General features: G+C 35.4%; 7 protein-coding genes and 1 pseudogene across 10 annotated transcripts; 3 read left to right on the top strand and 5 right to left on the bottom strand.

The window, feature by feature from the left end:
* Positions 1–5506: 5506 nt before the first annotated feature.
* LOC110692916 (bZIP transcription factor 11-like) lies at positions 5507–7057 on the bottom strand. Its single transcript, XM_021869992.1, has one exon. It carries the CDS (start codon positions 6362–6364, stop codon positions 5837–5839), a length of 528 nt encoding a protein of 175 aa, XP_021725684.1. The 5' UTR covers positions 6365–7057; the 3' UTR covers positions 5507–5836.
* A 15023-nt stretch (positions 7058–22080) lies between these two features.
* Positions 22081–27519, top strand: LOC110692912. Of its 2 annotated transcripts, XM_021869988.1 has the most exons (14): positions 22081–22267; positions 22501–22584; positions 22732–22795; positions 22931–23194; positions 23309–23520; positions 23645–23708; positions 23808–24094; positions 24203–24584; positions 24696–24796; positions 24891–24934; positions 25060–25249; positions 25596–25740; positions 26850–26980; positions 27117–27519. In XM_021869988.1, the coding sequence occupies exons 3-14, from the start codon at positions 22750–22752 to the stop codon at positions 27234–27236; spliced, it is 1986 nt and encodes a 661-aa protein (XP_021725680.1). In that variant the 5' UTR covers positions 22081–22267; positions 22501–22584; positions 22732–22749; the 3' UTR covers positions 27237–27519. The 2 variants fall into 2 exon arrangements, with proteins under 2 accessions (XP_021725680.1, XP_021725681.1); XM_021869989.1 differs by lacking the exon at positions 22501–22584.
* Positions 27520–28063: 544 nt separating this feature from the next.
* LOC110692914 lies at positions 28064–29640 on the top strand. The gene has a single exon (XM_021869990.1). The coding sequence runs from the start codon at positions 28372–28374 to the stop codon at positions 29278–29280; it is 909 nt and encodes a 302-aa protein (XP_021725682.1). The 5' UTR covers positions 28064–28371; the 3' UTR covers positions 29281–29640.
* An 836-nt stretch (positions 29641–30476) lies between these two features.
* On the bottom strand, positions 30477–31942 carry LOC110692915 (acidic endochitinase SE2-like). The gene has a single exon (XM_021869991.1). It carries the CDS (start codon positions 31581–31583, stop codon positions 30696–30698), a length of 888 nt encoding a protein of 295 aa, XP_021725683.1. The 5' UTR covers positions 31584–31942; the 3' UTR covers positions 30477–30695.
* Positions 31943–39312: 7370 nt separating this feature from the next.
* On the bottom strand, positions 39313–53798 carry LOC110693087 (annotated as a pseudogene).
* LOC110692911 (NDR1/HIN1-like protein 1) lies at positions 53046–54803 on the bottom strand. Its single transcript, XM_021869987.1, has one exon. It carries the CDS (start codon positions 54567–54569, stop codon positions 53937–53939), a length of 633 nt encoding a protein of 210 aa, XP_021725679.1. The 5' UTR covers positions 54570–54803; the 3' UTR covers positions 53046–53936.
* Positions 54804–57702: 2899 nt separating this feature from the next.
* Positions 57703–60873, top strand: LOC110693086 (zinc finger MYM-type protein 1-like). Its single transcript, XM_021870213.1, has 2 exons — positions 57703–60100; positions 60866–60873. Exons 1-2 carry the CDS (start codon positions 57703–57705, stop codon positions 60871–60873), a joined length of 2406 nt encoding a protein of 801 aa, XP_021725905.1.
* A 2895-nt stretch (positions 60874–63768) lies between these two features.
* LOC110692910 (two-component response regulator-like APRR5) lies at positions 63769–68280 on the bottom strand. Of its 3 annotated transcripts, none has more exons than XM_021869983.1 (8): positions 67901–68280; positions 66525–66686; positions 66306–66436; positions 66051–66212; positions 65507–65678; positions 65030–65360; positions 64207–64876; positions 63769–64108 (listed from the first exon to the last, which is right to left on the bottom strand). In XM_021869983.1, the coding sequence occupies exons 1-8, from the start codon at positions 68097–68099 to the stop codon at positions 63977–63979; spliced, it is 1959 nt and encodes a 652-aa protein (XP_021725675.1). In that variant the 5' UTR covers positions 68100–68280; the 3' UTR covers positions 63769–63976. The 3 variants fall into 3 exon arrangements, with proteins under 3 accessions (XP_021725675.1, XP_021725678.1, XP_021725677.1); XM_021869986.1 differs by having other exon boundaries at positions 65030–65354; XM_021869985.1 differs by having other exon boundaries at positions 66051–66209.
* Between the last annotated feature and the right edge of the window lie 629 nt (positions 68281–68909).

Below are 68909 nucleotides of genomic sequence, written 5' to 3'. Positions count from 1 at the left end.
TAGTAACATAAGCCATTCGTAAAGTGTTACAGCAAATTGCTTGGGAATTTTCCAAATCCCAATCAAGTAGAGTTTTTGATTTTTAGTTCATGACTATTATCAAGTAGAGTTCATAATATCTAGTTAATGACTATGTTCTATGTTTCAAGTCCCACCCTAATCAACCCAAAAAGCCAAAAAGAAAATAAAAATTGATGTAATTGTCTGTGATCTTGTTTTTAAAACTGTGGGCTAAGATGCCCTTTCTTATAGTCTTGTCTTTCTGTCTGAATGATGTCTACCTATTACTGTAATATTTTGGTTATTGTAGTTTTTGCTCACCTACCAATTTATGCCCTTTGCTGGTAAAGACAACACTCTCAATCTAAGCCCCATCTTCCATCTCCTTTTTATCTCCAATTTTCTTAGAATAATCATTTTAGGACACATCTAGATGCCAGTTCCATCCTGCAACTGATTGCGTCGCTAATCACGTCTTAAATTTTATAATACTTCCTAATTAAACAAAGTTTGTACTGCTTTTCGCCTTAATCCATGTGAGCCATTCAATTGGCTTGGCTGGCCACATGCTGTCACCATCCACCAAACTAATAATAACTCTTAACTCTCTGAATTATTTTTCCTGAATTCCTCTGCACTGATTCAACCACATACTCTAAAGTGCAAAGATGTGATGATGTAAGATTTCATCACCCTTATCATACCTACTTCTAAAGTATCTAAAATACAAAAAGTAAAGTTCGGCTTACCTTATAGTTCCACTTCTTTGATGGTGAGTACCAAGTAAAAAAGATTAAAAAGAGACGTCAGTTGGAAAAAAAGGAGTAAATCACTACTTCTATAGTTTGTTTTCCTCTTATCACCAATGGCTTACTGTTGTTTTCCCTTTAATGTCTGCCTTCTGTAATGCTACTCCCAATCTAACTTTTGTGTCACTGTTTGGTTGGTGAATAAGTATATGCTAAGTTGGAACTGTATGCTCCTTTTTTGATAAGGTTTCCTACCCTTCTGATAAGCATTGTTTCTTTGAAAGGAGAAATCGAGAATGCAAGAATATAAATAGATATTTACTCTATAAAGAAAAGCAGCCTTGACTATTCCAAGCCATACAAACTGCTAAGATATTCAATGACCTAGATTGTTGTTTTTGTTTTCATATGTGTAGGACCTGTTAGCATCTCTTCTATTGTTACTCGATATGAAAGTTCGAGAATGTTTACAATATTGACATTTATAATGTGTTTGGATGAAATTTTCTGTGTTTGGATATGGGGAGAAATGGTAAAAGAACCCACTGGATGGAAAAAGTGCTTACACCAATCCTGTGTCGCTGGATATTGATGGAAATAAACCAGTGACAGAGGATGGGTGTGTACGTATTAATGAACGTTTGCGATACAGCAAATGCCTTTCATGTTTTCTGAAGTCATTTTGTTCTGCAATGGGGTTGCTTGTTTAGTACAGCAAATCCTTTTCATATTTTCTGAAGTCATTTTGGGGTGCTGGTTTATTTCAGTGTTTATTGGGTTTTAAGCTTTTTTGTTTTGAACTTTTGGCTCTCCCTACATCTCTAAATTTAGTTCCTATATCAACTTGTGATTGTCTTATTAGATAGTTTCGGTTTTCTATATAGGACTTAAGTAAATTAGTGTCCATGATAGCTACTAATTATCCAAAATTTCTGAAGTCTTGTCATGGAAGAAGGCAATGCATCTTTTCTTGCATATAATTTTTACTTGCTGACTCATTTGATTTTACTCTAGTAAACATGCGACTGAAATTTTTGACTTACATTCCTTTTTCTTAGCACTAACGAATGAACTTTTACTTGGCTAGTTGGCTAAATGATTGTGGTACATTGTACTTGGGCAAGGATGTAAATTAGATATTACAAGACCTAGCAAGCTTAGAGAGTTGCTTGAAAAACTTTAGACAAAATGAGCTGCAGAACTGAAAGATAATGTCTCAGGGCATAAAAAATGTGGTTGATCATGGGAAGTAATATTGTCTAATAATCGTTTCCTCCGAGCAGTTATATATAAGGAAATGTATACTCCGTATGTTGTTTGGTTGAACATTGTATGTTTAATTTTCATGCAAGGTTTCGCTTAGCTTGGAAGAGTTGAGTAATTTTATCAAATTTGAGGAAAATAGAACTTTGTATGAAGTACAACTTATATTTTTAACAATGACACAACTCCACCTTCTTAGGCTTCTTTGACCTTCCTATGAATTTTTTATTTCCTATAAGGATAAACTTGAGTATGATGCCTTGGAAAACTTCAGTATGAACCCTGAATCAGCTCAAACTTTTCCCCTATGTCCACTTATTTGAGATAATTGCCTAATTGGGAAAGAGTGGCAGCCTATAAGTTGGCCTAGGAGCATGTTAGCGATGTGATTACAAATTAAATTGCGGTATGAGGGTTGGATCTCTTATTTTTCTAGATATACACGGTTAAACCATTATTTGTAGCATAATAGCACATGCTTTGAAGTACACCTAATAATTTGCCTAAAAAGAGACGGGTGATGGCCGTACTTATATTTTCTTATTATAAAAATAAAAATTTCAATGCATTATTTCTAGACACTTTGAGTTGTGATCATTGACTACCTTACATGGTACAATATAGAAAAGATTTTCAAGAAAGTGTGTTTCATAATTGCTTACGGAACTATGTTCTTATATAAAATTAGGTTGTGACTAAATAGGATTCTTTTGTCTGATAGCATTATTTGTATTTACTATACAAGAAAATGATAGAATTAATGACCAAGTGGGTCTGGTGGGTGATTGAGATCTCTATTCAGTCTAATTATTTTGTTTCGTTGGGTTTCTCTATTTGAAATGGAGATACATTAGTTGCTAGCATCTTATTAGAAATCAAACCCTCAATTTTCTCTTCAACCAATGATTTAAATTCCCTCTTCTTTTTTTTTTTTTTCTTTTTTTTTTCTGTGAAAATAATCAGAGAGGATCAAGTTGGAAACCATTTACTTCGTATGATTTCCCATATCTTGGCTTTTTCTACACATGAACATTGTAGAAAGTTTAACTTTCTCCTTTCCTTTCTGTTTCCCCACATTGCTGTTTCCTTTAGCTACCATCTAGACATGTTGGTGCTTTCAAAATTTTCCTTCTAGACATAGGAGAATTGCCTTTCATTTTCTTACTATTGCATATCATTGCATAATTTTTACCTTCTATTGTGTGTTTTTCTGGTGAGTTTCTTTCCCTATAAGGCTGTAACGTTACATTGTTACAACGACAACCATGCATTTATGCCCATTTTGTCAAGGTCTTAAGGGTTTAATGACAAAATCTTTATGTCTATTAATTGTTAAACACATTAAAATATTGCCTTTGGAAAATACGGAGTAAAAGAGAAAGTAGTACTCCATAGTATTTAATTTCATTTTTAGTCTAATAGGACAGGACCTTTCTTAAATTAGTACTGTGTTAGGAACTTGAATTATGGAGAGAATCTTGTGTTTGCAGAACTTGCTCTAAGAACATGGTTCCCCTTGCACGTGGGACTCTTTCTCAATGGTTCCATTCTCTTCCCACCACCCTTTAAGAGACTTTTTTGGTTTTTAAATTTAATCAGATCTTTGATTACCCTTTTTAAAACTGATCTTCACTTCCTTCGATGTGGTAGTTTTTTACTGAAAATGCCTTCTATGCAATAAAATACTTACGTATGAATATGTTCTTTGAGTTTTTTTAATGTACTGATTGGGAAAAAAAGTTTTTCTTTTACTTTATTTTATGGCTTTTGCTGTGATCTCTCTAGGATTTTCCAGTGATCAGGATGGTCTGGTAAACTTGTAACTTTGATTGTCATGTCTTCTCATTGATTCATGGGGAAGAAAAGAAGTAAAGCAATCGAATCCTATGCTAAGTTACCAGATTTTTGGATTTGGCTTGAGTTACATGCACGGATCTAGTGGGTTCTCTTAAACTTTCGGCCTTATTTGAAGCATCCAAAAATATCATGTTTTTACTAAAACAGACGATGGTTTATTGCTTTTATTTCCTTGGTTGTTTAAGGATCACATTGAAGAGTAACAAAACTGCTAAGTATCACAAACTTGAAGATGTCTTTGACAACATTATTGTAGCTTGCTTTAAATGAGTTAAGTATTTCACAAATTTCGCTGTTTTTCCTTTACTAAACCAAACTAGAATGTTTATCCTCGTTTAAAAGAGATGTACTTAGGAACATCAATATGATGAGATATTTGTTTCTTAGGAATGCTTCTGACTGATGATTGGTTCAAGCTGACTTTCGTGTCCCAGAGGATGCTAGATTTACTTAGAAGGCGGTAATATTTCACTATTTCAGCGTGTGTCTCAGAATAGACAGGGAAAAGAAGGGGTGGAGATGAAAGACACCTGGTTAATTAAAGTTGAGAAAAAAGGAGGGGGGAAGGGAGCAGTGTAGAAGAAAATAGACATGACTACCTGTTTGAAACACTTCCTTGGTGAAGTCTCTATTTTAGTTTCTGTTTCTTGATTACGACTGAGGGTATGCCTTTACCGGTGGAGTCGTATCAATGTAGACCTCTCCACAACCCCATCAAAAATACTGTACTAGTTACTACTGAGTGGCTGCTATTGCCATTGTTGATTTAGTTATATGAAATCATCAATCTTTAAGTGCTTAGTAATTTTGTGGGATGGACCTAAATTCGACATCTAACATGGACACATAGTTTCCTTTCTGGAGGTAAAACTCAAATTTAGACTCACATACATTTCTGTCAATTGAGGAATGATGATTTTGGAGGTGCTTGATAGGTGCATTTCTGTTGTAGTTAAAGCATGCAGTCAACATCAAACATCTCTTTCCCGTTTTTCTTAGAAACCTGAGGATTGCATGAGCAGATTTCTATGACCATAACAGGCAAGCAGCAGTGGATTATCTCCACACTTCCTTGATCTGCTGATTGAGTTGCGCTGCGAATCCCTGTGTTGTAACAACTATCAACACCTAAGTGATCGATTTGCTAGCTAACTGCAACCCTGTTGCTGTTGTTACAAAGTGATCCATTTTCTAACTAACTGTTGACTCGGAGAAACTACTTCACTTTCTGAAAATTACTTCAGTAATTGTAGTTTCATACTCTTGACTCTTGAGAGAATATGATAAGTGCATATATAAATTTCTAAGCATAAGTGAACAACCGAACTGATTACTGCATGCTTGTGTCTGATTTTTATCTAATTTTGTTACTCTCATTTTCAATCATGCTCAGTGCAGGAAGGCCTTATATATGTATTTGTACTCGTAGTTCATAGCGAGGGCACAAGTCTTTGATATTACAAGCAAGTATATTTGAGGCAATTGTGTAGCATATTATGTTAGTCATAGTGATTGATTGTTATATCTCCATTTTGTTGATCTGCTATTAATTAAAGTACTTCTGGTAAAACAATTTTCTCCTGAATTTTGCTGAGCTAATTTTAACAGATGATGACAAACTTAAAGCACATTAGAGCTATAAATAAATTAAATCCTTGAAGATATAACATGCAAGATTGTGTACATATATCATTGCTGCAAATGGGGACACTAATTACCAAACTTGCATAATTGCATTAATTCATTTACAGAAAAGACCACAAATTAACCCATATACCCTTTTCCCCCTGTAGTAAATTCTACTTATTGAATATTTCCCCTCCCCAGAAAACCCCAAAATAAAAAATAAAAAAAGAAAATTAGTAGGATTATCATTATCATTTTCATTATCCCCCTCTTAATTAACATCCTCAAAAGGTAAAAATCCTCCCTAATTTTTACTCTCCTAAGAGTAATTAACATGGCCATTAATACTGGAACATGTTAGCTGAAGCCATGATTGGCTGATTTGAGTAGGTAGCAGAATCCCATGGGTTCATCAGAAAGCTGTCAGTTGTAAATGGCTCTGGAATAATTGTGGGAAAGATCCCTTCTCCTTGATCATCACCACCTCCATAAATCCCCAGATTTTGATTGTTGTTGCAGGAATTGAGTGCACTGATAATCTCATTCAGAGACTGTAACCTGCTGCTGAGTTCTGACATTTGAGCTCTGAGTACAGAATTTTCTGATTCAATTTTCAGGTACTGTTGGGTGGTGATGTTTATGTTGTTCAAGAGCTGGTGGTTGGTTTTTCTCACATTGGAAGCTTGAGTCATGAGATCATCCAAATGCTGTTGCTTCCTCATCCTTGACCTCCTCGCCGATTCGCGGTTCGACTGCATCCTCTTCCTCTTCCTTTCATCCATTATCTGCATCTGCATCTCCTCCTCCGAGCTCGAATTCTGCTGCAATGATGATGTCCCAGAAGATGTACCACCCCCAGGTGAAGCCATTCTCAACAAATTTAATATTTTGAGTAACACACAAAATTAACTTTTACTATATAGCAGGACCCAGAAAACTACTAGCCAATACCTTACTCTGAAGATGAAAAACAGGGGATTTTAAGTTTTATTTGACACTATATTGGTATATATTTATATGATATAATTTTTTTTTTCCTGTATAAGATAGATTATAGTAGTAATTATAGCAGCTAAAACTAATTTAGAGGGGGAGAAATGAGCAAGGATTATGAGATGTAGTAAAACCAGTAAAGGAAGACAACAGAGAAGGATTGAACTAGATGGGTCCTGCGCCTATATGTGGAATTTATCATCAACCCAGAAACATAGAGTTCACTGAGAATTGGAGACATGAATCTCAAACATTAAAACCCAGGTATTCCGCATCAAGGTATTTTTCAGAAATCCAGAATTTCCAGAAAAATACTTGAATTTCCTGAAAAAAAAATGGTTGAGGAAAAAAAAAACCCAGAAAATTGAGGAAACAAAGGAGCAGAATTATGAACAAAGATTAGGAAAAGAGAGGAGAGAGAAAGAGAAGAGGGGGGAAATGGGTTGAGAAATAGATGGGATCTTATAGAGCTGAAAAAGGTGAATTACGAATAAAATAAAGAATTTTAAAGAGAAAGTGATTGATTTCAGAACAGAAACAGAGTGAGAGAGAACAGAGTTTTTTTTTTTTTTTTCTTGAAAAGAAGAAAACTTTGGGTTAGGGAATCTATCATATTGTAAAATAAAAGTATAATATAAATTGGTACTTGTTTGTGAGAGAGAGAGAGCAAAAGATGATAAAGACATGTGAGGATGCTGGAGAGAATTTTTGGACCGTCCAATATTTTCCAAGCTGGGGGTTTTGGCAACTTGAAGGGGAGAATTTTAACTTCCGTTAGCTTCAATAGTAAATGTGGTAAATTTGGAGTAAAGTGTTTTACTAATTTGCTTCTTGGTGTACGTCAACATTACCCCAATACCTGTAAAGAGACTTTCGTCGTAAATTTGAGGAAGGAGTTTGTTTTCCGGTTTATGCTAATTTTAGTTAACCAATACTAATTCTGTACTGTTCTGAATGAAAGTAAAACTGTACAAATAACACATAGATTTTTATTCTAAGTCTTTTATGCTCGAATAAGTAAAATTATAGGAAGAGTAAATCGTTTACAGTAATTGGTTTGAATTCTACAGGTGCTAGTATTTTTCTTTATTCAAAACCCCCCTTTTTTTTTATGATGTTTAAGTTGTTTACGACATCTTTTTCAGTGAGATGTTTACTCCCCACTTTTTAACTACCAGTAAGGCAGTAACAGTTTAACGTATTCTTTTTTTTTAAAAAAAAAATATTTACTGTTAAAGGGTAGGATATTTTAACACGCCTGAAGAAGAATCTAGGAGTATATTTACCATTTAGGTGCGGTACTAAAGTAGAGGTAAATTGAAAAGCACTGTTTTTGTTTTTGTTTTTTTTTTTTTCTCCAAGCATAATTTTGAGCACTCTTCCTGCCTACTGTATTTAGTGTGTTTATTTGATTTGGCTTGATATTCCGTGCAATAAGTGATTGGTAAAGACTAGAATAGACTCGATCTATAATAATTTATTGTATACCCAACCTTCTAGTATATCATACGAATGTGATTATATCATACGAAATGTGATTATATCACTACGAAATGTGATTATATCATCCTGAAACTGTTATGTAACTGTATCCCTCAAAAAGTGAATTTATCATTATAAAAAGTATCAAATCTAATATATATATATATATATATAAATAAAGTAGGCATTTTTCGGAAGCATTCGGCGCGCCACATAAAAAAAGGTATTATTTTGACCAATGAATTTTTGATTAATAATTTATTTTAGAATTAAAAAATTCACTTGCCACCTAAGAAAAAGTGACGAATAAGATTTAAGAATTTTGCCACCTAGGTAAAAATAACGAAGAGTGAACAATTAATATTTAAATTATTTAAAAAACTTATAATTATCTTTTTTACATATATGGATGTAAATCTTTGATCGTAAATATCTTTAATCTCTCCCTATCAAATATTATAAAAATTAGATGTTAATAATGTACTCATCGAAACGAATAAAACTAAATCTCATATCACTATGTTTTTCTTATATATAGAGAGAAATTCAATTAGAAGATTTCCCTAATTTTTTTTAATAGTTAAAATATTCTAGATGAGACTAACATTTTGAAAGAGAACGATTATATAAAAAAAACGCATATGCAAAGGACTTATTTTAACCAATAAATAAAATGATTTTTCATTTATTTTTTATTAAAAAAATTAAATTGTCACCTAAGAAAAATTAAAGAATAAGGTTTGGAATTTTAAATTCAAGCGCCACGTAAAATAAATAAACCTACAAAAGATAACTTTAGTGTTAAATTTTTAAAAAAAAAATTATCTTATGATATTAGGAATTTTATCCAAATATCTAATGAATGATCTTCATATAAAAAATCTTAAATTAATAAAAATATTTACTAGAACCGTGCATCGCACGAATAGTAAATAATTAAAATATAAACTATAAATAAAACTAATAATTATCTTTTTTACATATATCAATGCAAATCTTTGATCGCAAATATATATAATCGCTCCCTAGCAAATATTACAAAAATTAGATATTAATAATGTACTCATCGAGACGAATAAAACTAAATCTCATAGGACTATGTTTGTCCTTATATAGAGAGAGAAATTTAGAAAATTCTCTCTAATTTTTAATAATTACCATATATAAATTCAGCTCACCTCCCATTTTCAAGAAATTTTGAGATCGAGTCTCATCACTTGTCTCAATGACTCTCTAAACACCCAAAAAAAATCACATAGTGACTAAGAAAGTTCATTCTTATTTACTTAGATTATCTCCATTTCACAATGAGTTTTTATTGGATGCATATTGTTGGTTATACTTGCAAACAAATTTATTTTATCCTTAAATTACATCTGTTTGTACTCTTTTATTGTTTTTTTTAGAATGAACAACTTGATGTCTTTGGACTGCTATTATATAAATTAGTGTTATTCCCAGACGATGTCTGGATAGTTTATTGAATGGTGCACCATAATTTCTTGATTTTTTTAGTGATAAAAGTCAAAATGTTTTATTAAAAACAATGTATTGCGTAAACACATAAAAATTATAAGATATTTTTTAAAAATTTATAATTACAATAAAAAAAATGTCATTTAGGGCCTGTTCACTTCAGCTTAATTTCAGTTCAGTTTAGTTCATCTTCAATCAGTTCAATTCAGTTCAGCTCTTAATTTCCATCTCTCATAAAAAAGATGACATGTACAATAAATTTATTATTTAATGTATATTTAATTACATATTTGGGATTTTATATTCAAGCACCATGTAAAATAAATAAAATAACGAAATATATATCTTTAGTGTTAAATTAACAAAAAAAATATCTTATGATATTAGAAATTTTATCCAAATATTTCATGAATGATCTTCATAAATGTACAAAATCTTATATTAAATAAAATAATTTACTAGAAACGTGCATCGCACGGGCTTACATCTAGTTAAAAGTAAATTACATCCATTCAAAATATGATTTTTAAATTTTATATAATTATATAATCTCATTAAATTGTTAATAAGTATGAGATTATATAATTCAAAATATGACTCACAAAAAGATAATTATATCGTCTAAAAAAGTGATTATATCATCCAGAATGTGATTATACTATTTGAAAGTGTCAAATTTTGGGTCTACATTAATTTATTGTAGACGGAGTCCATACAAGACCAATTGTGATTGATTATGGAGTAATTCTGAAGTACTGGCAATCCTCTAGCCTCTGATTTGCTTACTTTACTTTCAACTTGTTTCAAAAAAAAAATAAGCTCATATCCTGTGTATTACATAGTAAATTTATTCGTATATTCACGAGTTTAGATAAAATTATAATTGCAACAAAATAAGTTTTGATAAAGTCTCTTATTTTAAGGTTGGGTGCAAGTAAGTGAAAATTATGAAGTAGAACACACTCTAAGTTGTTATGGACAAAAAATTACTACTCTGTATATTAAAAAGCTTGAGTAAAACATGTAAAAGGTTGCTCTATTTGTTTCATTTAAATTCCCCTAATCATTTTGACATAAATTTCAAGAAAGATAAAAGTGTTGTTTGAGAAAAATGATAATATTGAATACCATCTTATGAGAAATGTAGACAACAAAAAGTTTTTTAATAAAAAAATGCAAATAATTTGGAATAAAATAAAATGAAAAATTAAAAAGTTAATTTTAAGGTAAAAAGAGTACTACTTTATAAATTTGTTTTACCTATGTGAGAAGTCATATAGTATGAATATTGACATGTTTTTTTTTTCTAACACTAGTACACTACTAATAAATATGAATAGTTATGTTCAATATAATTAACTTTTTAACCGAACATCATTGTAAAGTTGCAAGAAAGTTCTTAAGTTGATTCCCTATTCAACTTTAGTGGTGTTAATTCTAGATCAATAGTTTTAGTGATTAATTTGAAGAATCGAGAGATTCTAGATCATTGTTTTGGATTAGTCAATTTCATGATTTTAGTGGTTACAATTTTAAAAATCCGGATGTCTTGATTATATTGGCTAATCTTGTGGACCTACAAGAGCCCATTGGTTACATTACACTTGGATATTTTTAGAATTAGCTAATTCAAGCCCATAAAATATAGGTACTTGTTAAATTGCGATTAATAGTGTAAGCACATAAACCTCAAAAAAAATTGGTAAAAATCAATGGTTGCAGACAACTGGATACTTGCCTTTACCTAACAGCTAATCAAAATAGTGAGACTGACTTCGTTTGGCATATTGTGGTTGATAAACAAATTGTTGAAATTGACAGCAGTTGTAAGAAAGCACAATAAAATATTTCTTTGCTAGACTTGTACGATGAAGACAAAATCTTATTTGATGGGTGAAAGGAAGGTTAAATATCTTTACTTCCTTTGTTTCAAATTATTTATACCGTCGAGTATTAACCTGACATGTATTAAAAAAATAAAAAAAGGAAAGTAAAGCAATGTAAACACGCACACATGTAATCGTAAATAGTAGTGTAGACTGAGACGTAATCAAAAGTTACTAAAAAGGCAAGTGTTACTATTTTAAATCGTGTTGAAACAAAATTTATTACAAATTAACTGTTAATTAATTAAACTATTAATTAATTAAGTTTGCTGAATTTATTTGCTAATTTTTTCCCCCTCTCTCAACTACAAATTACAATAGTTTCTTGCACCAAAAACAAAAGATCCATTTCTACTTTAATTGATGATAGACATTGATTGAAGGGCATTTCTGTCAATTCATCTCTCATGTGTGTAGATTTTTTTGGCTTTGATGGTAGGTTTGTAAACATTTTAGTGTTAAGGTAGGTTTGCATATATGGTTGGTGGAAATGAAAGTTAGCACTTGAATGCAGCTTGTGGCTATTACATGGAAGAATTCTAAAAGACTTAATATGATGTAGGGCCCTTTGAGAAAGGGTTCTTAATTTTTTCTAATTTTTGATATATTTGTTGGAAAATTGTTGCGTTAATGCTAAAGATTTCCTTTTATGACACAAGGAGCCAACTTGGTCATAAAAAATAATATCTCAATTACTCAAATTTCTATCTACCATAAAATTTTGTAATTTTGTCATTGGGTCTTAAATACCAATCGAAATTAGTGTATTTATTTTGTTTTTCAAAGGTTGTCTGAAATGTGTTGGAAGTCTCCGTAACCACTACTTTGAGACATGAAGTGTTGTGATAGAGTTTCATTTCTAAATACCTAAGCTTTGGAGTGGTCAGGATTTTGTGTATATGTAGAAGATTAGCAAGGACAGTTTAAATCTTGTTTGGTTGTAGTAAAATAGAAGAATTTGACATGTTTGGGTAGCATGAAGTAGTAGAATTTGAGAAGTGAAACTTCTTTAGAAACTTGAAACTCTCAAAATAATGTAATTATTTCGTATGAGTGAAGCTATTTACCTATCCTTATTTTTATGAAGTTAGCTTTATATCATATTTTCTATCAAACATGATTTATCTTTTCCTAAGAATTTCACATGAGAAATTTGCATGGAATTCCAATAACTACACCTATATGAAAATTTTGGCAAATGCTTTCTAATTGTTTTTTTGTTTTTTTCTTTGGCTAGTTATTGAAAATTTTAATAACCATAATTAAACTCCATACTTTTATTCTACGAGTAATTGTTTTTTGTTTTTTGTTTGGGAATTGTTGCATTGAAAAACAAAAAAAAAAGAAACATAATTAAACTCCATACTTTTATTCTATAGTATATTACTTCCTCTCATTTTATGCAATTGTAATGTATAATTTAAAAAGAAAATAGAGTTCATGTGACTACATGATTTACTAAATATTGTACCCCGTAATAGTAAAAAAAAATAAAAAAAAAAGTTTAATATGTACTGTAAATATTAATTGAGTAGAAATTCATAAAACATATTGGTTTGGTGACTTATTAAGCATTTTTGAGTGACATAATTATTCCCTAGCTTATATAATGGCCATGTTTGGTAAATGGCTTTTTGGTTAGCTTTTGGCTTTTTTATGAGGTCAAACAGCTAAAAAATGTGTTTGGTAATTGGCTTTTTAGCCAGTAAAAAAGCTAGCTTTTAAACCAAAATGAAAAAGATGCTTTGAGTAACTTTTTTGTTGGCTTTTAGCTTGTTGGCCCACAAATTATCTAATAAACAGCCAACTACCAATAATTAATTTACCAAATACTTTTATAAACAGCCAGCTTTAACAGCCAATTTCAAAAGCCATTATAAACAGCCAAACATACCAGCTGGTTAAACAAGCCAAGTGAACCAGCCAACAGCCGACCGCCATTTGCCAAACAAGGCCAATTTCAAGATTGAAGTCTTTATTGATTCAATACATGTCAAAGATTGTCTATGTTGACAATCTCGATATTATTATTAATTTTTTTATTACCATGCTCACAATTTAAGATACCAATTTTATGACCAATAATGATAATTCACATCAAGATATTAGGATAGGTTATGAATATATCATGTCAAATGAATGTCTTATCTCTATTGGCTAAGATAATTGATTAGATTAGGATGGTATCTACTCATGTTTTTATTTGAAGAAAAGTCTTTAATGAAAACAATTGTCTTCATCAAATTTATATGGAGGTGGTCTCCTGAATATTGATTAATAATGTGTTTTTTTACAATAAAACCTCTTTCGTTGATTAATAATGATTAATACTGATTTAAAAGGCTTATATAATTTGAGAAAATACAGACACTGATTTATTTTGATTAGAACATATTTTGCGATTATAATCAAAACTAATTTATATATAGACTTGAGAAAAAAAAATCTATTACTATCATTTTCGACTTAAGATATAAAAAGCTTACAAGTTAACTTCAATGTCAGCTTAATTTTCGCTAATCATAGTTGGCATCCTAAGATAAATCACCATTAAAGAGAACCATAATATAATTATGGTAATAAACCCTCAAAGGCTTACTATGCCAAAAAAGGCTTTACAAGATCAAAGGAAGATCCTTAATACTTTTGACTAAATTTGGAATGAATGATTGGCCTTGACAAGTTAACGTCCAAAGCTGAGGTGATTGAAGGGTGTTATTGGCTCTTTATTATCCCTTTATAGTAGGGTCCCCTCCACTGTACAGCTAAGTCTAACCCAGTAGCCATATTGGCTCTTAAACAACTTGACAACCCCACCACCCTTTAATTTCACTTGATCTTCATAAACATCATAACTATCTTTAGGTTCAATGAGAGTGAATCAAACACAATCTTTTGAGTTTGGAAACACTTAGGTTTTTCTGTCCTTGTTGTGGTACGTACTACACTACTACGTAGTGGAGTGTGGTGCAATTATTTGCAAAGCATAGGCCTTGTTCTATTTGTTCAGGTGTGAATGTGGCTTCCAAGACGTCCAATTCTTAGGTATGATAGGAGATTTATGTCGATGTCTACCTTGATAATGATTTTTGAAAAGTTTTATATTGGTGCCCTAAAGTGTATGATGAAGTTCGACTTTATTACATGTTTGCGTAAAATCACGCTGATGCCTTGGGTTTGGATATTGATCTCATTAAAATTTATTGAATCCCACTCGCTAAAATGTATTTTGACCACTTTACATAAATAAAATTGTAATGTTGATATATTGAAGCTAAATCAATTATATAAGGTTATACTTACTCATCAGGCATTGTAGTTATGATTATTCACATTGTAGATCATAGAAAATGTAGTTTTTTGGGAGGTCATTCGTGGTGAACCAACCTCTTTATCTCTTATTGTGTTCATCAATTATAGAATCTCACATGGACGATAAAGATATAAAGTGAATCTCAATTAGTTAGGTTGGTTAAAGTATTAATTATGAAGATTGATGTCCATGATCTAAGACCAAATGTTGTTTTCATTTTTTGTCTTTAATACCCTCTTACCTATTTTGATATATTTCGTAATAAATCTAAAAAACTAAAGTAAGAAATTTGGATTTTTATATCATGTACTATTATAACTAAAAAATTTCTTCACATTAGTCTTAAAATAAAATAAAGCATGACTCAGGAATTACCTAATACTCGGTATGAAATAATCCGTATTGCTTATAATTTGGTGGATAATTGTAGTCACCTAGCATCCATAAAAGCCGTAGGAGCCTAACTCATGATTCATGACATGAGATTCAAGTGGAAACAAGAAGCCTTCAAGATGAAGGAAATCAACGTTGGAGCCCACTATCCTCAGCCCCACAAATTGGCGCAAAGAAGAAATTCCTTCAGAAGCCTAATAGGGTCCCGTTAGGTAATGGGCTTTCAACCCTTGGCCAGTAAAATTATGAAAACCACATTTAGGGTCTGTTCTCATTGACTGAACTGAGTTGAACTGAACTAAATTGAACTCAACTGAAATGAATATTTTATAAGAGAAGAAAATTAGGAGGTGAACTGAACTGAACTGAACTGAATTTCAACGTAAGAGAACAGACCCTTACCTTATAATTTTCCTTTATTTTATTATAAAATACGTGTTTTTTGTGTGACTGGTTGTATTATGTGACCAGTTATTACACATCAAAACATTGACCGGATAATTCCTGGTCGAGTAACATTTGATCGGGTAATTCCTTACCCGATCGAGTAACCTTGACCGAGAAACCTATGACCAAATAATCCCCATCTACACGATATGACCAGTCATATATGAAACTTTGTGAATTTTCCTTTATTTTATCATAAAATCGTTATCACATAAATCCCCAGTCTTTTTTTGTTTTTTACAGGTACATAAATTCCCAATCTAACATACAAAGATTTTTAAGTAACCTCTTATAATACTATAAATTTATATACCTTTTTTTTTTTTTTTTGGAAATAAATAAGTATATACTTCGTATGGGGAAACTTCATAATCTATTTTAAATAATATATATTATTAATTATTGTCCTACAAAAATATTATTAAACTATTAGGGTTACTTTGGTGGTTCTTAACAATTTGACAACATTTCTATTTAAGTCATTATACAATTTTATTTGGTGAGATAAGTCATCATACAATGACAAGTTGTCTATTAATTTTCTCATATATTGTTAATGACATCTTTAACTAAAAGATTTGATGTAAACTTACATAAAGAAGGAAAGATATGATATTTATTCTAATAACTCAGATTTTTTTTAAGTATACCTTAATCAAGCTATATGCCATAATGTTATGTGTCATACTATCATTGTATGTGGTAGCAGTCTTATAGATTTACAGTATAATTTTATGCTTCTATAGTCCTAAAAGCTGGTCATTTACGGGCGTGTTCGGCAAAATATAGTTGTGAAGGTAGTTGTAGCTGTGGAGGTAGCTGTTAACTGTGTAGGTAGTTGTTAGCTGTCAACAAGCTGTTAGCTGTGAAGATAAATAATTTAGATATGAGTGTTCGGTAAAGTAGTGTTTGACTAGTTGTTACATATAAAAATCAACTTTTTTTATTTTTAAAATTATAGATTAAATTTTCAACAGCTACTTGAAAAGCTACCTCTAATTTCAAAAGCTAATGTTTCTAACTTTTCACAAAAGCTACCTCCACCACTAAAAGCTACCCTAACCACTACTTTGCCAAACACTCACATTTTTTGTTGAGTAGTGGTTTGACTTGGTCAAACCACTAAAAGCTACCTAAAAGCTACTCAAAAGCTAACGCCGAACAAGCCCTACATCCCTACCCCAGTCCCCCCCCCCCCAAGATTATTTCTCTTATGTATGATTTTAAGTTTTTATTTAACATTGACTTGAAAGGATTTTCTGAGTTACTAGTTAGGTATTACTCTATTTAAACACCAACACTTGCTATTTAAGCATTTAGTTGGTTTAATCCTTAAAATTCAGAACTTCCGTATAATTTATAATGTAATGAAAGTAAAAGTGGATTATAATGTGATGTTTTTCCCCCTATTTATTAAGGATTTTTCAATTCTTTCATTTTCCTTCCTTTCAAATTTCATACGAACTTACGAAGTAGTGAAGTACTCCTTTAATTTTTAAATACTTGATAAATTTCCTTATTTGGAAATTTTTTACAATATTTAATTAATTTCTCTCATTTCCTTATTTGAAAATCTTTTACAATATTTAATTAATTTCTCTGACATAATGGACCCACCATGAATAATATTATATTAATTTTATATTCTTTCTCCTCCAATTCTCTCTACTATTATTTTTTTTTACAATTTTTTATTCTTCCACCTATCTCATTATCTTCATATTTTGTACGGTAAAAATTCCATTGTTTCCCTTATTATTATTCATTCCATTCCAAACAATGGGAATAAAGCTAGAAAGAATCTGGCCACTTTTCATTTTTCTATAAAAATAATAATTTGAGCTAGAAATTCTTGATTATAAACATACAGTTGGTTTACTTTTGTCCTCGCATTAGGACAATTTAATTGGTTTGACGGTGATACTTTTGCTATTGTTTTATTTTTTGTGGTTAAATACCTTTCATAATCTTCTCTAATATTATTTCTTTTATAAAGTCATCATAAAAAAATATAAAACTTTTATATTATAGTCTAAAGTTCAAGACATGATTTTTTCAGAAAAAGAAAATAGATTTGATAAGGTGGTTCAGTTATACTGTTTTATGCCCATTTTCTATAAGCATAATAGCATATGCTCTGACTGCATATAAAGTAACCAGTAATTACAAAATCAGACAATCAGTGTGCTTACTTTTTTATTTTGTAGGAAAAATTGTATATTTGTTAATTAATTAATTGGCAACTACCAACAAAAATAAATTGGAAAAAAAAAAAAGAATCATATTCATATAGTTATTTAATTTATGAATGTAAGGATGAGATGTGATATTGGTGGTGGTTATATACTTTGTTTTATAGGCCCTAATAGCTTGTAGGTCAATTGAAAGATTTGATGCTTCATGCTTCCTCAAAACAAATAGAAATCCCTTACGCTTTGTTTGGATAGCAAAGAAGGAAGGAAAAGAAGGGGAGGGAAAATGGAGGAAGGGAAGGGAAAAGAAAGGGAGGGGAGGTGAGCTCCATTTTCCCTCCAAATCTCTCCAATTTTGGAGAGATTATGGTTATTATAGAGGAAGGGAAAATGGATCCCTCCCTCTCCTTCCCCTTCCTTCCCCCAATCTTTTACCCAAACAAGAGATTTTGTCCCCCTCCATTTCTCTTCTCTTCTTTTCCTTCCATTTCTTCCTATCCAAACAAAGTGTTAATTGTGTCCCCTCCTTTTTTAGGTATAATTGCGGAATATTCAATTTGAAACGAAAACAATTTTAGCTATGAATCTTATGATATTTAGGGCATGTTCTCATACGTTTATTTTCAGTTCAGTTCAGCTCTTAATTTTCTAATCTTATAAAATATTCATTTCAGTTCAATTCAGTTCAGTTCAGCTCAGCTCAGTTTAGTTGAGTTCAGTCAATGAGAACAAACCCTTATTCATTTAGAAATAAGATAAATAACTATATACGAAGTGTTTTTTTTTTGAGGGCATATACGAAGTATTTATGTAAAACAATTTCATAAAAAATAAAAAATTATGTAAAATATCGGTAGATTTGTCTTGATTTATGCATTATATTGTTTCAAAGTCTTTTTTAAAAAAACATATAATTAATATTATGATGGAAAAATACACTTTAATATCCCAACTATGGGCGATTTACCTACAATAATCCCAACTATCGTTTATTCTACAATAATCCCAACTATGCACCCAGTTATCCTAGAGCAGACCCAGCCGGTCATCAACCTGATATAACAGGTTGCTTTGACACGTGGCATCACGTAAGTGGTTCAAAAAAATAAAAAATTAAAATTAAAATTAAAAAAACTGGAAAAAAAAACCCCTCTCCTCCATTCCAGCCACCCCCATCCCCTAGCCCAACCAGATTCCACCACCCCACCTCGCCGGAACCTCCATTATCCCCTTCCACTTTATCGAAAACAACCACCTTGCTCGCGAAACCACCCTAACCTCCCTCCTTATCCTTTTTTTCGCCTAGATCCGCTAGCGAAACTAATAAGGTTTTTCGATTTTCCGACGAAGGAGGGAAAGTAGGGGTGATTATTGGAGGTCAAATTGCTTGCCTATCGTGGTTGGTGGTTTTGGGAGGGTCTCGTCGCTGCGGTGCGGGTTTGCGAATGGAGCAATAGTTGTGTAGGTGGTTGGTTGTTCTTGGGGTTAGGTGAATGGTCGATTGGTGGTTTAGGGGTGACTGCCGGGTTTTGGGGTTGGAGAAGGAAGAAGTTCAGAAGGAGGGGGAGCAGTAGCGGCAGGCAGCGGTGGCGATTCAGGTTGGTGGTGCTGGTGGTAGTTCGTCAACGCGGAGGAGGAGAGAGAAAGAGGCACGAGAAGGAGAGATAAGGGAGTTTCGTGGGTGTTGCTGCGGTGGTTAGTGGGGTCGTAGAGGGCCGGCCGGCTAGGTTTGGTGGTTAGTGGGGGCGGGCGGCCAACATCCGTCGAGATTAGGTGGTGTGGGGTTAGGGTTTCGCGGTGGCTGGGTGGTTTGGGCGGTTTCCGGTGAGCTAGGGCCCTAGGGGTGGCTGGGATGGTTTTTTTTTTTCCTTTTTTTTTATTGTAATATTAGGCCACTCATGTACTGACATGTGTCATTTAAAAAACAAAAAAATAAAAATTTTACCCTTTTAGCAGGTAACCGGTTTTTGGGAGTGGTGGAGGAAAACTGACCTAATAGTTGGGATTATTGTAGAATAAACGATAGTTGGGATTATTGTAGGTAAATCGTCCATAGTTGGGATTATTAAAGTGTATTTTTCCTATATAAATTCATATTTGTACATTATTAAAGATTAAAAAAAACGAAAATAGCTTATAGAGAGTTAGAAACATGTCCTAAATGTATCCAAAAAGAGCCTATATGAGAGGATTATAATATGTGAAGGTGGTAGGAAGTACATACTATTATTATTATTATTATTATTTTGTTGGGGGGGGGGAGGGGGAGTAAACTAGTAAAGCATAGCTTATTGGCTTAGCAAATGCCATAATCATAGTTTGGCGTGACTTAGATGTAACAAAAGGCAACATTACAATGGAAGCGTGATAAAAGAAATGGATCAAGTAAAAAAGAATAGAGAAAGTATAAATTAACATTTTCCAGGTCAAAATGGAGAAGGGATAAAGTTTGAAGGCGGTAGAATTAGGGCTTGTTCTCTTACGTTGAAATTCAGTTCAGTTCAGTTCATTTCAGTTAGTTCAGCTCCTAATTTCCTTCTCTTATAAAATATTCATTTCAGTTCAGTTCAGTCCAGTTCAGTCAATGAGAACATGCCCTTACTCCATCGCCTCAACCTCAATTTCAAAACAAGTATAAAAATGATCTTTCTAGTTCAATTTCTCTCAACCGAAAAAAGGTACACATATATTTCTTAACTAAAATATCGTTTCGATCTTCCCTATTTATATGTTGTTTTCCCAACTAAAATTCCTTTATTTTCTCCCCTATGAATATGTTGTTATGCTACTACTCTACTAGTACACTATCTATAAAAAATACCTAGTACTTCGACAATTCTATATATCAACTTCTTGTAACTGAATTGGCTAGAGTGATTACCTCACACTAGTCGTCTACATATTGTAAGGTTGAATAGTCGACAGGGAGGTTTGGTTCTAAAGCCACCAACATCGTTGTTTGGCTAGATGCATATTGTATGTGGTCAAACTGTTATTCGATATAAGCTTGGAATAACTTGAGAAGTAATATCAACATCGACCATGTTTACTCCATGTATTTGATGGTTTGATGAACCATCATAGACTAAGTCTTATGCAAAAGATTAATGGGAAATTCTACATGGTGACCCTAAGTTTCGACCTAATCTATACGGTGACATACTAAACTTTTCTATTCTACGCTATGACACTAAGTTTTCGCTTATTCTACGCAGTGACCAAGTTAAGGTTTTAAGCTTCCTTCTAATCTCGTTTTCTTACTCAACAGCGAATCCTCGATTTTGACGCTCTAATCATCTCTAAACCTTCCCTCCAGCTCCTCCAATCACAATTCTCGGCGCCGCCATCGCAACCTCCTTTTTACGAATTGAGTCTACAAAACCTTCATTCTCGAATCGAATAGCAGATAAACCCTAACTTATCTGCAATTGAAATCAAAGCGTGAAATTAAGCGCATTTGTCGATTTAAGCGTAAATTGAGGAGGAGAAACCCTAAATATTTGGGGATCAATTGAAGACAGAAGAGAGGAAGAGAATGAGATGAAATGGGAGTACGAGTACACAATTTCATCTTCATGGTTTGTATTGCCTTTTGACGACTGTCAAAGCCGCAATGTGTGTGAGTATCACGATGATACGCCCCGTGATCAGTTGATCGTTCTTGGACCTCACGGTAAATTTATGGAACGCAGGGCTACTAATGCTATCACACACACCCCAAACTCCGTCACAGATATGTATCCCTTTGCGGCTGAAGCCCTTGCCCGCCAAGAGACTGACAGGCTCACCTCGCTTTCCTTGGACTCCCTCTTATTTCCTACTGATACGGCTTTTAATTACCTTGTTTCAGTCAAGGATAACAAACATATCTCACTGTCAGATCTTCTAGGCAAGAACGTCATCGAAGCTGCAATGGACTTCTTAGTACAAATTGAAATAAAAAATCGAAGTGCAATTTTCTTAGTTGAAATCAAAGCTGCAATGGACCTTTTAATTGGTTTTCTTTCCTTTTAAATTAGTTTAATTGTAATTTTGATTAGAGTAGGGGTTAGGTTAGTAATTTCAATTAGAATGGTTAATAAAACATGCTTAGGGTCTAAATGGCTAGCTTAAAGGCTTAATTGTGCCACTGCGTAGAATAAACAAAAACTTAGTGCCATAGCGTAGAATGAAAAAGTTTGGTATGTCACCGTATAGATTAGGTCGAAACTTAGGGCCACCATGTAGAATTTCCCAAGATTAATTAAGTTTCAATATATTGACAACGCAAACTCATGAACCATCATAGACCGAGTCTTACGAGACCAAGTAACATTTAACCAATTAGTGAAATAAATCTTGTCCAAAGGCTATAACAAAGATTCGAACTTTGGACCTTGTTGATTAGCAGAGAATATCAACAAGTTGTAAAAACTGACAAAGTACCATCAATCCAAGTCCCAAATCCCTAAATTATTGTCTCTTAAAAATTAATTGTACGCACAAAAAAACCCTAGCCCTCTCTCTTCACTCTCCTAATCTCCCGCCACTCTCTCTCTCCACGTTCTCCATTGAAGCGCCTTCTCATATTTCAAGCAGACAGTTCCTCAAGTAAGTTGTCTCCTTTTCTATTAATTTCAATTTCATAATCTAGGGTTTATCGTTCATCTTATTTAGTTTAATCTTATACTTAATTTAGGATTCGAATCTTTGAACTATTGGTTGTAATTACTAATGACCGATTATGTTTATCAGCCTAATTTTTTTTACAATTGAATCAAATGTTATTTTTCTCCCTTTAATTGTTAAATTTGATAACAAATTTGGTTGCTAATGTGTTGCAGAACCCTTCAATGTTTTGATTATACTATGAAATAGGCTACATTTACAACGATTTCCTGTTTTGAAGGCGATTGTCTCACAAAAAAGTACAGTGCTTTTTTACTTTTTTAAGATAGAGAAAATGGAATAACAATTTCCCCCCTTTTGTTAAGAAAAATTTGCTGATGTTGTTTTATGTGATTTTTAGACTCTTAAATATTTCATATATTTGATGATTTTTAGTTTTGTTTTAGGTATTTTCTTGTTTAATCATGGATTTTGTGGATGATCCTTTTGCTGAACCTGTGGTTGCCAAAGGTAATTTAATAATAACCCATGTTTTTTTTTTTCTTTTCGAAAATTCGATACATTGTGCCATTGTTTTGTTCTTGCAATGTAATGTGGAAGTCTAGGGATTGAGCATTGGTGTATTTTGCTCTTTGGCATTGGCAGCTGTTGGTAGGTTTCAGCCCAAGGCTAAGCCACGACCCAAGAAAGGACCATCTGTCGCGGTAAAAGCAACCAAAGAGCCGCCTGTAACATCAGTTCTGCAATTGAATAAGTCTGATGATAATGTAGAAAAGAATTTAGAAGTTCCTAAAAGTTCATCTATAACAGACAATGAAAGCTCAGGATTGCCAGCTGAAGCAAAGGAAGTGGCAGGTTCTGCTGTTACCGGGAATTCAGAAATTGCTGGTCTATCCACAAATGAAGCTGGTTGGCGTTTAAAACTTTCTTTGTAGCTTTACTTTAAAGCATTCTTACATTTCTGTTGTTATTTGTAAGATGAATTTGACTAATGGTACTGATGGAGAACATGTCCAACTTTAGAGACACCAACGGCGAATGCACCTAGTGTTCACAATGAAAAGGAGCTATCAGATTTCCATAGTGTTTCTTCTGCCAGTGCTTCGCTTCTTAGGCCATGTAATGCACAAGCTGCTCCTGATCAGTATGAGGATCAGACATTCGAAAATCAAGAAGGCTATAAGGAATCCATTGAATGTGGTGATGGAGACTTACAGATAGATGTTGAGCAGCTGGTAAGAAAAGATTATTTCACTGTGCTTGCTATCGGTTTTTCTTTTTTTCCCCTTTCTAGCAGTTTGACTTGGATCTGTTTGATGATTTGTCTAAGTATATTTTCTGTCATGCCATATAAAACAGGAAGCAGGGGATTTTTCTTGTCTCGACAGTTTAAATGTAATGACTGAGGGTGCTGCTGCTTCTGGTATTGCCAAATAGAAATTCTATATACATGTATTTTTTTTTTATTTTCCCCCCTTGTTTTTCCTTTATGTTTAACTTTGGTGGTATTATCGAGTGGCAGGAACTAGAGCTGTTAAATTCAAGCCCAAGCCTAAGGCACAAAGTGATAGACGGAAGAAAGATTCAGCTGAGGCTGTTTCTCATCTTCCGCGTTCCCAGAATCTTCCCTCTGAAAGTGAGCATATGACAAGTAGTGGATCAATTCATGCCGGAGAACCCAACACTGTGTCTGATGTTGTACATATGAGGCTTGATGGCGATTTTTCCTTAGATCCTTCTGTGTATCAACCTGACACTGTAGTCTCTGAAGATATAGATTCATTTATGCCTGAAAAATTACCACAACAGGTAGTGAGACTGTCCTGACTAACTATTATACATTGTTGATTCCTTGATGGTGATCCATATTTTAACCTGAATTTTCCATCACCACCATTTTGTTGATTTGGCTTTTAGAGTGGGGAGGACCATAGAGAACAGAATTCATATGATGCGTTAGGCTCTTCTGCCAAATCAGTAGATGGAGGGGTTTTGTCAGCATTTGAAGGAAATGAAGATGGATATGAACCCCAAGATGGAATGAATGGTGGATTAAACAACAATAACAGCTCTTACGATAAAGCACCTGATAACTCGGCCCTAAATAGAGATGAAAATAATGAAGGTGGTTATATTGGCGAAGAGACTTTGCAAAAGAAACGGCCACGAAAGTCTAAGAAAGTTGCAGCTGAAAATAATAAACCGGCTAGAAAGAGGAAGAAGGCAACCCAGGAACTTAATGAATACGTTGAAAAACCTCCCAAGAAGTTCCCTCGTGCAACTCGACGAAAAAGATGTGGTATTTTTTCTACAGTGAATTTGTAATAAATCACACAGCATATTGATGCATGCCTTTCTTTAAGTTTTTTTTTTGATAAAGTTTTTGCATGCAATTTTCCTTCTTGTGTAGTGAACAAATCCTTGCTTGAAGCACCAGAGGACGAACTGGACCTTCAAAGGGTTCCAATCAGGGACTTGATCATACTTGCAGAGTATAAAGAACGCCAAGCAGTAAGTATTTGTTCTCCTCCAATGCTTTGTATGTTTATTCTGTATGTGGTATTAATTACAGGATCGCATTTTCTGTTTTGATTCTTCATTGCAGAAGAAAGAAGCAGCAGCAGCTATGCCACCACCAACCAGTGAGAGGTAACAGAATAATAAGGCTAGCTTAACTTAGACAATTGTACTTTTTTTAGCTTTTACCTCTTAGTTATATTTTCTTAGGAATGTCTTTCATTGCAGTCTATTTTCTGATAAATATTCCTCTGCAGGAATAATAACCTGTCACCAGAGGACCTTCCTTATGATGATAATGAGTCATTTGATCAAGACGGAGATAATTACGATAATCCTTCGACTCTAAGGGTTCAAAAAGATACAGGCTACTTTAACTATCAGTCATTTATGACAAAAGAAACCAGAGCGAGGTGGACAAAGCAGGACACTGAATTGTTTTACCAGGTATTTTTCTAAATAAAACCTTTACACTGCACAAGATATTCTTTTACTTTTTTTATTAAATATTTTTATATGTAGTGTGAATGTTATTTATTAAATTTTGGAAGATGAGAGTTGTAGAGCTAAGGAGGACTTTATAAACAATGCAGCAGACTAATAATTTTTAATTGAGCAGCTTTTCTGTCAACTAAGCTACTGATGTCATGAGAAATTTCTTTCCTTTACCTCCCTCAAATAAGAAAAAGATGCAAACCCACACGTCTATGTGATTAATTACCTGAACCCGTAAATATTTAGTATGTTTCTGGTTCTTTTATTACCTAAACTTTACTGTCTCTATGTGCTGCAGTCTCTTAGTCAATTTGGATCAGATTTATCAATGATTCAACAACTTTTTCCTGGGCGCACTCGGCATCAAATCAAATTGAAATACAAAAAGGAAGAACGCCAAAATCCTATGAGGGTTAATGATGCTTTGACTTGTAGAACACAAGGTATCTCTGTCTGTGTTTTACTATAAATTGCAAACTGTTAAATATCCATGTTGTTCATCTTGCTTGTTATGCTGATTAATTGAATTTAGTTTTAACCTGAAGTGTGGATATATTGAAGGCTTTATATATTTTAAGATCGAAGACTTATGCCATCCTTGGTGGTAGAGATTGGAAAATATGGTGCAATAAGTAGCAGTTTCACATAGTAGATCAGCTAGAAAAATTTACTGGGACAGAGTGGAGTACTTGCTTTTAGTTAGAAAAATGTACTATTGTTAATATGCTGGTGTCCCATGGAGATAAAATAGTGCTATCTGGTTATTCAGAGGCCAATGACCGCTGTGAATTCTTTCAACACATCAAGCTTACATTTAGTTTCCTTGATAAGAAGAGCTCTTAGGCTTGTTACATATGTTGTTCTAGGAAGGAAACCTGGAATAGGGAGTTGAACAACTTGAGTCGGGAATTTATTTGGTAGGTCTTCAGCCTAAAAAAAAAAGAAGTTTCTATTATTATTATTACTATGTTTTTTCTTTTTTCTTTTTTGGGTACCGCAGAGGTTTTAACATTTTTAGAACTATCAGGATTAGACCTAGCTTAGTTGTGTCATAATCCATAAAGATGCTAGTATTTGTAGGTGATGGTGTAGGAATGGGATATAATTCTACTTTTACCTCATCAATGTCTGAGCGCAAATGCTGCGTTTAGTTATTTCTTTTCTTTTTTTTTCCTCGGCTAAGAGATGAGTCAGGACCCAGGAGAGTGCCAGAATTTTGTTCAGATAAAGGCTCCTCTTGCTTTGTTGTTTGAGCAAGCAGTTAGAAGAGCTATATGCTCCATTAAATTGCAGCAGATTAAGCATCTTGATTTTGACTACTGGACCGTAGTTCTGAGAACATACTGCCTATGTTAGGCATGTTCAATATTAATCCATTTTGTCTGAAAAAGGTAAGTAAAAAGTCGAATTTATAGTATAGTTTGCCTGTTGAATTATGTAGAGAAAAATTACAAAAGCCAGCTGTAGAAAAACATGACTCTCTTTGGGGATATGCGCTCAGCTCATTGATGATTACAGTATATATAATGCATGTAATCCATTTTATCTGCAGATCTCTCACATTTTGAGCTCGTGATCAAAAGGCTGAAAGAACAAGCTGCACAAGATGAAAAGATTGATAATGATGATTCAGTTTGCGTAACATGCGAGGACGAAGGGCCAGAGGAAGTTTTCAACGCTCATGTATGTACCAATTTTTTCAGTTCCATTTATTTTTTCATATTAAGTTGGTATTGGTTGTCTGATTAGGTAAAAGTACTCCGTATGCATGCATCTTACACTTGAGTTCTTACAACTTTTGGTGTTGGTGAAATTATAGGAAGATGTTTCAAATGCCAAGCAGAACGAAGAAGCTCAAGTTGTTGATCAAGAGTCTCCCAAGTTGCATTACAGTGAAGATGAGGAATTTGATTGGAGTTCATATAAAAGTGAATTATAGCATTTAAACAAATTCATATTTTCTATTCCTAACACCCTTTCTATTTTTTGTATGATGGTGACGACACCTTTATTGATAGTTTGAATGACAACCAAATGCACGGGGAAGAACTAATTCCTAGGTAGTAAATCTTGATGAGTTGTTTGGTTGACGTGACCATAAAAAGTGGAGTTTTCTAGAAAATTCTAGTTCCCACAAAATGGGGAAGTTGATAATCTAACCTCATTATGTAAGCGGAACTTTACATGAGAAATCCGGCTTCTTATGATAGTTATTCAAACAATTTTAGTTGCTTTTAGGAATGGAAACTTCAATGATAAACTTTAGTGAAGTGTAGCCTTCTATGTGCTACCGAACGACCTTTAAGACTACAATTTTGCTCTACTTAGCCTTCTATGTGCTACCAAACGACCTTGATAAAACCACTATCATTTGACAAATTCATGGATGTGTTGACTACTACTAGTAGTAATTAAGAGTAACTACATACACCCTTGAGAAAAATGTACCTTGAACTTTTCAATGCAACTTATATATCATGGTCATTTGATACATTAATGATCTTTTATCTCAGTAGGTGGCAACAATGGCAATAACGAATAAACTACCGTTAGTATAACTAATTAGTAATTACTAGTGGCATTTGGATTTAGACTAGAATTTCACTCAAAATCTTTTATATCGTGTCTTGATATGGCCGGTTGGTTAAGGATTGTTAGCTATATGTCACATGCTCATAATTTTTCCAATGTTATGGCGCAACCTTCCTTGTATATATAACAATATATGGCAATTATTGTATGGCCTTGTGCCTACACTAATACATGTGTCTCGTGTATTATGCTTGTTGTACATATGGAGAAGGCTCGCCCCACAAGGCCCACACACAAACTATCATCGCTCGTCCCATGACATATAGCAACGCATCCAAGGACCGAATATCCGATGCTGAAGTCCTCAACCAGCAACACTTGCAACCTCCAATTTCCACATCTTTTCTTGTGTCCATCATCTTCCCACGAAACACAACCATTTTTTCCTCCATTTTTTGACCCTTTAACAATGGCTTTTCCCCATTTTCTCTCTCCTCCTTCAACACTCACTACCACCACTCTTCAGCCAACCCACCATTAACATGCCCCAATCTCAACCACCGCATCATCCACCGTCCAATCAATTCCACCCCTCCAATCCAACGGCCTCAAATCAACCACCTCTTCCTTGCTTCTCTAAATCTGCTAATCTGCCTGACTTTCTCCTCACCGCTCTCTCTCTCTTCCTCTTCATCACCGCCCCTAAACACCATCTTCCTCCTCGCGCACTTTCTCTCTCCTCCCCTCCTCCTTCCACCAATCGCCGCTTCCTCCGCCTTACTTCAACCATGTCGCAAAACCCTAACCCTAATTCCTCTGCTTTTCCTACCCCTCAATCGCTTTCTGATTGGCTTAAACCTCGATTACCCTCTGATTCTTTCGCTTCTTGGGGCACTAAACCCGGCACTAAAAATGTTCATAATCTATGGCTTGAGCTTGCTGATGGTGAAACATCGCTTGTTGATAAATCTCCCCCAATTCGGAATTTGGAGGTTGTTTGTGTTAGGATTTTGGGTAATGACAACAGGGTGTTGATTGAAGCTCACCAGGAGTTATCTGATGGGTCGATTCGTAAAAGGGGTCGTCCATTATCGGAGAAATTGAAGTCTGGTGAGGATATTGAGGCGGGTGTTAAAAGGGCGATCAAGGAAGAATTGGGGTCTGTGATTTTTAGGGATAATGATGTTGGAAATGTGAATTTTGATCAGATTGTGAGGGTTTTGATGGATTCTTATGAGAGGAAGGTGGAGGAAAGGGTTTCTGTTTCGTACCCGGGTTTGCCGGCTGTTTATGTGTTGCATACTGTGGATGCATTTGTGGAGGGGTTGCCTGAGGGTGAGTTTGCTACAGAGGAGGAAACAGAGTATGAGGGTTGTGATAATTTGGTGGCTGATGAGGCGGTTTCGGTTAAAAGGCATTTCTGGAAATGGGTTCCTGTTGATTCTGTGTGATATTGGTAGCTACGGCGGAGCCTTGGATGAATGGCGTGGCATCGGAGATGATTGTCGCGGTTGGGATGTACAAAGTTGGCACCTTCACCGGAGTAAACTATCATTGCTCTTGATGAACTGGTTGGTGAGTTTTGAGAACCCTCAATTGTTGGTTGAATTCAGTTTAACTTGTTGTAGTTATTGTTGTGGTGATTGAAGATGAGTAAAATAACCTGTTTCTTTTAGTAAAATTGTTGTATAGAATGTATGACATTTGACAATTTTGTTTCCTGTGGATGTGTAAATATCAACTGTCTACATTTTGAACTACTTATAATACAAAACAAAATGAAAGGAAACAATTTTGTTTCTTGCTGTCAATCTTCTGAAATTTTGTTGTCTTCAATGATGAATTATGCTTTTCTTCTCTTATGCAATTTTGTGATCATTTATGTTTGTGAATTTTGTATTTGTTACATTATATCAAATGTCCATTCCTACATGGTTAACAAGTTCTTTGGGGAACGTATTGATGTAAATTTTGACATTACATATCTCCGGAATAGATATGAAGGTTATAGAATAGTTAAGCCTTGGCACTTGTGTTTTATTGTATTCTTGTTTCATTATATGTCCCGCTGTAACTGTCCTCACAGAAGGAGTTAAGGACCATATCTATATCTTCAGGGCTTAGTTTCATAGCTTATTCTGTTACTATCAGTGAAGGCGTGAAGCTTTAGTCTAATGATGCATTTTGATGTAGTTTGATTTTAACAGTTTATAGAAGTTGGTCCAATGGGAAAACTGTGAGATCTTTTCCTAATTGATGCTGAATTTTCATTCTCCATTTTTCCGTCGAAACAAACAGACCCTGAATTTTAGTGGCTATACAAAGTTCTTATTAAGCTGTAAATACAACTTCTGATGGAATGATGGATTAGAGGTCAGTATCTAGCTGTGTTTCTCTTAAGTTGTTCATCCTGAAGTTTCTGAAGCTATAGTTGATATATTTGTGTTCTGTCAGTCTGTGTTTTATTTTATGGACTTGATTTCCAAGCTGATGACCCTTGTGTTTCCGTAGCATTGAGAAAGGTTAGATAATACTGAAGGTTTAGTCAGTTCATGCATTTATAGTTTTAATCTTTAACTATAACAATAGTATGAATCTGGAGATTATGGACTTTGGTGGGGTTAGAGAGGTCTAGGACTCTAGGTTATACAAGCACCTAGCTTATTTCATAAAATTAGCATACGTTCATAGTTTTAAATGTGAAGCATGTGAAGTACAGCCCAAGATTAACAACACTATAAGTCATTTATGATAGGGAATTACAAGATCTTATGGTGTATCAATATTAAGATGATTTTACACTGAAAAATAAAAGAGAATCTATTGGGTATCTTATTTTATTTACTTGAAACAATGATAGTTCAACTTAAACACTGCTTTTAATAGCATTGCTGTACCCATTATCAAATGCCTTTGACCATAGCATGACTCCTCCATATTTAGAGGAACCCTTGATTGTGGGAAGGACTTGAGATGTGAGAACATCAGCAGGAATAAAACCATTATTGGCAGCTTGGTCGGATGCTGGTATTCCGAGGAAGATTTGGTTAGCTTGAAGAGAAGTCCACTGGTTCCATGAGTTCAAGAGATTATCAGTACTGCCGTCATATTGGCAATTGGCTCTGGGATTGTTATAGAACTGAACCCACACGAAGTCGAATAGCCCTGTGGCTATGGCAGTGTCCAATCTGGCATCTGGGAAGGGGCATTGAGGAGCTGCTGATAAGTAAACTGTTTTCTGGCCATTGTTATGACCTGCCAAAGCTCTAGCTAGGTCATCATAAAATCTTTTGTCACCAGTCTCGATATCAAAATCGATACCATCGAGAACTGCATCTCCTAGGGGTCGAGAGCTGGACTGACCCCCTAAAAAATTGTTCCAGAGATAATCAGCAAGCTGATTTGCATCATCGGTTGAGGATAGAGAGTAGCCTTCAGTCGCACCTCCTATAGAAAGGAGAACCTTAATGCCTGCCTGTTTGCATGCGTTGATCTCACTGCTTAGGCTGCTACAAGTTGTAGTGGGGTCACAGTGTCCTGCTAAGTTCAGCACTGGGGTTGCCCCGTTGCCAAAGCTACTTAGGAAAGCTAAGATTACAGTACCGTAGTTTCCGGAGTTACAAGTGTCCACAAGACTTCCCTCGTTGCCATTTTGACCCCAGTATATGGCTATTTGGGATCCCTGAGAGGACTTAAATGAAGCTAAAATCACGAGAGAGATTAAAAGTGAAACTGATGCAATTCTGGCTGCCATGTTTGTTTTTTAGGTTGTATATGCAGACAGTGCTTATGTTGTGTGAATTTGCATTTTGATAATTAGCAATATATATAGATGTTTGAGTGATTGAGGTCAAGCTGGAATACTGGAAACAAAGCGTATAGGAAGGGACTGTACAGCACTACAGCTCATCATAGAGTTGTATTGTAGTTTAAGAGGAATATGTCAAAAAGAGTATGCTTGAAAAGTCTAGTCAACGAGGTCTATCTATACTAATCAAAACGTAAGGTTATGGACGATATATGTGTTCTGTTTGAAATTGGCTTCTCCATTTTTCTTTTTATTACGAGTAGTATTTTGGTGTAATGGTTTTCCTAAAATTTGGGTTTGATTTTATAATTTTAAAGAATATAGTACTTAGGGCCTGTTTTGATACGATTATTTTCAGTTCAGTTTAGCTCTAATATGTTAAGTTCAGTTCAGCTCTAATAAGTTCAGTTCAATTTAGTTCCTAATTTCCTTCTCTTATAAAATATTCATTTCAGTTCAGCTCTAATAAGTTCAGTTCAGTTAGCTCAGCCCATTCAATCGATGAGAAAAGACCCTTAATTTTTTATATAGTATAAACTCTCTTTATTCATGACAAGAGTAGATTGATGGATTGGGGTTGGGCCGGACATCATTGTCTGAATTAATAATAACTCTCATCATTAACACAATAAGGTCAATAGCAGCAAGGATTCCAAAAAAAAAAAAAAAAAAAGTGTCAATAGCTACAGGGCTAATGGTACTTTAAAATAACATGCATCTTCTTTGGAATTGGAAGTAATGTGGCAATACTTGTCAATTTAAATTTTTAGTACATTCCATCACCACTCTTTATTACCAGCTATCAAATAAGTTGGTCAAGAAATTATTTGTATGGAGTATTATTAAATAAGACATTCATTTTTGTTGGTTTTAGGCATTGTATTTTCAGTGTTTTCAAATAATTACACACAAGATTTCAAAAAAAAAAAAAAAAATAAATAAATAAATAAATAAAAATTACACAGATCATTATCAAATCTAATAACTAATACTAAAATAAAACGATGCTGATTTCATTCTTTCTTCATATTGTATACATGTCACTCTAACATAAATTTTATTTTCCGCCAAATTGTTATGATGATGTCATTAGTTTTTATTTATTTATTATTATTTTTATAAGTATATGTATATTAATATGCTTTTAGTAGACATTACTTACCATGTATAAAAAAAATTACAGAGCAGAATACTTTATTTCTCAGTATTATAACAAATCTTATTACAATGTATTTTGTTCAAAACCGTGCATCGCACAGGAACTAAATTAGTAAGGGAAAAAATCAAGTGAAATCATTTATGCGGTGATTTTGTAATGAATTATGTTCCTTTCTTTTTTAAAAAAGAAATAATTTTATTTTCTGATTGTTTGCTATTCTTGGCTTCTTGCACCTTATGATGTCAATTGTTTAACATTGCACCTTCACTTAACATAATTGTCGAAAAAGTTCAAGCTGATTTTGAATTACTCAGCAAGAACAGAGCATGGGGAGAATTAGAGATGTCAATTAGGGTAAACGGGTCGGATTTGGGTCGGTAAGAGTGGGTCGAGTCATTCGGATTAATTCCACAACCTATGCGGGTCGGGTTTGGGTTGGGTCATGCTTGAGTCGGGTCACGTCGGGTCATACTTCTTATCAGGTTTGGGTCGGGTTTAGGTCAGGTTAATAACAGGTCGGGTTACATTCGGGTCGGGTGAACAATAGGCCGGGTTTAATTCGGGTTTTCACGGGTTAGGGTAATTCTCGGGTTCGAGTCGGGTTCGTTTCAAGTCAATAATTTGCGGGTTAGAATTAGGTCGGGTCATTCTCAGGTGTGAGTCGGGTTCGGTTTAAGTCAATAATTTGCGGATTATAATTAGGTCGGGTCATATTCAAGTCAGGTCATTTTCGGGTTCAAGCCGGGTTCGGTTCAAGTCAATAATTTGCAGGTTATAATCAAGTTGGGTTATTTCCAAGTCGGATCATTCTCGAATTTAAGTCGGGTTATGTTCAAGTCAATAATTTGCAGGTTACAATCAAGTCGGGTCATTTCTAAGTCAGGTCATATTCGGGTTCAACTAACTATAAATAGATAATTATCATTTTTATCAAGCTAATTATTTCCTTTGACTATAATATATATGACAATATACTAGGGAACTATAGTCTCTTATATATACTTTGATACTATATTTAACTCTTAAATTTGAGAATGATGCTCCTTTCTTTTGTTGGCTAACTGGCTTGGACCAACTTGGTCTTCCTAGACAAAATGCTTTGATCAACAATAATAAGATGGTCTAAATTGCATTTAAGGTGATTTGAAATCGGGTCAGGAACAATTTGGGTTGAATTTAGGTCGAGTCAATAACAAGTCGTGTTAATTTCGAGTCAGGTAAGTAACAGATCGGGTTGAATTTTTTGGTTGGGTAAGTAATAGGTCTGGGAAAATCCGGGTCGGGTTAATAACAATCGGGTTCAATTTGAGTTAGGTCAATAACAAGTCAGGTTGATTTCGGGTTGGATTTCTAACAGATTGGGTTAAATTTGGGTCAGGTTAGGAATGAGTCGGGCTGAATTCAGGTCAGGTTAGTAACAAGTCGGGTTAAATTCGGGTTTTGACGGGTTAAAACGGGTTAGGATCAATTTCGGTTCAAGTCGGGTTCGGTGCAAGTAGGGGTGCTTATCGAGCGAGTCTATCACGAGCTGTGGGGTGCTTGACTCGACTCGAAAACTTTTTATATGTGCTCAACTCGTGCTCGCTAAAGTTTCGAGCAAATAAAACCTGCTCACCTCGTGCTCGTTAAAGTTTCGAGTCTAGTCGAGTTGCTCACAATCTGCTCGTTAAAATTTTGGTCCTTCTTATACTATATGCCCTTATTTTTTTTTTGTTCAATTTATATCGTTTTCCTTATTATATATAGATATTATTGAAAATTTACTCTTTTTTTTTAATAATATAAATTAAGACTTAATAAGTGTCAAATTTGTTTAAAGATAGTAACTTTGTTTGCAGGCCTCAAAAAAAAAAAAAAAAAAAAAAAAACTTTGTTTGCAAATTCTATATTAATAATATATTATCGAGTTGCTCACGATCTTATCGAGTCAAGTTAGAGCTTGCTCAACGCGTGCTCGTTAACATCTCGAGTCGAGTTGAATTCGAGTCGAGTACGAGTTGCTCGCGAGCTGCTCAACTCAATTAGCACCCTTAGGTGCAAGTTAATTAAATTGGCCGTTGTAAACCGGTAAATCGATGCAAGTTGTAAACCGGTAGATTGTCCGCTTAAAAGCAAATTAGATGGTTCCACACACCCTAGAGTATTAAGGACCATGGTAAACATTTTGGCAATTTTCATTTCCGGGAAAAAAAAGGTCAAAAAATTCATAAATTGAAGGTTAATATCCACGTTTTTTGAGAAATTTTAGAGATTTCGGGGCCCAGTGTCGAAAAGCCTTGAGATTATAGGGAATACATCTCGGGGGTCATATAATGACGTTTGGAACCTTATATGATCATTATATGTTGTCATAAATGTTCGTGGTAGGCTTTATTTAATGAAATCGGTGCAAGTTATAAACCGGTAAATAGGCCGTTTAAAGGCAAATTGGATGGTTGCACCCACCATATTGGACTCTTGGAATGTATTAGGGACCATGATAAACATTTTCGGCAATTTCTATTTCCGTACGAAAAAAATAAAAAATTTCGTAAATTGAAGGCTAATATCCACGTTTTATGAAAAATTTTGGAGGTTTCGAGGACTAGTGTAGAAAAGTCTTGATATTTTAGGGGATACATATCGGGATCATATAATACCGTTTGAAAACATATATGATCATTATATGTTGTCATAAATGTTTACAATATGCTTGAATTAATGAAATCCATGCAAGTTGGTGAACCGGTAAATTGGTCGTTTAAAGGGAAATTGGATGGTTCCACCAACCCAATTGGACTTCCGAATGATATTAAGGACCATGGTAAACATTTGGCAATTTTTATTTTTAGGCGAAAAAGTCAAAAAATTTCAAAATTAAAGACTATTATCTACGTTTTTTGAGAAATTTTGGAGACTTCAGAGCTCGGTATCGAAAAGTTTTGAAATTTTAGGGGATACATTTCGGGGTCATATAATGCCGTTTGGAACCATATATGATCATTATTTGTTGTCATAAATGTTTGTGGTAAACTTGTGTTAATGAAATCGGTACAAGTTGTAAACAGGTAAATTGGTCGTTTAAAGACAAATTGGATGGTTCCACCCACCCATTGGGAAACTCGAACGGTATTAGGGATCATGGTAAACATTTTGGCAATTTTTATTTCAGGACGAAAAAAAGTCAAAAATTACAAAATTGAAGGCTAGTATCCACGCTTTTTGAGAAATTTTTATGATTCGGGGCCCGGTGTCGAAAAGTCTTTAAATTCTAGGTGATTCATGTCGGGGTCATATAATGTCGTTTGGAGCCATTTATGATCATTATATGTTGTCATAAACATTCATGGTAGGCTTGATTTAATGAAATCGATGCAAGTTGTAAACCGATAAATTGATTGTTTAAAGGCAAATTGGATAGTTTAACCCACCCAATTGGACTCCCGGAGGGTATTAGGGACCATGGTAAAAATTTCAGCAATTTTTATTTCCGGCCGAAAAAAGTCAAAATATTCCAAAATTGAAATCTTATATCCACGCTTTTTGAAAATTTTGGAGGTTTCGGGGCACGATGTCGAAAATTCTTAAGATTTTAGGGAATACATGTCGGGGTCATATAATGACGTTTGGAACCATATATGATCATTATACGTTGTCATAAATGTTCGTGGTAGGCTTGATTTAATGAAATCGGTGTAAGTTATAAATCGGTAAATAGGTTGTTTAAACGCAAATTGGATGGTTGCACCCACCCAATTGGACTCCCGAAGGGTATTAGGGACCATGGTAAACATTTCGACAATTATTTTGTTTGGGCCATAAAAGTCTAAAAATTCCAAAAATAAAGGCTAATAACCACGTTTTTTTAGAAATTTTGGAGGTTTCGGGGCCCGGTATCGAAAAACCTTGAGATTCTAGGGAATATATCTCTGGGTCATATAATGTCGTTTGGAACCATATATGATCATTATTTGTTGTCATAAATGTTCGTGGTAGGTTTGAGTTAATGAAATTGGTGCAAGTTGTAAATCGGTAAATTGGCCGTTTGAAGGCAAATTGGATGGTTCCACCCACCCAATTGGACTATCGGAGGATATTAACTATTAAGTACCATGGTAAACATTTTGGCAATTTTTATTTTCGGGCGAAAAAAAGTCAAAAATTTCCAAAATTAAAGGTTAATGTCCACGCTTTTTGAGAAATTTTGGAGGTTTCAAGGCTCGGTGTCGAAAAGTCTTGAAATTATAGGGGATATATCTCGGAGTCATATAATGCTGTTTGGAACCATATATGATCATTATTTGTTGTCATAAATTTTCGTGGTAGGCTTGAGTTAATGAAATCGGTTCAAGTTGTAAACTGGTAAATTGGCCGTTTAAAGGAAAATTGGATGGTTCCACCCACCCAGTTGGACTCCCGAAAGATATTAGGGACCATGGTAAACATTTCGGCAATTTATATTTCTGGGCGAAAAAAATTCGAAAAATTCCAAAATTGAAGTCTTAATATCCATTTTTTTGAGAAATAATTTTGGAGATTTTGAGGTTCGGTGTCGAAAAGCCTCGAAAATTTAAGGGATACAGCTCAGGATCATATAATGCCGTTTGGAATCATAATAATCATTATATGCAGTCATAAATGTTTGTGATAGACTTGAGTTAATGAAATCGGCGCAAGTTGTAAACCAATAAATTGGCCGTTTAAAGGCAAATTGGATGGTTCCACCCACCCAATTGGACTCCCGGAGGATATAAGGGACGATGGTAAACATTTCGGCAATTTTTATTTTCGGGCGAAAAAAAGTAAAAAAAATTCCAAAATTGAAGGCTAATATCCACAATTTTTGAGAAATTTTTGAGTTTTCGAGGCCCGGTGTCGAAAAGTCTTGAAATTCTAGGGGATATATCTCGGGGTCATATAATGCCGTTTGGAACCATATTTGATCATTATTTATTGTCATAAATGTTTGTGGTAGGTTTGAGTTAATGAAATCGGTGCAAGTTGTAAACCGGTAAATTGATCGTTTGAAGACAAATTGGATGGTTCCACCCACCCAATTGGACTTCCGGAGGGTATTAGGGACCATGGTAAACATTTCGACAATTTTTGTATCTGGGCGAAAAAAAGTAACAAAATTCCAAAATTGAAGACTAATATCCACACTTTTTGAGAATTTTTGGAGATTTAGGGGCCTGGTGTCGAAAAGTCTTGAAATTTTAGGGGATATATCTCGTAGTCATATAATGTCGTTTGGAACCATATATGATCATTATTTGTTGTCATAAATGTTCGTGGTAGGCTTGAGTTAATGAAATCGGTGCAAGTGGTAAACCGGTAAATTGGTCGTTTAAAGACAAATTGGATGGTTCCACCCACCAATTGGACTTCCAGAGGGTATTAGGGACCATGGTAAACATTTTGGAAATTTTTATATCCAAGTGAAAATAAGTAAAAAATTTCCAAACTTGAAGGCTAATATCCACGCTTTTTGAGAAATTTGGAATGTTTCGGGTCCTGGTGTCGAAAAACGTTGAGATTTTAGGGGATACATTTCGGGGTCATATAATGCCATTTGGAACCATATATGATCATTATATGTTGTCATTAATGTTCGTGGTAGACTTGAGTTAATGAAATCGGTGCAAGTTGTAAAACGGTAAATTGGTCGTTTGAAGGCAAATTGGATGGTTCCATCCAACCAATTGGACTCCCGGAGGATATTAGGGGTCATGGTAAAAATTTCAACAATTTTTATTTTCGGGTGAAAAAAGTCAAAAAATTCCAAAATTAAAGACTAATATCCACGGCTTTTGAGAAATTTTAGAGGTTTCGGCCGATGAATAAGTAGTTGCATTTATCTACAGAGAATTGCTAAGGAATATTGTTTCCTGGGTTTGATTCGTGACCTTCACTGTGACTACTGAAGGTTACAACACTGCTGTTAAGTGTGGGAAGTTTGGTAACCGGTTACGGCCTCAGCTACAATGCTGAGAGGGACACGCCATACCTCAAAACCTTGAAGTTAATGAAGAAAAGATTTTACCATAGTCAGTTGATGTGATAATGCATGGAAAAAAGAGAGGAATGTCATGTTTGATTATTGCCATAATCTAGGCACTCTTAACCATCTTGTTCTTGCATAAATCCTTTGCACCAAAATATGTTATTGCTTTTAGAGTGAAGCAAGTTTCATTCTTATACTATAGGCCACATTGGAATTAAATGATTTAAGGTTTCATTTATGTGAAACCTTTGAGGTTGGTTAACCTAGATTTGTAGCTTAGCGTTGTCTAAGGATGATTAGATATGATTTAAAAAGGGCTGATTGGTTTCATTTACTTTTTACAGTGATACAATGGACTGATTGTCACTGCAAAGTAGAAAAAAACAACTCAAATAGAACAACAAAATACGCCATATATGAGTATTACAAGTTTCTGTGTTATATATAAAAACTAAGATGATTACATGAGGTATATATTATAATCTTGTTTATTTTTGATATTATCTAGAACATGGGAACAATAGTGGTTCAACTTAAACACTGCCTTTAATAGCATTGCTGTAGTCTTTGTCATACGCCTTAGACCATAACATGGCTCCTCCATAGTTATTGGAACCCTTGATAGCGGGTAGGACTTGAGATGTAAGAACATCTGAAGGAATGAAGCCGCTGCCGGCAGCATCAGTGGATGCTGGTAGTCTGAGGAAGACCTGCTTTGCTTGAACTGATGTCCATTGCTTCCACGCATTCACGAGGTTATCAATGTTGTTATTATATTGACAAGGGGGATTGTTGTAGAACTGAACCCATACGTAGTCGAATAGGCCTGTGTTTATGGCAGTGCTTAAGCTGGCATCTGGGAAGGGACATTGAGGAGCTGCTGATAAGTAAACCTTTTTCTGGTCATTGCTGTGACCTGATAAAGCTCTAGCTAGATCATCCCAGTGACTGCTGTCACCAGATTCGATATCGAAATCAATACCATCCAGAACCGCATCCCCTAAGGGTCTAGAGTCAGATTGCCCCCCTAGATAAGTGTTTCAGAGGTAATCGGCGACCTGGTTTGCATCATCGGTTGAGGATAGTGAATAGCTTCCAGCCCCACCACCTATGGAAAGGAGCACCTTGATGTTTGCCTGTTGGCATGCTTTGATGTCATTGCTTAGACTGTTACAATTTGTAGGAGGGTCACAATGCCCGGCTAGGTTAAGGACCGGGGTTTGTCCATTCCCAAAGGTAGCTAGGAAAGCTAGGATCACAGTACCATAGTTTCCGGAGCTACATGTGTCAGCGAGACTTCCTTCGTCGCCATTTTGGCCCCAATATATGGCTATTTGGGCGCCATGGGAGGACTTGAATGAAGCAAAGATTAAGAGAGAAATTAGGAACAAAACTGATGTTACTGTTGTGCGACAGCGGAAGCAAAGGTCGAAAACAAACAAGAAAACAATAAAGAAATTCAATGCAAACAATAAGAACAACACCAAGAATTTACGTGGTTCACTATCGATGTGATAGCTACGTCCACGGGCACCGAGATCGAATGATTTCACTATAAACTGCAAAGATTACAAAGATGATTCTTGTATTTCTCAAGAACGGCTCTCACTCTCTCTCTCTTAACCCTTATACTAATATTAGGGAGGTTTTATATTAATCCCTAAAATAAAAGATACTTGGGCAAAAAGATAACATAAAAGATAACTTTAAATCGTAAAATCCGCGTCTCCGCATTTTTCCTTCTCCGCCCGGTCAGACCGGGCAAGGTCTGCCCGATCGGGCGCGAGAAGAAAACTCCATACGAATGCTTCAACGTATCCAACCCCCACCGCCCGGTCAGACCGGGCAATGTCCGCCCGATCGGGCGGACAAAGCTACGAAGTACGAGTCACCTAATACTTATCAACAATCTCCACCTTGACGAGAACTCGTAGTCAGCAAACGACCCCATCAAGACATAGTGAAAAACATCTCAAGCCAAACCCGATGCAAGACTCATGCATAAGCCATACATCCCGATAAGTCTTCAACCAAGACCCATCACATACTCGTCTCCAAGTATAACAACTCATAATGCTCCACCTGCATCACAAGCCCCGGGCAAGCTCCACCTTAAGGCCAACACACCTACACCAGGAGCTCCCCAACTTCGCCCCTCAGGGCCTACTACATCACGTAGTAATCAATATTTAGCAAGTCTAAGCAATGTTTAAACTTGCTAAACGGAACAGGCTTAGTGAAGAAATCAGCCGGGTTGTCAGCAGTCCCAATCTTCTTCACCTTAATCCTCTTGTCAGTACGTAAGAAATGATACCTGACATCAATGTGCTTCGTCCGATCATGGTGTACTTGATCTTTAGCTAAGCAAATCGCACTTAGACTATCACAATACACTGTAGCAAAATCCTGTGCAATACCCAGTTCACCTACTAGGCCTTTGAGCCAAATAGACTCCTTAGCTGCAGAAGTTAAAGCCATATACTCAGCTTCAGTAGTTGACAACGTAACTGATGACTGCAATGTAGACTTCCAACTAACCACAGAACCACCCAAAGTGAACACATAACCAGTCACAGACCTCCTGGTATCCACATCAGCTGCATAATCAGAATCACTGTACCCAGTGACCAAGCATTCCCTACCATTCCCGTACACAAGACCAATATCAGTTGTCCCTCTCAGGTAGCGAAAAATCCTTTTCACCCCTTGCCAGTGTTCCCTCCCAGGTCGAGCCATAAACCTGCTTACAACACTAACAGCATGCGCAATATCCGGCCTAGTACAGACCATAGCATACATCAAACAACCAACCGCGTTTGCATATGGAACTCTAGACATATAAGACAACTCCTCCTCTGATTGAGGTGACATAGACAAAGACAACTTACAACTAACAGTAGTTGGCGTACTTATAGGCTTCGATTTTTCCATCCCAAAACGAGACAAAATCTTTTCAATGTAGCTTTTCTGAGTCAAGAAAAGCTTACCTCTAGCCCGATCCCTGTAGATCTCCATACCCAAAATCTTCCTAGCTGCACCCAAGTCTTTCATGTCAAACTCCGAGTTAAGCATCTCCTTTAATCTAGCAATATCAGATTTATTCTTTGTGGCAACCAACATGTCATCAACATATAACAAAAGATAAATCATGGAACCATTATCCAGCTTACTATGATACACACAGCAATCATATGAATTCCTGTCAAAACCTTGTGAAACCATAAAAGAATCAAACCTTTTGTACCACTGTCGGGGGGATTGCTTAAGTCCATACAATGACTTTAGCAATCTGCAGGCATAGTGTTCCTTTCCAGGATTTTCGAATCCTTCGGGCTGCTTCATCAGAATCTCCTCCTCCAAATCGCCATGAAGGAAAGCCGTTTTAACATCCAACTGCTCCAGCTCAAGATCAAAATGTGCTACAATTGACAATAACACACGGATAGAAGTATGTCGAACCACAGGTGAGAATATCTCAACAAAATCAACCCCTTCTACCTGACTGAACCCCTTAGCAACTAGCCTAGCCTTAAAACGTATTTGCTCAGTTTCCGACAACCCTTCTTTCTTCTTGTAAATCCATTTACAACCCACAAGCTTCCTCCCTTCCGGTACCTTTACCAGTTCCCACACTCTGTTCTTGTAAAGAGACTGCATCTCTTCACCCATTGCGGCAAGCCATTGCGCAGACTCACTACAACTAATTGCTTGTTTATATGTGGCAGGTTCAAATGACTCTACATCATCAGCTACACTCAATGCATAACCTGTCATCGCATCAACACAGCAATTTCTTCCCTCCATCTCTTCAATCAATCTAACAGGCTTCTTGATAACTCGTTTAGGCATCTCAAGAATGGTGTCAGGTTGACTAGATGACCCCTGATTAGATTGCTCCACCTCATCCCCAGAGTTAGAATGAGTAGGAGTAATCTCAGGTTCAGGAGTACCCGGCACTGGAACATCAGCATCATCATCAATATATTGTACCCGAGGTAAATCAGCAATGGTAGACTGATGTACCTCAAGTACCCCATCTGTCTGTAATAAATTGTCTCCTTCCCTTCTCAAATCTGAAATCTCTGCATTTTTAATTGAATACATGGTGTTTTCATCGAAAGTAACATCCCTACTAAGAATGACCCGACCCTCCGAAGGTGAAAAAATTCTAAACCCCTTCACACCATCCCCGTACCCAACAAAACACCCCTTCTTGGCTCGTGGATCCAGCTTACCCTCAATAACATGATAATAAGCAACACAACCAAAAATCTTCAAATTCGAAAAATTAGGCAACTTACCACTCCAGATCTCAAACGGAATTTTGGAATCAATTCCAGAATGAGGACCCCTATTAATGACATAACAAGCTGTTAACACAGCTTCACTCCAGTACCTCCTCCCAAGCCCTGCATTAGAGAGCATGCATCGAACTCTCTCTAGCAGTGTCTGATTAACCCGTTCTGCTACACCGTTCTGCTGTGGTGTCTTCCTGACAGTATGATGCCGACCTATACCCTCATCTGCACAGAACTGATTAAACTCGTCTTTGCAAAACTCTAGCCCATTGTCCGTTCGTAGCTTCTTGATCTTCCTTCCTTGTCGATTTTCCACCAAAGCTTTCCATTGCTTGAAAACTTTGAAGGCCTCATCCTTTGACTTAAGCAACCTAAGCCATGTGTATCGGGACTTGTCATCAACAAATGACACAAAATAGTGGTAACCTCCCATACCTTCAACTCTAGATGGACCCCAGCAATCTGAATGGATGTAATCGAGCACTGCATCAGTAATGTGAGCACCCTTGCTGAACTTTGACCTGTGTTTCTTACCAAACACACAATGCTCACAAAATTCAAGGTTGGCAACCTTGACCCCGGATAGAAGACCCCTCTTGGACAATAGCTGCATCCCCTTCTCCCCCATATGACCAAGCCTCATGTGCCAAATCTTAGTCATCTCCTGGTGAGATACAGATGCGCAAACCGCAGAACTAGGCAGTGTAACACCCTCAAAAACATAGAGGGTGTTCCTTTTGATACCCTTAAGTACCAACTCAGAACCTCTGAAAATACACAACTCCCCATCTGAAAACACACCATTGTACCCCAAGTCATCCAGGGTACCCAATGAAATCAGATTCTTTCCTAAAGCAGGAACATGCCGTACATTAGTCAAAGTTAACCTCCGCCCATCAACAGTCCTCAACCTCATGGAACCAATACCTGTGACCTTACATGGAGCATTGTTACCGACTATAACCATGCCCCCATTGCGAGGTTCATATGTATCAAACCAATCTCGACGTGGACACATATGGAACGAACACCCTGAATCTAGAACCCAGTTATCAGATAAATCATCAGACCTAGCAGAACTGACTAATGCTAAATCTTCCTCTGAATTATAGCTCTCATTCGGTTTCTCTTCAACTACAGCAGCCTGGGACTTGTTTTTCCTCACCGGACAATTATTCCTAAAGTGACCCGGTTCTTTACAGTAATAACATGTTTTAGTAGTAGTTTTACTAGATCCATCCTTGCCGTTTCCAGCACCCGACCCAGCATTGTTCCCCTTGTTAAACCCCTTATTCTTTTTAGACTTTCCGGACTTAACAAACAACCCACTACCATTATCCCCATTATCACTCGTAGCTTTCATTCTGAGTTCCCTAGTATGAAGTGCTGCCTTCACTTCTTCTAAGGTTATAGAATCCTTACCAACAACAAAAGACTCTACAAAATTCTCAAAGCTAGACGGTAGAGATACAAGTAAAATCAACGCAGCATCCTCATCATCAATTTTAACATCTAAATTACGTAAATCAAGCAAAATAGAGTTAAGTTTTTCTAGATGTTCCCGTAAGGAAGTACCTGACTGCATCCGGAGGCTAAACAACCGCTGTTTCAGTAATAATTTGTTGGTCAACGACTTAGTCATATACAATGACTCCAGCTTCAGCCACAATCCAGCCGCCGTTTCCTGATCAGCCACCTCCGTGATGATTTGATCATCAAGACTAAGTAATATGGTAGAGTGTGCCTTCTCTTCCATAACTTCTAACTGCGAGTCAGTCGGTCCGTCTCCTGACTCCGAAGTAGTACTCTTTGGAGCCAACGGACGCCATATCTGCTGTTGTTTTAACAGAGCCTTCATCTTAATTTGCCATAGCCCGAAACTATTTTTCCCGGTAAACTTCTCAATTCTTATTGTTGAATCTCCTGCCATTGTTATCTTCAAGAAACTCTCCAAGGATTGAACCTGAGCTCTGATACCAATTGTTGTGCGACAGCGGAAGCAAAGGTCGAAAACAAACAAGAAAACAATAAAGAAATTCAATGCAAACAATAAGAACAACACCAAGAATTTACGTGGTTCACTATCGATGTGATAGCTACGTCCACGGGCACCGAGATCGAATGATTTCACTATAAACTGCAAAGATTACAAAGATGATTCTTGTATTTCTCAAGAACGGCTCTCACTCTCTCTCTCTTAACCCTTATACTAATATTAGGGAGGTTTTATATTAATCCCTAAAATAAAAGATACTTGGGCAAAAAGATAACATAAAAGATAACTTTAAATCGTAAAATCCGCGTCTCCGCATTTTTCCTTCTCCGCCCGGTCAGACCGGGCAAGGTCTGCCCGATCGGGCGCGAGAAGAAAACTCCATACGAATGCTTCAACGTATCCAACCCCCACCGCCCGGTCAGACCGGGCAATGTCCGCCCGATCGGGCGGACAAAGCTACGAAGTACGAGTCACCTAATACTTATCAACAATCTCCACCTTGACGAGAACTCGTAGTCAGCAAACGACCCCATCAAGACATAGTGAAAAACATCTCAAGCCAAACCCGATGCAAGACTCATGCATAAGCCATACATCCCGATAAGTCTTCAACCAAGACCCATCACATACTCGTCTCCAAGTATAACAACTCATAATGCTCCACCTGCATCACAAGCCCCGGGCAAGCTCCACCTTAAGGCCAACACACCTACACCAGGAGCTCCCCAACTTCGCCCCTCAGGGCCTACTACATCACGTAGTAATCAATATTTAGCAAGTCTAAGCAATGTTTAAACTTGCTAAACGGAACAGGCTTAGTGAAGAAATCAGCCGGGTTGTCAGCAGTCCCAATCTTCTTCACCTTAATCCTCTTGTCAGTACGTAAGAAATGATACCTGACATCAATGTGCTTCGTCCGATCATGGTGTACTTGATCTTTAGCTAAGCAAATCGCACTTAGACTATCACAATACACTGTAGCAAAATCCTGTGCAATACCCAGTTCACCTACTAGGCCTTTGAGCCAAATAGACTCCTTAGCTGCAGAAGTTAAAGCCATATACTCAGCTTCAGTAGTTGACAACGTAACTGATGACTGCAATGTAGACTTCCAACTAACCACAGAACCACCCAAAGTGAACACATAACCAGTCACAGACCTCCTGGTATCCACATCAGCTGCATAATCAGAATCACTGTACCCAGTGACCAAGCATTCCCTACCATTCCCGTACACAAGACCAATATCAGTTGTCCCTCTCAGGTAGCGAAAAATCCTTTTCACCCCTTGCCAGTGTTCCCTCCCAGGTCGAGCCATAAACCTGCTTACAACACTAACAGCATGCGCAATATCCGGCCTAGTACAGACCATAGCATACATCAAACAACCAACCGCGTTTGCATATGGAACTCTAGACATATAAGACAACTCCTCCTCTGATTGAGGTGACATAGACAAAGACAACTTACAACTAACAGTAGTTGGCGTACTTATAGGCTTCGATTTTTCCATCCCAAAACGAGACAAAATCTTTTCAATGTAGCTTTTCTGAGTCAAGAAAAGCTTACCTCTAGCCCGATCCCTGTAGATCTCCATACCCAAAATCTTCCTAGCTGCACCCAAGTCTTTCATGTCAAACTCCGAGTTAAGCATCTCCTTTAATCTAGCAATATCAGATTTATTCTTTGTGGCAACCAACATGTCATCAACATATAACAAAAGATAAATCATGGAACCATTATCCAGCTTACTATGATACACACAGCAATCATATGAATTCCTGTCAAAACCTTGTGAAACCATAAAAGAATCAAACCTTTTGTACCACTGTCGGGGGGATTGCTTAAGTCCATACAATGACTTTAGCAATCTGCAGGCATAGTGTTCCTTTCCAGGATTTTCGAATCCTTCGGGCTGCTTCATCAGAATCTCCTCCTCCAAATCGCCATGAAGGAAAGCCGTTTTAACATCCAACTGCTCCAGCTCAAGATCAAAATGTGCTACAATTGACAATAACACACGGATAGAAGTATGTCGAACCACAGGTGAGAATATCTCAACAAAATCAACCCCTTCTACCTGACTGAACCCCTTAGCAACTAGCCTAGCCTTAAAACGTATTTGCTCAGTTTCCGACAACCCTTCTTTCTTCTTGTAAATCCATTTACAACCCACAAGCTTCCTCCCTTCCGGTACCTTTACCAGTTCCCACACTCTGTTCTTGTAAAGAGACTGCATCTCTTCACCCATTGCGGCAAGCCATTGCGCAGACTCACTACAACTAATTGCTTGTTTATATGTGGCAGGTTCAAATGACTCTACATCATCAGCTACACTCAATGCATAACCTGTCATCGCATCAACACAGCAATTTCTTCCCTCCATCTCTTCAATCAATCTAACAGGCTTCTTGATAACTCGTTTAGGCATCTCAAGAATGGTGTCAGGTTGACTAGATGACCCCTGATTAGATTGCTCCACCTCATCCCCAGAGTTAGAATGAGTAGGAGTAATCTCAGGTTCAGGAGTACCCGGCACTGGAACATCAGCATCATCATCAATATATTGTACCCGAGGTAAATCAGCAATGGTAGACTGATGTACCTCAAGTACCCCATCTGTCTGTAATAAATTGTCTCCTTCCCTTCTCAAATCTGAAATCTCTGCATTTTTAATTGAATACATGGTGTTTTCATCGAAAGTAACATCCCTACTAAGAATGACCCGACCCTCCGAAGGTGAAAAAATTCTAAACCCCTTCACACCATCCCCGTACCCAACAAAACACCCCTTCTTGGCTCGTGGATCCAGCTTACCCTCAATAACATGATAATAAGCAACACAACCAAAAATCTTCAAATTCGAAAAATTAGGCAACTTACCACTCCAGATCTCAAACGGAATTTTGGAATCAATTCCAGAATGAGGACCCCTATTAATGACATAACAAGCTGTTAACACAGCTTCACTCCAGTACCTCCTCCCAAGCCCTGCATTAGAGAGCATGCATCGAACTCTCTCTAGCAGTGTCTGATTAACCCGTTCTGCTACACCGTTCTGCTGTGGTGTCTTCCTGACAGTATGATGCCGACCTATACCCTCATCTGCACAGAACTGATTAAACTCGTCTTTGCAAAACTCTAGCCCATTGTCCGTTCGTAGCTTCTTGATCTTCCTTCCTTGTCGATTTTCCACCAAAGCTTTCCATTGCTTGAAAACTTTGAAGGCCTCATCCTTTGACTTAAGCAACCTAAGCCATGTGTATCGGGACTTGTCATCAACAAATGACACAAAATAGTGGTAACCTCCCATACCTTCAACTCTAGATGGACCCCAGCAATCTGAATGGATGTAATCGAGCACTGCATCAGTAATGTGAGCACCCTTGCTGAACTTTGACCTGTGTTTCTTACCAAACACACAATGCTCACAAAATTCAAGGTTGGCAACCTTGACCCCGGATAGAAGACCCCTCTTGGACAATAGCTGCATCCCCTTCTCCCCCATATGACCAAGCCTCATGTGCCAAATCTTAGTCATCTCCTGGTGAGATACAGATGCGCAAACCGCAGAACTAGGCAGTGTAACACCCTCAAAAACATAGAGGGTGTTCCTTTTGATACCCTTAAGTACCAACTCAGAACCTCTGAAAATACACAACTCCCCATCTGAAAACACACCATTGTACCCCAAGTCATCCAGGGTACCCAATGAAATCAGATTCTTTCCTAAAGCAGGAACATGCCGTACATTAGTCAAAGTTAACCTCCGCCCATCAACAGTCCTCAACCTCATGGAACCAATACCTGTGACCTTACATGGAGCATTGTTACCGACTATAACCATGCCCCCATTGCGAGGTTCATATGTATCAAACCAATCTCGACGTGGACACATATGGAACGAACACCCTGAATCTAGAACCCAGTTATCAGATAAATCATCAGACCTAGCAGAACTGACTAATGCTAAATCTTCCTCTGAATTATAGCTCTCATTCGGTTTCTCTTCAACTACAGCAGCCTGGGACTTGTTTTTCCTCACCGGACAATTATTCCTAAAGTGACCCGGTTCTTTACAGTAATAACATGTTTTAGTAGTAGTTTTACTAGATCCATCCTTGCCGTTTCCAGCACCCGACCCAGCATTGTTCCCCTTGTTAAACCCCTTATTCTTTTTAGACTTTCCGGACTTAACAAACAACCCACTACCATTATCCCCATTATCACTCGTAGCTTTCATTCTGAGTTCCCTAGTATGAAGTGCTGCCTTCACTTCTTCTAAGGTTATAGAATCCTTACCAACAACAAAAGACTCTACAAAATTCTCAAAGCTAGACGGTAGAGATACAAGTAAAATCAACGCAGCATCCTCATCATCAATTTTAACATCTAAATTACGTAAATCAAGCAAAATAGAGTTAAGTTTTTCTAGATGTTCCCGTAAGGAAGTACCTGACTGCATCCGGAGGCTAAACAACCGCTGTTTCAGTAATAATTTGTTGGTCAACGACTTAGTCATATACAATGACTCCAGCTTCAGCCACAATCCAGCCGCCGTTTCCTGATCAGCCACCTCCGTGATGATTTGATCATCAAGACTAAGTAATATGGTAGAGTGTGCCTTCTCTTCCATAACTTCTAACTGCGAGTCAGTCGGTCCGTCTCCTGACTCCGAAGTAGTACTCTTTGGAGCCAACGGACGCCATATCTGCTGTTGTTTTAACAGAGCCTTCATCTTAATTTGCCATAGCCCGAAACTATTTTTCCCGGTAAACTTCTCAATTCTTATTGTTGAATCTCCTGCCATTGTTATCTTCAAGAAACTCTCCAAGGATTGAACCTGAGCTCTGATACCAATTGTTGTGCGACAGCGGAAGCAAAGGTCGAAAACAAACAAGAAAACAATAAAGAAATTCAATGCAAACAATAAGAACAACACCAAGAATTTACGTGGTTCACTATCGATGTGATAGCTACGTCCACGGGCACCGAGATCGAATGATTTCACTATAAACTGCAAAGATTACAAAGATGATTCTTGTATTTCTCAAGAACGGCTCTCACTCTCTCTCTCTTAACCCTTATACTAATATTAGGGAGGTTTTATATTAATCCCTAAAATAAAAGATACTTGGGCAAAAAGATAACATAAAAGATAACTTTAAATCGTAAAATCCGCGTCTCCGCATTTTTCCTTCTCCGCCCGGTCAGACCGGGCAAGGTCTGCCCGATCGGGCGCGAGAAGAAAACTCCATACGAATGCTTCAACGTATCCAACCCCCACCGCCCGGTCAGACCGGGCAATGTCCGCCCGATCGGGCGGACAAAGCTACGAAGTACGAGTCACCTAATACTTATCAACAGTTACTCTGGCTGCCATGTCTGTTTTAGATATATGCAGGCAGTGTTTAGGTTGTGAGTTTAGCATTCGACGAGTAGCGATTTATATAGATGTTGGACTCAATGAGGTCAATGCAAAGAAAATCCTGGGGTTTGAAGTTCATGTCTGGAAGGAAGCAAGTTGGAGGAAATTGTCTTAAGTCTTAAGAGTATGCTTGGAAAGTCTGAGTCAAGCTATAAATTCTGTATCAACTGTATGTTATTGGTCTATTTGCCTAACTAATTGGACTAGATGCAAAATGTCTTAAATTGACAAGGAAATTGTTAGTAAGAGCACTATTTTTGACATGTACTTCTTACCCTGTTAGTTGCCTAATTAATTGCAGGACAATTAGCCTGGTTTTTACTAACACAACTTCTGTGTTAATATTGTGTTTTTCAATTTCTGAACATGAACGGTGTTATAAAAAAAGTAATGTACTGCTCTGTCCTTGAAATATAAACCATTTTGATTTACTGCAAAAATTTCCGATCACAGAAAAATGCAATTTTGTTCACTTGTATATATGCATAGCTCTGTTATACTTTCTGCTATTCATTTTTGTTCACTTGCATATGCTTTTTCTACGGTATTTAGTTCCAGCTGCCAATAATGTGACTATTGGTACTTGGATAGATTCACACTTTCTCCAAATTATGGGGCAAGAAAAAACTCAAGAAATTTTCAGAAGTGGGGTTGGGAGGGAGGCATCTTCTCGGAAATATACTTGTAAATTGGCAACATTTTTCCTTATTTTGAGGCCCGCAAATAGTATTTGTAAATGTATCCTTATATTTATCTAAACTACAGTGCATCTTGTCAAAAAAAAAAAAAAAAAAAAAAAAAAAACTTATACAGTGCATGATTTTAATATTATTAAAACTTATTTTATTTGTTTAATTTTTTTTTCTTTTGAACCTATCTTGTTTTTCCAATGAATACTTTGCCTATCATATTTTAGGTTTATTTTGCCATATAGTTTAATTTGATGTTTGACATACTTGCACCTTACGGTGTCAATTATTTAACATAGCACCTCCATTAAGGGCCTGTTCTCATACGTTGAAATTTAGTTCAGTTCAGTTCAGCTCAGCTCAGCTCAATTCAGTTCAGCTCCTAATTTCCTTCTCTTATAAAATATTCATTTCAATTCAGTTCAGCTCAGTTTAGTTCAGTTTAACTCAATTCAGTTCAGTTCAGTTCAGTCAATGAGAATAGGCCCTTAGTATAATTGTCGCAAACTAGTTTACATTGGTTTCAATCCTTAAGTTGGAACAGAACATATATGTAGTTGCATATACTAGCAGGGAATATCTTAGGAACATTTACTAAATGCATCACAGTTTCTAATCAAACTCTTCAGTACATGACTGTTCTATAATCTTTTTTCATCAGCCTTACCTATATTTTTAAGATCTTGTACAACCAACCCTTATTATTCAGAATCTATTAAGGAACATTCTTCCCTGACCTTTTATGATTTTTACCATCACTAACTGCTCACTATGACTGCTAAAGGTGATAACACTGATGTTGAGCTCAGGAGTCAGGACGTGTCGTAACGGCCTTAGCTTCAGTGTGGAGAGGGACGTGCCATTGCTCAAAGATAAAACTTGAAGGAAAAAGACTGCTTTAACCCAAGTTAGTGTATGGGGAAAGGAGGATAAGGACATTTTGTTACATTATTGCTAAGTTTTAGGCACTCTTAACATCTTATTTTTGCTCAAACCCTTCCTACCACAATAGGTGATTGCTTTAAGAGTAAAAAGCAAGCTTTACTACTATCTTTAGGCCATAATGGAGGTAATGATGTGCAAAGTAGTATGTAGTAGTTTTTATCATGGTGTCTTGCTATTGTGCGATAATAATTGGAGCTACAAAAATATTTGGCTTGAGGATTCATAGTTTAACTATCTTTTAGGTTTATTAATCAGATATTTTGTAACTTGTTGCTATGTTTTAGGATGTTAAATTAAGATACAGTATAAGCTGGTCTTAAAAAATGCGTGATTTTGTTGTTCTAAACCACCATAACTAGTAACTGCATACACAAATTCAACTTACTACCAAAAATATGAAATTGAATTGGTTTGATCAATCCTTAAGATCAACTATGAGTTACTATGATAAGAAAGGGTTTTTATTTCAAGGATATTAAGTGAATTTATTACTTTTATCTTGATACAATTACATTGTGCTATCCTAGGTTGATCTTGATACAATTGTTTTTTTTTTTTTTCTTTTCTTGGAATTTGAGACCATCACAATACCCTTGAGATAAGATATGATGGAGTCTTTTTCAGTTTTTCTACCACACAAATGATTGGGTATAAAAGACAAAAGAAAGAAAAGTAGACAATTGCGCATCAGATTTTGGTTAGTAGTTTTTTTGCCAATTGCTCTAAGGGGGTGGCAAATGCATTATAACTCCTATAATTTAGCTAATATTAAATGTCTACACATGAATATGCTATATATTGATGGGTCTAGTAAGGTAAAAAGATTAGCCTTATTAATCCTTGCTCTTCTTTTCATGCCCATCCATTTTTACTCTAAATATAAAAGTTATAGTTTAATTTGGAAACGTTCTACTCGAATTATCCTTTCATTATTGTATAATATTATATTCATAATCTCAAACTTTAATTGGTTGAAATGAAGAGTCAGAGTTACGTAGGCGAAGATTTAACATAGCTACCTACCCCGAGCTTAACTTGACCTGAGTGCCGATTTCACCCTGATTTATCTCTAGAGACACAGGGGCCCAGTAGCTAGTTGCTCTGCATGAGAGACTGAGACTCTGATAGGGTGAGTACACTAGGTGCTGTGCTTACAAAGATTCCTTAGTAGCAAAGATTTCACTATTTCTTGGTCTTTTGTATTTTTGCACTTTTCTTCTCTTTGGAATCTCATTTTGTGACCTGTTTTTATCCCTTCTTTTCTCTTTGCTTGAATTTAATCAATCAAAATCATATCAGGAGACAGTATCTTCTCATCCTTCGATTGATTGATCCTCTTTTATAACCTTCGTTTTCTATTAGTTGCTACATATCGAGAAGACAAACATATTAAAGAATAAGAGAGTAATACATACAAAATTTATAAACAAAAGAAACATAACTATTAATATGAAACTTTTAAATCTGAAAATTATAGCAATTACTAGAAAACGGAAGAAGTATAATATTATTCGATAAGTAAAGTAATAAGGAAAAGAAGATAACTTTAAGTAATCTACTAATACTAAATTCCTATAATCTATATTTAATCTTTCTGTTCATTTTGCTAATCTAATATATATAATCGCACGGGCTTACATCTAGTTCTATCTATATCAGTCATTATCATATTCACTACACAAAAATAAAGAAAAGGAATAAGAATAAAAACAAACTAAGAAGATACTTTGATTTTATACTTGAATCTCATAACTAAGATTCTTAGCTAATGGTATAAATATACTGAATCGGATCTACAATTCTATATGTCAGTAGAACATTGAGTCCCCTGCTTAGAACTCAAAAAACCTGTAGGATTAAGCGGTGTAAGAGGTAAAATAGTCACACAATTAACATTTATACGATAACTTCCTGAAACCCAACTCGCAACCTTCCATCGAATCCTTCCATCAAACTTGAACACTAGTATCATCTTCCCTAAAGCATGATCACGGCCTACTTCATAGCCAAGTGAAGGGGACACGGGGAGGCCGTTACCAACGAGTGAAGCCGATATCAAGTTACTATCTTGTTGTCCTTGGTAATAAGGAGGGATTGGTGTATGTAGAGTTATTTGTTGCCCTTTGTAAGAAGCATAAGCTTGTAGCTCGTCGTAGTAAATTCCAACTCTTTTGTTAGGGTTTCGAGCTTCTAAGGTGATCTCGATGGAGGAGTTTAGGATGTGAGGGGATGAGAAGTTAAGCTGGTAGACGTCGATTTCTTGGATGATGAACTGAGGTTTTGCAGGGTGGAGGATGAACCAAATGAGAAGTATGAATGAAAGGATGGAGAATACTAGTGTAGAGAGGATTTTGAAGAGTTTTTTGTTAAGGAAGTTGAAGTTGAAACCTTTTTTTGCGCAATGTTTTGGTGATTTTATGTCGATTTGAGACATTTGTGATAATAATAATAAGGTGAAAGTGTTGAAAGATGAAAGGGTTGAGAGAAAGTGGGAGTAAGAGGTTTTTTTGCATGAGGAGTGATTATGGGAGGTTATATAAAGGAGGGGGTAGCAAAAATACACAAAGAAAAAGGTGCAATAATAATGTTGTTTTATGATCTTTTGATTGTCATTGCTTGTGATGGTAGTTTTACATTATGAAATATAGATTTGTTGTCAATAATGATATATTGTTCTAGCTAAAATCAATAATGATTATGAATGAATCGATTAAATGAAAATTTCTTTTTTTGACTTTTTTGTAAGTTTTTAAATTAATCTTCACTCCGTCATTTAATAATATAAATAAAGGGTATATTTTTGTAAGAAAGCTAACACTTATTTTATCCAACATCTTTATAAAAAGACATATGTGGCTATTGTTCTTTTACTCTTATTTAGTTGATTAAACAAGTAATTAACTGCAATTGATTTCAAAGGTTTAGGACAAAGTGATTTTTATCAAACTCATCAATCATGTAATTTTGAATGAGGCGTGTTACCCCTAAATATGTGTGGACCAAACCAAATATTAGAAAAATTAAACAGGTCTAAGTTAGCTCTCTGCCTTTTGGGAAAAGAGTTAATCATTTTATTTTCATGGTAATGTATTTTAGTTGCAAAAGCAATTTCCAAACATAAGAAAAACTGAAAAAGGGAAGTCAAATCACTTTTAGCTTATGTGTTTGTTACGCGACAATTCAATCATTTTACCAACAGTGCCTCAATCAGAAATTCAGAATTTTGATAATCGTAATTAATTATATTTATTTATGGGGTAAAAAACTTGAAAAAGAGAAATAATATGCTGTTTTATTTCTTGAATGTTTATAAAGTGTCACCATAATGTGTAGTGCTCTTTTTGAAGTTTTGTGCAAACAGAAAGTCAAAAGCAACTCCATACATTTGATCAGCTAGTAAACACCAAGCTTGCACACATCAACAGCTCATTAGACAATGTTGAAACTCTTTGTTTGTGTTTATAGTTGTAACCAATATATAGTTGAAAACTTGGATTGTGTTTAGGGACAATGATTGGAAACGACTAATTAAGTAATTATGGAGTATCATGCACGTCGCACTCTTGACTCGCGAGGTGGCATGACACAGTCACTACGTGAGTAATATGGGTGTAATAATGTGTACACATTTATGTGCGACATTCTCAATGCTCTTGAGTGCATAATATAAGTACAACTGACAAATTATAAAAGAATATATTATATATAAACGACATATCATGTGTCCTTAGCTTGTACTCGAATTATATTAAACATTTTTATTATTGTATGGTCTTGAATTTTCTATTCCTTGGAAATTTGTCAAAAAACTTTAGTTCTTGTATAGCTTTTGATACAATAACGGATTCAAATCTTGGAAGAAAACTTGTATTCTCGACCTATGTTTTCGGAAATGAGATCTTACATAAAGAGAGTCAAATAAAAATAGCCTTTTTTGGTTGCTAGATAAAGGTTAAATAATCATGAATATACAATAGATGCACTTACATATTAGAGAAATAACTCTATTGTTTTATTGATATATGTATATTATGTACCTTTCCACTTTGCGTGCCTGGTATCTAATTTATAAAAAGGTTGGCACACTTTTTAAAAAGTAACTTTTATTATTGCTTTATTTGAAGTGCAAATGAATTGAAAAAGACATAAAACAATCAATGAAATTAGTAGCCCCTCGATTTGTAATTGTACACCCCACCTGATTTTGCATAACATTATTGTATGAATTGAGCTTATTATTAGCAGTGGCGGACTTGGGCTTAGACCTGGTGGGTCAAGTGACTCACCAAGCCCAAAAAAAAATTTTAAGTTATTTAAAAAAAAAAAAAAAAAAAAAAAAAAAAATTAAAATCAGTTACAGGAGAGACGGAGAGTTCAAGGCTTTCAAGCCCTAGCCTCTTCGTGCTCTGGCTTCTCCTTCTCCGCCTAATCGCCTCCATTCTTCTCTTCGTGAATCGTGACTTCTCCTTCAGTCCTTCTCCGCCTAATCGCCTCCATTCTTCTCTTCGTGAATCGTGAGTCGTGACTTCGCCTTCTCCGCCTAATCGCCTCCATTGTTAATCGCCTCATCTCCATTCTTCTGTTCGTGACTTTGCGTCCGAGGTTGTGGAAGATGACTAATTGACTTTCCCATCGTCACATTTATCAGGTTCGATCTTGTTTCTCTGTCTTGATTTAGTTTCAAATTTTTGGGTTTGATTGTCGTGGATTTTTGCATATATGTTCCTGTTGTTTTCGACATGTTCAATGTGTATTCGAATTTTTTTGGTTCAATCTTTGTGGGTGTATTTCAGCAAAATCGCTTCGTTTTTATTGGGGTTTATTTGATCATTATTTGTTTTCGATTTTTTGGCTTTATTTGGTCGATTGGTTTTCGATTATTTTGGGGTTTATTTGATCGATTTGTTTTCGATTTTTTGACTTTATTTGGTCGATTGGCTTTCGATTGTTTTGGGGTTTATTTGATTGATTTGTTTTCGATTTTTTTGTCTTTATTTGTTCAATTGGTTTTCGATTATTTTAGGCATCATCCAATATTCTTTTTTTAGTCAATCATAATTAGAAAAATATTTGATATCTTAGAAAAACAGGTCATTGGCTGCAAATTAGGGTATGAAACTTGGTATTCAAATACTTTAATGTTCCTGCTTCTTTATTTGATTGTCATTTTGAATAGAATTGTGCTAAGTAATCATCTAATGATTCACTCCGCTTATTGTGCTTCCCATCCTTAAGTATGTAGACATTTGATTATTTATTTCCCATTAAAAGGTGCTTACACTGTTACACATGTTATGTAAAGTATTTGGCTTGTCAAATTTGGATATCTTTTCTGTTGATCTTTGGGTCAAAGTCTCTTATGAGATCCCTTGATTTTAGATATATATTTGATGCACAGAGTCTATTACTTGATTCTTTTTATATCTGGCTGCGTTTGATCTAGCTCCCTTGTCTGACTGGTGTCCATTATGAATTGCTTGATTTAGACCATTTAGTTGAATATTTATTCAAATAATTTTTCTGGGGAATATTGCTTGATTTAGTTCAATATTTATTCAAATTTCAGAATGAAGAGAAAACATACTCCAAATGAAATGCAAAACATTACTAGCTTCTTTGCTAAAAAAAATCCTACTCCAACTTCTCTTCCACATCCAACACAAAATGAACAAACTATAACTCCACCTCAACAAAGTGAGCAACTTTCATCTCCATCTCATTATTCAACTCAAAATTCCCCTCAAAATGAACAAGGCCAATGTTCTCCTAATGCCCCAATCTTTGGAGAAAGATTAAGTGAACATGAATTTGCTAATCTTCCACAAGATCCAGGAAAGAGGAGAAAAATGAGTCAATTTCATAAAGATGATAGAGATTTAGTGAGAAGAATTTACATTCAAAGAAAGCCTTGTCAGCCCAAAGACTTTACATTTCCTCAAACTTCTATTTTTGGCAAAAATCGTCGCTTTTGTGCTAAGTGGTTTGATACTTGGACTTGGCTTGAGTATAGTGTGGAAAAGGATGCTGCCTATTGTTTCCCTTGTTATCTATTCAAGGATGAAAATGCCTTTGGAGGTGATGCTTTTGTTAGTGATGGTTTCAAATCATGGAATCGATCGGATTTAATAAGAAAACATGTCGGTAAACACTTGAGTGCACATAATAATGTTGTTTTAGCTATGGATTTGTTCAAGAAACAAAATTCAAGCATCACACAAGCCTTAACAAAACAAACCGCTGAGAGTACAAATGCATATAGGACGCGACTTGAAGCTTCAATTGAATCTATCCAATGGCTTTTACTCCAAGGGTTGCCTTTCCGTGGTCATGATGAAAAAGAAAGTTCCTTAAGAAGAGGTAACTTTCTTTCACTTTTATCCCTTATTTCCAAAGGTAATCCTGAATATTCTAAAGTTGTTTTCAAAAATGCTCCTAGTAATTGTCAACTTACTTCTCCTAAAGTCCAAAAAGATATCATAAATGCATGTGCAAAAGAGACCACTAAAGCAATGCTTGAAGATATTGATGGTGGTTTATTTTCTATCCTTGCTGATGAGTCCGCTGATGTTTCTGACAAGGAACAATTGGCTCTTTGTTTGAGATATGTTAATAGAAAGGGAGAAGTGTGTGAGCGTTTACTTGGTATTGTGCATGTTGTAAACACTGCTTCTTTGACTCTCAAAACTGCTATTGAATCCTTATTAATGGAGCATTCTTTGTCTTTCTCTCAAGTACGGGGTCAGGGTTATGATGGGGCAAGTAATATGCAAGGTTCTATTAATGGCCTTAGGACTCTTATAGAGAATGAGTGTAAAGAAGCTTATTTTGTCCACTGCTTTGCTCACCAACTTCAATTAACTCAAGTTGCACTTGCTAAAAAGAATTCAGATTGTGCTTGGTTATTTGTTGATGTACTTGCACCTCTCTTGAATTTTGTGGGGGGTTCACCAAAAAGGAAAGAGTTTCTTCGTGAAAATCAAGCTCAAAGAGTGGTGGATGCATTGTCTCTAGGTGAACTTGAAACGGGTTCAGGTTTAAATCAAGAACGTGGATTAGGTAGACCTTGTGATACTCGTTGGGGATCTCACTTCAAGACAATCTTGAATGTACTTGATTTATTCCCTGTAATCCTTGGTTCTCTTGAGGATATTGCAAAAGTATCTGATACAATAGATTCTAATAGAGCTCAAACACTTACAAATCTTCTGATGTCCTTTGATTTTGTGTTCGTGGCACACTTGATGGTTAGTATATTTGCGATAACAAATGCTTTGAATGTGGCCTTACAAAAGCACGATCAAGACATTGTGAATGCAATGGCCATGGTTAATGTAACCAAGACTAATTTGCAAAAAATGAGAGATGAAGGATGGGATTCTCATATGGAAAAGGTAATTTCTTTTATTGGTGACTATGACATTGCAGTTCCAGATATGGAGGCTAAATATGTTGTTCCCGGGAGGAGGTTGTTTAGAGGTAAATGCCCACAAGTGTCCAATCTACATCATTTTCGAGTTGAAGTTTTTTTTGGTGTCATTGATCTTCAATTGCAAGAACTTGAAAATCGATTTCCCGAAATAACTAAAGAACTACTTGTGTGTATGTCTTGTTTGAGTCCTGTGGATCGTTTTTCTAAGTTTGATAAGGAAAAATTGATTAAGCTTGCAAAATTCTATCCTAATGAATTTCCAAGTTCAGAATTGATAGTCTTTGGTCATACACTTGATAGTTACATTTGTTCTGTTAGAGGAGATGAAAGGTTTTGGAATTTGAAGGGTCTTAGTGATCTTTCAATCAAATTGGTTGAAACGGGATTGTCTGAAACTCATGATAGGGTCTATTTACTTTTGAAATTGGTGTTGCTTCTTCCTGTCGCAACGGCAAGTGTGGAAAGAGTATTTTCTGGCATGAAGCAAGTGAAAGACAAACTACGAAATAGCATGGGAGATCAAATGTTGAATGATTGTTTAATTACTTATTTGGAGAATGATTTGTTTTTGAATGTTAGCATGGAAGATATCATGAATCGATATCAAAACATGAAAACTCGTCGAGAACTATTTTAATAAGTTTGCATTACTATTTAGTTGTCTTTTATAGTATTATATGAACATTTGGTTGTATTTTGTACTGTTTGAATATTTGGATGTATTTTTTAGTACTATTATTTGGTTGTTTGGTAAAAAAAAATTTTTAACATATTTGATTATCGATTGTGACTCACCAGTCGGAAAATCCTGGGTCCGCCACTGATTATTAGATACCAATTAATGCAAATTCTACTAGAGCGACTCAGATCAATTGAATCAAATGGAGATTAAGTTCTTCTTAAGTCGAATTGATGTCATACTTAGTTTGAGGGAGTCCACTAAATATAATACTCCCTCCGCATTCAATTATTTACAATATTTGCCATAATTGGGTGCTACCTATTATCTGCAACAAATTTTTTTATTTCTATTTTTAGTAAAATTTATAGTGTAAAAAGACATCCTTACTCTTACTTTTTTGTTTTAAATTTGTTTAACTCATCTTAATTATACACAAAGGGAACCACCTTTTCTCTCCTTTTTCCCACTCAAATGTACCCACATGCAAAATTAAGTCACATGCACCACTTTCTCTCTCCTATTTCCCTCTTTTTTTCCAACTTAATTAAACACCCTAACTTGTCATTAAACTTTCCTAAAAGTTTTACTTAGGAGTCTGTAAAAGTTGTCTTTGTTGCAGATAATTGAAATCGGAGGGAGTATAAAATTTGTAGCTTTCCTGTACATAATTTACTAGAATGAGTCAATGAATCATGGCATACTCAATTACTCAAACTAATATAGCATCACCACTGCCACCGCGTTCTTCCTAGCAAGTGCTAATGGTGCTACCATTATAAGGCTCAATCTCGAAACCTCTAAAAACGTCGAGACTAGCTTATATCTCATTCACTTTTGGTGTGGTCCTTTGAGAATTGTATTTTGGATGATCGCTCAGGCAATTAGATGGCGTTATGGTTAAACAAGGGGCACTACTTGAGAATTAATAATAATAATAATAATAATAATAATAATAATAATAATAATAATAATACTTTACATATTATGTGCAACGATTAGACATTTTTCCTTTCAACTTTATGTTAAATCGTTGTAAATAATATGTAACGTAGGTAGTAATAGTAATAATAATTATAATAATAATAATAAAGGTCTTTGTAATATGAAGTAAGTTAGAGGCAAAAAAATAATTTTTTTTTTTTTTTTTTGGACACAGACTTCTCACGTGTCTTGATTCTAGAAGAATCTCATAGCTAAGAGAGTCTAGAGTAAGGTATTTGTCTTCGTCAGCAGTGCTAAGTCTGACATCATGTATGCTATTGGGCCTTTGGACAGCCTCTATGTTGTCGTTTGTTTGGGTCAATTAAGTTCATTCTATTCATCATTTCTTGTTGGAGCCTAACATGAGTCATTGCCTCATTGGCAATTGGCATGACTCAATTGTCTGTTCGTTGACTAGGGTGCAAGCCTTGTGCGAAAATGGTGCTTGGGTGCACATAGTAAGAAAAGTGGATGTTAGATTTTAGAATTAATGGTTTGTTCTCATTGACTGAACTCAACTGAATTTATTAAAACTGAAATGAACTGAAATGAATATTTTATAAGAGAAGGAAATTAAGAGCTGAAGTGAACTGAATTGAAAATAAACGTATGAGAACAGACTCTAACACTTTCGTCTATTGACAAAAAGGCCGAGGAACGGAGATCAATGGGGTGTTTGTGCGCACATAGTACATAGGCACAAGTGGGATCGATAACAAGAAAGTTATGTTTGATACAATTCAGCGAGTTTGGGGGTTATAAGATTAGCATCAATACAATAACTATGTTGGCGCAACTACTCAAAACTAGTATTATAACAAGACTAACAAGTAACAATGAGTAAGAAGCTTATATTTTCATTAACCATGACCCTCTAAAAAAGCTTTATTTTAGAATTACAATATTATTTCAATAAACCCCTAAAAATTCAACATAGTATACACATAGACAGATAGTGCCCATGCATATTGTAAAAACAAAGAAAAAAAGATAGAGAACTTTTTAAATACTCAAATTCATTATTATTTAGTTTAGGACTTGTAAAAAGGGGGGGTTAACCGGTTCAGTCATAAGCTCTAAATATAAATATTTTGGATTTATTTATGTTTGAAAAGAGAACTAATTACAAAAAGGTAGAAAGACATAGAAAATTATGTATGTGGTGGCATATATACTTTTTGGAACTCTGTAGTACAGTCAACCATTTTTATTAATTTAATTGAGCTCTCTTACTCTCTTATATTTGTGAATTTTGTCCCATGTATGATAGATGTATAAATACTTTTACGTCAAGCAATATTTTTATATATGAACTTTTTATTGGGTATGGCGTTAAGCAAATAGTTAGTACAACCTTTGAAGCAATTTTTTTTTAAGGTTGTTACGATGCACCACAATTGTTGTATACTGTATTTAAGTAATCCAATAATAATACCCACCAACTATGAACATTGGTGTATTAAAATAAGGGTGGTCTGTGCTAATGACATAAGACTAAGCATATATGTGCGTGCGCGCACACACACAAAAAAAAAAAAAAAAAACTTTAAGCATATTTTACCAAAACCACATTCCTTTGTGCCTAGTAAATGGAAATTCCTTTACTTCTTATTTATCTATCTTCTAAATTATCTAGTCTGTACAGATCATATTGACCAATGAGGGGGTTTTGGTTCAATAGAGCATTTCTTCTTATCTATCAAAAAAAATTTATATCCTAAACTCGTAGAAAAATACGTTTTTTTTTTTAAAAAAAAAAAAATCCATCTTATAATGTAGACTTAACAAAAACTGATATATTCCACATATTTATATTGTTTTATTATATAGACACTAAAAATTAAAATTATCCGGAGAGCCACTTTCATATAATCAAACAAACATTAAATATTTCCCTCAAAAAAAAACATTAAATATCACATGCCAATAGTACCTTTTTTTTTGGTTAGAAATAGCACACCTCAGAACCTTAAAATCTACATAATTAGCTGTGCAAGCTCAAAAAAAATAAAAAAATAAAAAAAAGTGTCACGAGATAAATCCCTTGCAAGGTTGTAAAATGTAATTGATGTTTGTGAAAACGAAATCTTGTGGTCACTACTCAGTGCTCACTAGCATCATTCAAAGCATTACTATTTGATAACCTTCCATTTTTTTTGTTAAAGTTATATTGGACCAGCATGCTCTGGCTTGTAGGTTTGTGAATGAGACTTTGTGATTAATTCATAAAGTTCTTCTAAAATGTTTTCATTGAAGTATATAATTGGAAGTTGTTTTCCCATCAACCCTTCTTTGCTTCTCAATCTTTATTATCACTTCTTCCATGTATACATAGTTCATGTTCATTGTTCGACTCATAGTAAGATCATCAACTTCTACATTACTAGCAAGGGCAGAATCATAACAAAAAAAAAAAAAAAAAAAAAAAAAAAAACGATCTTGTACATTACTCAAATTATGTACTAGCACGAAGATTGTAGTATAAGGTGATAGGTTCATCCTAGCATGTTGATGGGAGGGGAGAAGAGAGTGAGAGACGGGTTTAAATGGAAGTTGATGTTCCTGAATCTTGTATAAATTGTAATCTCAAGTTTCATCCAGGATTTCTGTCTGTAAAATCCGGAACCAAAACAAGCATGTTATTTCATCTACAGACCTACTTATAAATAAATACAAAAATCTCACACTAACACCTATCTATTAATCTATATGTACTATACAACAAAACCAAAACATATGGCATCCCTGGCTAACTGGCAGTTGAATTGCCACCTGAATGGTTAGATTTTAGTGGTGGAGGATCTGGAGGTACTTGACGTACAAATTGCCCTTTTATTCGTGGACGTTGCTCTGCAAGCTTTTTCCTGCTCTTATATCGAACCTGTAAAAAAGTTTTGAGTATTAGCTTTGACAATACAAGAACAAGATATCATCCTTTAGTTATACAATACACCTCACTTGACAGAATAAAGTGGTTACCTTCTTCTCGTAGCATCTTTCTTTTCTTTTCAAGCGGAACTTATTAATGGCAGCTACTCGTTGCAAAGACCTTTGTCGAGTCAAATCACAAACACGACCTTGATCATTTCCTCCCTCAGAGCTACCACCGGTTAGATGCCCTACTCCTGATGTGTCATTATGTAAAGAACTACTGGCACTTTGATCAGCAGCAGAAGAAAAGTGTGCTCGCTCCTCAAAAGATTCCAGGTTATTTTGATCCTGCATATTCATTGGTTGATTGGATGATAGCTTAGGACTTTGTTCGAGGGGTTGGAAATGGTGTCTGCCGTTAATCACATCCATGCTGAATTGATGATAAGAATTCATTTGCTGGTTGGCAGAGCTTGGACTAGGTGAGACCGATGGTGTGCAAGCCATAGGACAAACATCTATTTGCATCCCACTCACTGGAAGTGGCATGGGAAATAGTTTTTCTGAAGCAGCTCTGTACTCGTTTTCAACTTCTTTCGCGAGATCTGTTGAGAGGGACATCGCCTTTCTATCATATGAAAGCAAAGGATCCTTAGCACTGTAGCTTCTCTCTAGAGCATTGTCTGATGAGTGATCAACAGGTTTGCCTAATTTGTCTTTAGGAGTTGAAATGGAACTTGGATTTGAATTTGACATATGTGATGCCTTGTTCACATACCTACAAAACCAACAACATAAATTAGAAAATTTGAAAACCATAAAAGCCTGTTTTGCTACTAATTTCTTTACTAGCTTTTCTGTTCGATATCATTGAGTAGCAGCCTAGAAGCATATTACACATGACTCATCATGAAGGAAGGAAGTAACTCACCGTGTAAAAGCTGATGCGTTGGAATGATTCAGCATTTGATTTTCATTACTAGTCTTATTTTCAATAACACCAGGAAAGAATCTCCTCAGACTGAGATCCAACTGTTGAGAGGGCTCTGATCTGTTTTCACCGTCATTTAAGCACACGTTGTGATTAGAATGGCTATCTAGAGCTCCAATCAGATCAATGGCTTCTCTTGAAGAATTGGGGTTAACATCCATGATATCATTATCTTCTGTGTAGAAAGTCACATTCTCTTCACGACTTTGTTGATCTACCTTTTGATCTTCATTGATTGCATTGTTACTGTTGCAGGCAGCAGTATCTGATCCTACAATGAAAATCTTTCTAATAAGAAAACTTCGGAGCACAAATTTTAGATCAAACAGCAAAAAGAAAGTAGAAGCTAAATGAAGAGATGTAATTGGTTTAATGGATTAGAGGCAGCATCATGTACAAAAGTATAGGTATATTTACCTGCAACAGCACTCTCAGGAGTTTGTAAATTTTGACTTGAATTGCCAAATTTTCCATTTTCCTGTATGATCAATTCTGAAACAGGAGAAATCCCCTGATTTGGCTGTGAGTTATCTTCTACTTCAGCCATGTACGCGCTCTCATCTTCCATATTTTGCTTTCCACAGGAGCTCTGCAGGAGACAGCAAAGAAGCAATCTCAATATTAAACTTCAAGTAGCCAACTCAAACTGGAAAGGTAATCAGCAATACTATCGTTTTCAGCAGAATGAGAGCATTCCCCATCATGACACGAAACAAATCAAGACAACATGTAGAAAATTTCTAGTATGTACACAGAACATCATGGTTTCTGTTAAATCAGCACCAATGGTCTACTCATGATGCAAACGTCAAAAACTAGCAGATGTGTATTTGCCCTAAAGCTCACAAAGGAGACCATATCACCAACTATTATGTCTTTCATTCTTCTAAATTATGTGTCAAATAGAAGAAACATGTAATTGGAGCTACAGAATATTTTATACAAGGCAAAAGTTCCTAACCTGTGCATCACTTCCTTTTTTGTTACACAGCTCTTGCCCTGGGGCACAAGTTTTGGAACTGCTTGAGTGGTCACTTCCAGCATTGTTTTCTGCTGTGGCTTCGAGCTTTTCCTGTCCAACACTCTCATCCCGTGGGCTAAGTCCACCTCCTCGATTCAACTGCTGAAATATGAATAGGATACCCGATAGTTAAAGAAAGCCATGGATGAAAAATCTAAAGGAGACTTATAATAAGGGCAGAAAACATAAACATACATGTTTTCTTCTCCATACATGCTGCCATAAGTTCTTCAACTCATTTATCCTTATCGGTTTAATAAGAAAGTCGGCTGCTCCTCTCAACATGCATTTATAGACCATGCTAATTGGATCATTCGTGGACATCACTGCATAACATTAAACATGTCAGAAACTGATTTTTTTGCCATCAACAAATTAAAAGCATTATAAACCAATAAACAACATCAAACATACTTATAACGGGGATGTTCTTGCAGATTTCGTGTTCCATAATCAAGGTCAGAAGAGCATATCCTGATATTGACGGCAATTCAGCTTCTGTCAAAATGAGGTCTATGTTATGAGGTCTGGCCTTCAATACTTCCCAAGCCTTCAGACCGTCAGCAACTGAAGCAACTGCAGACAGAACAAGGCAACTTGCCTCAGTCTTTGTTTCGATATTATCATACACAAATTCTTAGCCTTCTAATGTTTAAAACATATCAGAAAGAAAATCAACTGCAGTCAGAACCTGGTAAATCACCTCAATCTTTGTCTCAATATCATCGTACACTGACTCTTAGTCTTCTAATGTCTAAAACATATTAAAACAAAATCAAGTGAAGACGGTACAATGTCAAATCACTTCAATCTTTGTCTCAATCTTATCATACACAAATTCTTAGCCTTAATGTCTAAAACATATCATTAACAGAAGCAACTGCAGCCAGAACAAGGCAAATCACCTCGATCTTAGTCTCAAACTCTCAATATAATCCTAAACAAATTATTAATTTAGCCTTCTAATTTCTAAAACATAAAAGGAACAGAATCAACTGCAGACAGAACATGGCAAATCACCTTGATATTCGTCTCGATATTAATTATAATACACAAATTCTTAACCTTCTAATATAAAAAATACAACCAGAAGCTTGAATCTGTCAAAAACCTCAACAAGAATGATTCAAACTGAAGCATAAATTCCCTTCAATTATGCAACAAAATTACAGATGTCTGAAAACTGAAGATATCAACAAAAAATCATCATTTCAGATAAATTTTACAAAACTCTGGAAAGATCTACTAGTTTCTTCTAGCAGAAGAATCGTCAGCTCCTCATCAGATCAACTTCTTATTTCAACAACTAAAGCTATAAAGAACATTCAATTTACCAAACAAATCAATAAAATAGATGATAACTCATTGAAATTTGCTGAATTTCCAGCATATATATATCAATAATTGAAGTACAAATGCAAATTAAACATCTTTCAATACAACCAAACAAAGGGTAACCAAAAACAATTTATCCTTAAGCACCTTAAATCTCAATATGAATCTAATTTAATTCATAATCTCGCAACAAGAGACCGACTTACAATAACTTATCCGTACAAAATTATTTATTGTAAGTCCGCCTCATACAAGATATTTCTGCTCTGTCTCACAAAACCTTTACAGAATCTGTTTTTTTTTTTTTTTTTTTTTGTAAAAAATCCACTGAAAACGGTAAAACCCACCTCTTAATTGCATCAATTAAGAGGTGGGTTTTGAACTAAAACAAGAATTCATACAAACTAAATAAAATCAAAGCGAAATTAAATTAAACCCAAGAACACTAAACTGACCTTTATAATTGCATTTTCGAAGAAGGGCACCAATAATTTGTCGAGTAGAATCATCATATTCAACCAACAAAATTCTAAGACCCATTTTAGGCAATCTAGTCGAACCATCTTTACTTTCTTTTTTCTTCTTCTCTTCTTCTTCTTTCAGAATCTCCATTATTTCTAAATCTTCTTCAGTACTCATTACTACTTCCCCCATTTTTTTAATCTTCTTTACTTCAAAGATCAGCCACAAAATCAAGTAATTTTACTTCAAATTCATACATATGTATGTGTACATACAAAACCCAGCTAAACTTTCTCCTTGTTTTTTTTTTATTTCTTTGGATTTTTTTGGTGAACCAAATTATAAATGTCTAAGTTTTTCAAAAAATAATAAACATAGTAATGTTGATATAGTTAAAAATATCTGAATTTGGAACGAAAGGATACCATCCAACGGCCAGGATTTAACAACAGGAAAAAGGAGCCGACTGAACCAACGGCTGTAAAGCGAATTCTTTTCTTTGAGAAGGTAGCAAAATATCTACAAACGTTGTATGGCCCAAATTAACCACGTCAGCCTTTTTCATTTTTTTTTTTCAATTTGTATTTATTTTTTCTAATGTGGGGTACAATCAAAAAGAAAGAAGCCATTGGTCCCATTTTATATTTAATCTTATTTTTTTAATTAATGGTTTATTTATTTTTACATAATTTTTTAATTTATGGTTGGTTCAAACCGATTTTGCAATTCTCTTTTTTCAATTTTTTTTAATTATTTAAAAGAGTATAATTTGGGATATTTTGAGATTTGGGAGTGCCGAGTGGACACATGGGATGGAAAAAAGAGGTGGGGTCCACAAACAAAGATATTAGCATAAGTGGTAGATATTGCGAAGATATTTTATGTGTGGGACCAAACAAGTGGTGCTTGATGGATAGGACTATGACACGTGGGTGTTGTTGAATGTATTTAGGGGTATTTCATTTATTACTCCATATATTTTGTGGCTTATAATGGTTTAAT

The sequence above is a fragment of the Chenopodium quinoa genome, unplaced genomic scaffold (genome assembly GCF_001683475.1).
Source record: "Chenopodium quinoa cultivar QQ74 unplaced genomic scaffold, ASM168347v1, whole genome shotgun sequence".
NCBI classification, from domain to species: Eukaryota; Viridiplantae; Streptophyta; class Magnoliopsida; order Caryophyllales; family Amaranthaceae; genus Chenopodium; species Chenopodium quinoa.
Note: the sequence above shows the minus strand (reverse complement) of the source record. Positions and strands in the feature narration are given on the sequence as shown.

Bases quoted from the DNA above. Each gene is read 5' to 3' on its own strand.
- LOC110692911 (XM_021869987.1), bottom strand. From the start codon at position 54,569: ATGTCTCAAATCGACATAAAATCACCAAAACATTGCGCAAAAAAAGGT.
- LOC110693086 (XM_021870213.1), top strand. From the start codon at position 57,703: ATGAAGAGAAAACATACTCCAAATGAAATGCAAAACATTACTAGCTTC.
- LOC110692910 (XM_021869983.1), bottom strand. From the start codon at position 68,099: ATGGGGGAAGTAGTAATGAGTACTGAAGAAGATTTAGAAATAATGGAG. The intron at 66,687-67,900 runs GTCAGTTTAGTG...TTCTGTCTGCAG, and splicing joins TCGAAAATGCAATTATAAAG to TTGCTTCAGTTGCTGACGGT. The intron at 65,361-65,506 runs GTAAATATACCT...TTTTCATTGTAG, and splicing joins TCCTGAGAGTGCTGTTGCAG to GATCAGATACTGCTGCCTGC.
- LOC110692916 (XM_021869992.1), bottom strand. From the start codon at position 6,364: ATGGCTTCACCTGGGGGTGGTACATCTTCTGGGACATCATCATTGCAG.
- LOC110692914 (XM_021869990.1), top strand. From the start codon at position 28,372: ATGCCCCAATCTCAACCACCGCATCATCCACCGTCCAATCAATTCCAC.
- LOC110692912 (XM_021869989.1), top strand. From the start codon at position 22,750: ATGGATTTTGTGGATGATCCTTTTGCTGAACCTGTGGTTGCCAAAG. The intron at 23,709-23,807 runs GTATTGCCAAAT...ATCGAGTGGCAG, and splicing joins TGAGGGTGCTGCTGCTTCTG to GAACTAGAGCTGTTAAATTC. The intron at 24,935-25,059 runs GTAACAGAATAA...ATTCCTCTGCAG, and splicing joins CCACCACCAACCAGTGAGAG to GAATAATAACCTGTCACCAG.
- LOC110692915 (XM_021869991.1), bottom strand. From the start codon at position 31,583: ATGGCAGCCAGAATTGCATCAGTTTCACTTTTAATCTCTCTCGTGATT.